This window comes from Acinonyx jubatus, chromosome A2 (genome assembly GCF_027475565.1).
Source record: "Acinonyx jubatus isolate Ajub_Pintada_27869175 chromosome A2, VMU_Ajub_asm_v1.0, whole genome shotgun sequence".
Lineage (NCBI taxonomy): Eukaryota > Metazoa > Chordata > Mammalia > Carnivora > Felidae > Acinonyx > Acinonyx jubatus.
This window is the reverse complement of record NC_069383.1, coordinates 164,576,571-164,630,338: the sequence shown is the minus strand read 5'-3', so window position 1 is coordinate 164,630,338 and position 53,768 is coordinate 164,576,571. Positions and strand designations below refer to the sequence as shown.

Below are 53,768 nucleotides of genomic sequence, written 5' to 3'. Positions count from 1 at the left end.
CTCTCTCCCTCCCTCCCTCCCTTCCTCTCTCCCTCCCTCCTCCCTCCTCTCCCTTCTCTCCCCCCCTCTCTCCCTCCCTCCCTTCCTCTCTCCCTCCCTCCCTCCTTCTCTCCTTCCCTCTCCCTCCCTCTTCCTCTTCCTCCCTCCCTCTTCCCTCCTCTCCCCCCTCTCTCCCTCCCTCCTCTCTCCCTCTCTCCCTCCCTCCCTCCTCTCTCCCTCTCCTCCTCCCTCCTTCCCTCCCTCCCTCCTTCCCTCTTTCCCTCCCTCTCTCCCTCCTTCTCTCCCTCCCTCCCTCCCTCTCTCTCCTCAGAGGCTTTTCTAAGCTGTCCAGCAATCTCCAAATCTCACCCTCATTCATGTTCAATCTTAAAGCCTAAAACAGCCCCATTAGAAGTGCTGTGCATTTCAGGTCGGAGGGAGACAGGGAGGGAAGAGGTGTGTCGGTTCTCACAGGAGCACCCGTTGTCCCTGAGAAATGAGCCACAGCACAGGGAACATTTATTTATTCTTGCAGACGTGTGTGGACATTGATCTGGCAGGCCATCTGGTTCAGACTGTTCCGGAACCAAAAAAAAAAAAAAAAAAGCCAGTTTGGTGCGTGGTCCCAGTGGGCCAGGGGGCCCGGAGCTGGGAGCGGGGATCTATCTGCCAGGATAGCCTGTACCCACACTTGCACTTACGAAGGTGATGGAAGGTGATGGAGTCTCAGGGGTGAGGAGTTGGGTGGGGAGGCAGACTGGCGGGCCCTCCACCTCCTGCAGCCCCGAGGGGTACACGGCAGACAAACTGAGATTCTGAGCTGCAGCCCCTGGAGGGAGGGAGCCCACGCTGGCGGCCCCCTCTTCGCTTCCACCCGCTGGCCCCACCGCCTTGACGGGAGGGGTCCACTTTGGAGCTCGGGCTTTGGGTCCTGTTCCAGCAGCCACGGGGCCCGGGGTGGCCTCCTGCAGCCTTCTCCCTGCTCCGAGCAGGGGTGTCCGACCTGCATAGCCCCCTTAGGTCCTCCCGGTTCCGGAGGATCCCGAGGGCACTTCAGGGAGGCGGAGTCTGGGCCTCGGCGACTCTTGGGGGAGGGGGTGCTTAGGTATCAGAGTCAGGGCTACGTCAATGTCAGCCTGCCACAGGGTCCCTCAGCTGACTGGGCCTGAGAGGACCGCCCTGGGAGGGAGGCACAGACCCTCCCTTCTGAGACCCAGGTTGCCCCAGCATGCCCGGGAGGTCCCGGGAGATCGGGACACACCCCTAGGACCCAGTCATTAGCAGCTTCTTCCATCCAGTCTACACTGAGCCACAGCTCACCTGTGGCCTTTTCAGGTCTTTTCCCCACTGTCCCTGCTCTGGGGGTGGGGGGATGTCCATGCTCTGGGGGCTTCCCTACTGTCCAGGTTCTCAGGGTGGGGGTTGGGGGTAGGAGCCCTGGGGGCTTCCGCACTGTCCATGCTCTTGGGGGTGGTTCTGAGATCTAGGGAGGGTCCGAGCCCTGGGGAAGAAGGGTCGGAGCCCTGGGGAATAGGGAAAGGAGCCCTGGGGGGGGGGGGTCTGAGCGGGGAGGGGGGCGGGGGGGGGTTGTTAGAGCCCTGGGGGGGGAGGGGTCCGAGCCTTGGGGGAGGGGTCCAAGCCCTGGGGGGAAGGTGTCCGAGCCCTGGGGGAGAGGGGTCTGAGCTCTGGGGGGTAGGGAACCGAGCCCTGGGGGGGGGTCCGAGCGGGGTGGGGGGGAGGGGGTGTCAGAGCCCTGGGGGGTGAGGGGTCTGAGCTCTCGCAGGGGTAGTTCAGAGCCCTGCGGAGGGGTCCGAGCGGGGGGGGGGGGGGGGGGGAGGAGGAGGGGGTGTCAGAGCCCTGGGGGTAAGGGGTCAGAGCCCTGGGTGGAGGGGTCCGAGCCTTGAGGGTGGTCCGAGCCTTGGGGGGGAAGGGTCCGAGCGGGGGTGGGGTGGAGGCGGTGTCAGAGCCCTGGGGGGTGAGGGGTCCGAGCCCTGGGGGGAGAGGGGTCTGAGCCCTGGGGGGGCTCCCAGCGGGGGGGGGGGTGTCCGAGCCCTGGGGGGGTAGGGGTCCGAGCCCTGGGAGGAGGGGACCGAGTCCTGAGATGGGGTCCCAGCCCTGGGGGGAAAGGGTCCGAGCCCTGGGGGGGAGGGGTCCGAGCGGGGGGGGGGCGGAGGGGGTGTCCGAGCCCTGGGAGAGAGGGGTCCAAGCCCTGGGGGAGAGGGGTCTGAGCCCTTGTGGGTAGGGAACCGAGCCCTGGGGAGGGGTCCGAGCCCTGGGGGGAAAGGGTCCGAGCGGGGGGGGGGGAGGGAGGGGAGGGGGTGTCAGAGCCCAGGGGGGGGAGGGGTCCGAGCGGGGGGGGGGGGTTGGGGGGAGGAGGTGTCAGAGCCCTGGGGGGTGAGGGGTCCGAGCCCTCGCGGGGGGGGGGGCGGTCAGAGCCGGGGTGGGGGGGGGCGGAGACGAGGCCCGCGCGGCCCCCTCCCCTCCGAGCCGAGATGACCCGCGTCCCCTGTCTGTCCCCGCCGCGCCGGCCCGCGAACACAGCGTGCAAACGCAAGGAGCAGGAGCAGCAGAAGGAGCGCGCGCTGCAGCCCAAGAAGCAGCGGCTGGTGTTCACCGACCTGCAGCGGCGCACGCTCATCGCCATCTTCAAGGAGAACAAGCGGCCGTCCAAGGAGATGCAGGTCACCATCTCGCAGCAGCTCGGCCTGGAGCTCAACACCGTCAGCAACTTCTTCATGAACGCGCGGCGCCGCTGCATGAACCGCTGGGCCGAGGAGCCGGGCGCCGCCTCCGCGGGCCCCGCCGGCGCCGCCGCCACCTTCTCCAAGGCCTGAGCCCCGGCGGGGGGGAGGGGCGGGGGGGCGCTGGAGGGGTGCCCCGCCCCGGGGAGGGGGGGACGCCGTGCACAAGAAGGGCCCCTCCGCCCTGCGCCCCGCCCCCTCCAGGCCCGAGGGAGCCCGCCGCGCCCCCCTCCCCCCCCCCCCCCCCCCCCCCCGCCCCAGCGCCCCGAGGGCCTCGGAGGAAAACCCGGGCTCGCGGCGGCGTCCCCCAAAGCGGGTCAAGAAGCACATACTAGAATAAACCGGGTATTGAACAGAAGGAATTCGAAGAATAAGCCCCCCCTCCTTCCCCGGCCCCCGCCCCCCACGCGGGGAGGCCCGGCGGAGCCCCCCGCCCCAGCCGTCCTCCCACCGACCCCGCCCCGGACCCCGCCCCTCCCCGAGTCGCCAAAAGCCCGTGGGGCTGGGTCCTCCCCGCCCCCCCCGCTGCCCCCCGCCACCCCCCACCCGCACCGAGACCAGCCCCCCTCCGCCGGCAGAACCGCCCCCCCAGCCGAGAACCCCGCTGCTCGCCCCACACCCCCCTCCCGGCGGCCGGGGTTCCTTGTGCCAAGAATCGCCTGCCTTAACGTCTGGGGAGGGGTCGCAGCAGCGGGGGCCGCCGGCGCCCATGGGCGGGCGCCCTCCCCCACCCCGTCCCAGCCCGGAGGGGCCGCCGAGCTCAAACATGCGGGTACATTCCAGACGCCTCCCCTCCCCGGCGCCCCCCCCCCTCCCCCCCCCCCCCCCCCCCCCCGCCAGTTCACTTTACCTTTCGGCACCTTGATGACACGCAGGGAGAGACAGACCCCGGGAAACAGGAAAAAAAAACCAAACAAACGGATTCCACGGAGGAGACACCCGCACGTGCGGAATCCCCGCCGGGCGGCGCCGGGCCTGCAGGGGAGGCAGGGGGCGAGCCCGCGCTCGCGACTCTCTCTCCAAGGAGCTGAAGCCGATGCTGAGGCAGGTGGGGTCCTGCCTGCTCCTGTTTTTGCCAAAAAGAAAAAAAAATGACAGACAAGGGGGAAGGAAGGGTCAGAAATGAAGATGAGCCCCCCCTCCCACCCCCAGCTCGTCTCTCTTCCCTTCCTGGTGACCTCCAAGGTGACCTCCAAGGCTGGCCGGCAGCTGGATCCCAAGAACCCCACTCCCCACGGTTCAAGACCTGGAGGCTAGAAGGAACCTCGCCCCCCAAACCCCGGCGCGCGTCCACTGCCTCCCAGGGAGGTAGTCACCCCCTCCCCCCTTGAGAATGCAAAAGACATTTCTAGTGAAATGCCCCCCCCCCACCCCAGGTAAAGGCTACCTCACTCAAACGTTCTTGTCTGTGATTGGATAAATCACGCCTGATACCAAAGATTCCCCCCAAGGACCTGTGCTGGACGCTGAAATGCCCCGCCTGGGACCAGGTGTGCCCTCAGGTGCGCCCCGCTCCCTAGCAATGAGAGAGAGACAGAGAGAGAGAGAGAGAGAGAGGGAGAGAGAGAAGGAGAGAGAGAGGGAGATGGAGAGAGAGAGAGGCAGTGAGACAAGGAGAGAGAGAGAGGGAGAGAGAGAGGGAAACAGGGAGAAGAGAAGAAGGAGGGAGAGAGGATACTGAGGTCGATGAGTGCCTTTTTCTGGAGCCAAAGATGTGTGTGAAATGTTCTCTTGTCCTTATCGACTCACTATTCTCCCGGCTTTTGAAGCAACTGATCCGAGTGATGCTTCTAGAACCTTTGGGTGTTGGGGCAGAATCCTGAGTCCTTGTCCCCGCTCAGCAACCGTCCCCCCAAACGCGCACACGCTCACGCGCACACACACGCACGCACGCACGCACACCGCTGTCCTTTCTGTGGTGGCGCTGGGCACTGGAGTCTGGGTGGACGTGACGCCTTCCTTCTGTGCCCACTATCACCTGGGCCCCACTGGACAGACCTCCTGCTGGCAGGGGACAGGGCTTCTCCCAGCCTCTGTGCTGGGCAAGTCATTTGCTCAAGCAAGGATCAGAGGCCAGAGGTCTCTGTTTTGTCCCCTGTTGGAAAGTTAGGAACCAGCTTGGGACCATTCTGATTGTGGAACTTTCTCACTACGGTGACCTGTGGTCAGATCGGGTCAAGTCCCACCAGCCCTGGGTCACAGAAGCAGCCCCAGATTCCAGGGTCCCTTTCAAACACACACACACACACACACACACACACACACACCAGCTCCGTAGTAGCCCCACCTTCCAGCGGGCCCTCACCCCACCCTCCCCCTGACGCCCAGCTGTTGTCACCAAAGACCATTCTCCACGCAGGGAATGACGTATCCAGCACAGCTCCTTCGAGCCTTTGACAATTTTCTCTGAAATACCTCAAAATATTTAATGTATAGTTTATGTGATAAAAAAAAAAATCCTTAGCTAGTTTTTGGAATATGTGACTTGAAGCTTTATACCGTTAAATTATAATTTTGCAGACGATGGTATGTCGTTTCTTTGAAGAGTTCCGTGGGAGACATATTGAATGTCAGGGCAGTGAGAGCCGGGCGGTCAGAGGCCAAGGGCAAGGCAGCGAGCGCGGGAGGCGGAGAGCGCGGACCGGCGTTTACAGATTTCTTATTCAAACGAGTCCTTTAGGAAAGGCAGGAAGAGAGAAGGTGCACCTTTCTTCTCTCTGGTGTGTTGTTTCTCGTTTTCTGGAGTCATGTCTTATAAGAGTATTTATTATTCTATGTGTCCTGTGTTCAAATGTACTTTAAGAAAAAAAAAAAGGAAGAAAAATGAAAAAAAAAAAACAGTGGAATTTGATTTGATGCATGACTACTGTGCTCGGGGTGGGGCGGGGGGTGGGGGGGCCGCTCAGGGCCCCAAGATTCCGTGTCGCATGGTTGTGTTTCGTGCCGAGTTCGGGTTCGGTCAGGGCTTCTTCGCGCTGCTCTGTGTTCGTTTTCCCCTTTCTAAGGATCTGTGTCCAGTGGCAGGAGGGGGACGAGGCCTCAGGGGGACGGGAAGGTGGAGGAGGCAGCGGACCCCCAGGCCCCCGTCTCCACCTCCCGCAGCCCGCATGCCACCTGCCCGTGCCAGCCGGGGGGGGGGGGGTGTCCTGGGCCTCCTGCTCCTGGTTCTTGGGCGCAGGAGGGTGTCGCTGCCCCCTCCCCCAGCCCGGCCGGTTTCACGCTAGCATGAATTCCCAAGTGTCTTGTTCACAGGAGAGAGACAATCAGCCAATTCGAGTCTTGTCACCCAGGGGGAGCGGGGCCGGGGTGTACCCCAACTTCTGATATCCGAAGGGCCCTCTCGAGACACCCGCTGCCCCCAGGCAGGCCCCCAGCCGGACTCCTCCCACACCCTCAGCCTCCTCAGCCCTCTTTCCTCTGGCCTGAAATGGGGGGGGGGGTGCACATCTGTGGAGCCCTCCCTCCCAGCCCACCCTAGAGAACAGAGAGGCCCCCCCAAAATCGTGAAAGCAGGCTCTGGGGCAGTACCCCTGCCTGTGACTCCACTTGGGCTGAGCTCACACGGGGCAGAGCCCGCCTCCCAAGACAGCCGGGGGGGAAGGGGGCTTGGGGTAGTGAAGGGAGGTTCACTCCAAGGACCCGAGGCCCCAGATCAGAGGGCAGGGGTGCGGCACACACAGTCCAGGGCTCCCCCTACCCAGCCCAGCGCCGGCTGGAACGTGGGCCATTTCCCAGAGTAAACCACCCCTGCCCCTCGGTCCCGGCTCCCCACTGTGGTCCTGGCAGACAACCCCCCCCCCAGAGGGCTGGTTTTGGGGGGGCCTTCTCTTCAGCCAGGGGTGAGGGAGGACCAAGAGGCCGCTTGGCCCTGAGTGTTTAATCAAGACTGGACACTGGGGCGGCTTTGGGGGGGGGCACCACCTACGTCATCCAAAGTTCCCCCCCCTCCCCGATGCTAGATGCTAGAGGGAACAGAAGCCCTGTCCCTCCCACCCTCAGGTGACAGGCTTAAAAGTTAAAAAAAAAAAAAAAATCATCGTCATTGTTAACCACTGCTGTGCTGGATTTGTTGTTTTGTTTTTCTCCAATAAATTATTTTGTACTCACTCACCTGGACGTGTGTGTTGGCGGCAGGGAGGGGAGGCGTGGGGCGCGGGGAGGGGAGGAAGTCTGTCTTTGGGCCGCCCCCCCCCCCAGCTGCCCCGTGGGGACGCGCCCCCGAAGCAGAGGGGAAGACACCTGCTTGGGGACGAGGCTGCCCGGGGACGGACGCTCGCGGGTCCACGGAGCACCCCCAACCCGGAGGGCGTGGAAGCACCCCCGGCCCCCCCCCCCCCCCCCCCCCCCGCCAGCCGCGCGCGGCGTTCCCCCACCCCCGCCCCGGGGCGGCGGCGGGGCTCCTCCTGCAAATCCTGCCTGGGCCACTAGAGGTCGGTGTTCGGGGCTTTAGCGGGAAAGCCGGTCGCGGGACCGCGGACGTGACAGGTGCAGGAAAGGAACGAGCCTGGCGCAGCCCTGGGGAAGGTGGACCCTGGTTTATTAGCAACACAAAGGGACGTGGAGCCTAGTCCCCCCGGGGAAGGCCGCGCAGGCCGGCGGGCGGGTGCGACGCGGGGCGGGTCACTGCTCCTCGGGGGTCGGGGGTCGGGGGCCTCGGGCGCCACTGCGCCCTCCCCGGGCACCGGCAGTCACCCCACGGGGGACACCTTGCCCCCCTCGTCCGCGGGCTGCTGGGGGGGCGGGGGAGCCCCCGACGGCCCCGGCGCGCTCCCCCTGGACCACCGTGAGTCCTCCCGCTCCCCCCGCAACGTCTCCTGGGACGCCCCGGACCGCCAGCCCCCGCGGGGAGCCGGGGATCTGAGGACGGCGGGCTGCTCGTCCCCCGTCCCTCGAGGACACCTTGCCCCGGTGCTGGTGCCCCGTCTTCCCCAGGAACGACATCTTCCTGGAGCACCGGGGGGACTCCTGGATGCTCGGGGACAGTTCTTCGTGGCACGGGATTATCTGGCCCATCAGCATGTCGCTGTCGACCCCCGGCGCCCTGCGCAGAATCGTGCCCTGCGTGATGAGCTCCGCGTAGCCCTCGCGGTGGGAGAAGGCGTAGCTGGAGTGCCGCCTGCGCGACTCCCGGCGGAGGTAGGGCGCAGCTTCCACCGCTGTGATGTCCTCGCTCGGGGCCTCCTCCACCTCCTGCCCGGCCCAGAGGAAAGGGGCGGTCAGCAGGCTCCCACGCCGTGCCCACTGCCCTCAGGTCCCTGCTGCCGGTGGGGGCAGTCAGAGCCCCTCCTTGGCCACCACCCATCGACCAGGCCTTCCCTCCCTGAGCAGAGCCGCTTAGAGTCCCCTCCCAGGCTGACTTTGGGCCAACCCATCAGATTCCTTCCCCGGCACCCCACTCTGGACCAGCCGCCACCAGGTGCCTCGGGTGCCCTCTGGTGGCAAAGCCAGGAGAGGTGAGCCGGGGACAGCCAGGTGTCCGCCTGTGTGGCAGAAGACGGCAGGTTTATGACCATGTTTGGTCGCTATTCCAGTCACTTCTGGGGCCCATCCCGGCTGCAGCCTGCCCTTCTGGGTTCTTAGGGTCACGTGAGCCCCTAAGCTCTCACGCACGCTTTTTTGCACGGTAGCAGAATGCACAGAACACGAGATGTACCCATTTAACCGTCTCCAAGCACACAGCTCAGAGGCGTCAGGCACAGTCACACTGTCGTGCACCCACCCTCCATCCATCTCCAGAACTTTCCATCTCCCCAGACTGAGGCCCTGTCCCCATGAAGCACGGACTCCCCGCCCCTGGCTCCCACCATCCACTCTCTGTCCCTGTGGACGGGACTCCTCTGGGGACCCCCTGCGAGTGGGGTCACGCGGGACGTGTCCTTCTGTGTCCGGCTCCTGTCACTGCGCACGGTGTCCTCCGGGTCCATCCACATGGCGGCAGGATGTCCTAACTTTCTCAGGCTGAACGAGATTCCAGCGTGTGGAGGGACACGTTGTGTTTACGCTTCATCCACACATGGACCCAGGGTTGTTTCTAAGTCCCTTCTCTTCCCTAAGCCATTTCCTGGTTTCTCTGTCATCTCCACCCCCAAGCCCCAGTCATCTGGGCAGAAGTCCGGTGATGCTGGAGTGCGCCTCGTCGTGCTCCTGGCCAGCCCCACCCTAGGAAGGGGTGGTTTTCCCTGGGGAGCCTGGGGCCTGTCATTTGGTCCCCCTGAGGGCCCTGGCCATGCACCTGGGTCTCCATTCCCACCACCCCCAGCCCCGCATGTCCGGGAGTGTCTGCTCCGGGCACAGGCTCTGCCTGGTGGGGTCCCGGGAATGTGCGATGGGGACCCCAGCCCTCACCTTGGGGCGTGGCTTCTCGAGGGCTTGGTAAATGACACGCAGGGCCAGTGTAGGCAGGGTGTTTAGTGACACATTCAGCAGGATCACCAGCAGGATGGAGGGGTGGGACAGCACATTGCGGTCAGCATCTGGGGACAAGACAGGGTCACAGCCCGGCCCGGGGTGGAGCCTCCCCAGAGCCTGCTTGGTGGCCCCTCCTCCTGTCACCCCACCTCTCCCTCCTCTCCCTCCACCCCCGGACACCTTTGTGCAGATTCCCAAAAGGCACCGATTCCCCCTGCACGGGACACCCCCCCCCCCACACACACACACAGTCGAGAAGACAGTGGCTCACAGAGGCACAAAGCGGACATTTTGACATGGACGCACCCGTCCCCCAGGGCCCGCCACCCCATCCCCTGCTGGGGGCTCACACAGGAACGGGAAGGTCTCAGGGGAGATTTGGAAGAGCCAGAAACTCTGGCAGCCCCAAGTGACGACCATGTAGAAGCAGAAGCTGAGGAGCATGGCCAGCACAGACAGGGCCGTCCAGTACTTGATGATGAGTATGGCCTGAACAGGGAGAGAAGATCAAGCCAGGGTGGTGGCAGGAGGCTCAGGGCAGGGCTCGTGGAGGCGGGTGGGGGCTGAGTCCCCAGGGCCCACGAACAGCAGGCCCTTGGCAGGGTCACCTGAGCAGTGACATCTCAGTGGCTCACGTCCAAGGCCCCACTGTGGGGGGGAGAGCAGGCCGGTGGCCCCGCCTACCTCCATGGTGATGGACAGCAGGCTCGACAGGGCCACGACCGCAGAGAAAGACTGATAGTCACTGAAGCTGGTGGGCCCGGCCGAGTCGTGGCTGACCCACAGGGTCACGAAGAAGTTGACCAGGGAGGTGGCCGTGCCATGGGCAAGGGCCTGGAGAAAGACCCAGTAGTTAAAGAGCTCGTCCTTCTGGCCTGCGATGTATAGCTGGGGCAGCTCCAGACTCCGCTCGGCACTCACGTCCTGGGGGTGGGGCACGGGGGGGAGGGGCAGGCTCTTGGGACCCGGTGGCGCGTGGGGGACCACCCCAGCCCCGCTCCAGGCCCCCAGGGGGAGGAACGTAGGGCAGAGACAGGGGCATCTACCGGAAAGGAGGAAGCGAGGCCTTGACTGGCTCACCTGCTCGAAGAGACCAATGTAGAGGACCGGGAGTGTGCTGAACAGCAGGTTGAAGAGTGCCAGGAACCAGCCTTCATACAGAGGCTGGCAGGGACGAGGGGGAGGGAGAACGTGGTCAGCCTTCAGGAGCCAAATGGCCAGAAACAGAAACGTGTCTTTACCCGAGGAGACCCACCCAAGCTGGCTGGACCCCCTGGGGAGGATGCCAGGTGAGCTGGGAAGTCAAGGCACGATGAAGGTTGGTGCTAAGGCCAGGGATGGGTCACAGGAGGCTTGATAAAGGCCGGAAGAGAACAAGGAAGAGAGGAAAACATAGTCTGATTGTTTCGAAACTTCGCCTTTGAGTCCTTGTTTTAGCTGGATGGCTGCGATGCGGAACAACGGGGGCGGGGGGGGGGAAACGGCTAGAGAATGTGTTTTCTGGCCGTTCCCGGTCTTGGGGGATCACTGCGTGGAAGAGCCCTCAGGGACAAGTAGCCCCCCTAATGACCAATCCAATCCAGTTGACAGAATAAGGGCTTCAGTTCCAAAACCCGCTTCATGTGCGTGCTGGAACTGAACGCATAAGTAACAACCAAACATTTTACAAGAATCAAGTTTTTCACTGGGGCAGAAAAGAATCACAAAGTGGGTCCGTGGAAAAGGCTCCATATTGCTGTGGAGTCCGTTTCCGGTGTTCACAAAGACGGAGGGATAGACACAGACAAGACAGAGAGACGGATGCGCCTCTCTACGAGGTCAATATGTGTCCACCTCCCCGCTCTTGTCAACTGAGAGAGTAATCCTGCAGCATCCCAGGACCGATGAGCACACCAAGCACTTAGATCTTGGCGTCTAACTACCAAGAACCGGGGCTCCTTATGGAACCCGCTGATCGCAGGGCCGGGGCAGGGAAAGTACAAAATGAGCGGGGCAGGTCTGGTAGCGCCAGAAAGAGGGGGTGTGGTCGGAAAAGACCAGGTGCACGTCAAAAGGACAAACTGGGGACGATGTCAGCGACAAAATATACAAGAAAGTAATATCCGCGAGTCTACACTGACAGGCGTCCGTACTGAAAAAATAAACAGAGGAGAAGGAACAAATGTGCAAAAACTGAACGCCGCCCCCACGAAGATCCAGAACAAAAGAGGAAGCCTGCGTTCGACACTGGACTGGAAGTCCTAGCCAGAGCGATTTCCTCAAGAAGAGGAAATAAATGTTACTCGAACAGAAAAGGGCAAAGTGAAGTGCCTGCGGGGCTCAGTCGGTTAAGCGTCCGACTTTGGCTCAGGTCACGATCCCACGGTTCACGGGTTCGAGCCCCGCGTCGGGCACTGGGCTGACAGCTCGGAGCCTGGAGCCTGCTTCGGGTTCTGTGTCTCCCCCTCTCTCTGCCCCTCCCCCACTGGGGTGTGCATGCGTGCGTGTGTGTGCGCGCGCGCGCGCTCTCTCTCGCTCTCTCTCAAAAATAAACATTAAAAAATTATAAAAGGAAGGAAGGAAGGAAGAAAGAAAGAAAAAGGAAGGAAGGAAGCAAAGCAAGAAGTAAGACTCTCTCTTTGCAGAGGACACAATCCTATATGCAGAAACTCCCCAAGGATCCACAAGGAAGCTCCTAGAATCAACCAACAGACCAGCAAAGTTTGTCTCCATACACCTGCTGGGGTGAGCAATCCCAAAAGCAAATTAAGAACATTCCAGCTTACAGAAACATCGAAGAAATACCTGTACACGAAACAGTGGAGCAGCCAAGCAGTATCTACTGATCTACGGCGCCCCCCGTAAAGCTCCCTCTCACACGCTGGGGTTTGGGGGACAGGGAGCTCCTTCCCTCTCTCGGGCCGTCTATTTTGAGACAGCTTCCTGGCACGCAGGGAAAACTCCCCTTCCAAAGCTCCAGAGTCTTGCGGTCAGGGACCCAGCCCCCCCCCCCCCCAGCCCCCAACCTGTCAGTGGCTCAAATCCTCCTCTTCTCCCCTCGACGGAAGGACTTTGGAGCACCTGCCCCCCCCCACCCCCACCCCCAGCTTCAAAGCTCCAATTCGCCAAGCATCCCCGGAGACCTTGGGCACAGAGCGGGGGCAGGACCCCTCCTCCCTCGCCCGGCGCGCGTGGCCGCGCACCTGGGCGGTGAAGCCGCTGTAGAAGGCGAACCAGACCTGCGCCATCATGCTGGCCAGCGTCTTGTAGACGAAGTAGCGAAGGAACTTGCACACCCGCACGTAGGACCAGCGGCCGTGCACCAGCAGCAGGCGCTTCAGGAAGCAGAACTGGGCCAGCGCGTAGTCGCTGTTCTGAACCGCCTGCATGCCCTCCGGGCCCGCCAGCCCCACGCCGATGTCCGCGGCTGCGGGGACGCGCGCGCGCGCAGCCGGTCAGCCCGGGCTCTCCCCCCCCTCCCCCCGACCACCACCCCCACCCCGCCGCCGCCCCCCTGCCGCCCCGCCACGCACTCTTGATCATGTTGACGTCGTTGGCGCCGTCCCCGATGGCCAGGGTCACCACGCGCTGGTATTTCTTGACCAGCGCCACGATCAGAGCCTTCTGCTTGGGCGTCACGCGGCAGCAGATGACCGCTTGGCAACGGGCGGCCAGCTCCACGAAGGCCCGCTCGCGCCGCACCTCGGGGCCGTCGCGGGCGCCGGAGTCCTTGACCCGCGGCCCCAGCCCCGTGCCCCTCAGCTGGGTCCCGAGGGTCCGCCACATCAGGGACACCCTCTGGGCGCGCGGGAAGTTCGTCGTCCGCTCGCCGGGCTCCTGCCAGGCCTCCTCCACGTCCACGTCCACGTCCTCGTCCCGCACCAGCGCCCGCGGCTCCTTGCGCAGGGACAGCAGCAGCTGGTCCTGGCCGGCAGGGGCGGGGCGGGGCGGGGGCGCGTCACCCTGCACCCCTCCGCTCCGGGCAAGGCCCCGCGGCCCCAAGCCAGGCTGGACTTGACCGCGACCCGCCCCTCCCCTGCTCCGGCCCCTTCCGCCTCGCCCCGTCCAGCAGCTCCCGCGGCCGGTGCGCCTCCCGGCCCCCTGCCCTACACCAGGGGCGCTGCCGTGGCCCCGAGCGGACACTGACCAGGAACTCCCCGTTGATGACCATGGCCACCTTGGTCTGCTGCGGGAAGCGGCTCTGCAGGGGGCCCCGGCCGGCCAGCAGGCCGTCGTTGCTCCCCCAGTAGGCCTCCAGGATCCGACTGCGGGGCGGGGGGGGGGGGGGGGGGCGGGAGGGTGGTCAGCCGCCGCAAGGCACGGCCTCCCGCTCCCCCGGCCCCCCCCCCCCACGCCCCTGCCTCGTTGTGCCGGGGTCCCCCGCTCCTGGAGTCCCGCCGGGCAGCGGCTTCCGGCACTCCGCAGACCCCCCGGGGCCGCTCGTATGCTGTGGGTGCGGCCCCCTCCCCATCCCCGGCTCGCCCGCCCGCCCGCACCCCGACTTCTTACGTGATCTCCTTCTCCTCCAGAATGAGCATGTTCTCCGACAGCAGCTGGCAGGCAAAACCGATGTTCACGGCCGTCTCTGCAAACCAGCCCAGCTCAGCGCCCCTTGGGGGCCACGCCCACCCTGCTGCGTGGACCTTGGTCCCCACAACCACATCAGCATGCCCCTCCCCTTGGCCACGGGGATTGGTTCAGAAGAGGGCCCGTGACTCAGGCCGGCCAATGGCAGCCAGCCCTGGGTTTTTTGGCTGCCTCTCTGAGCAAAGGGGGCTCGGCTTTGGTGGTGGCCGGGGCTGGGCTCCTGGACGAAAGGAGGGTGGGGCGTGGGGCCAAGAGGTCATTGGGCATAGCATGCCTAGACCCCACGGGCCCTTCTTGGAACCCACACAAATGACTTAATTTCTTTTAAAATCAGAAGAAAACATAATGATAATGACTGTGATCCAGCTCGGATATTTGTCTTGATCCCAACGCAGCTGCAAGACGTCATTTTAAGTACTTTGTGTGCATGTGCCTGGTGCCCACGTAAGTCCCAATGCGGCCGCGGGGGCCACAAAGAACCCACAGGGCAGTGGAGGAGATTCGGGGCTCCAGGACCAAGGGACCGGCGGGCACACGCCACTTTGCCCCCGAGTCACTGGGCAACCTCCAGCGCCTGCTCCCAGCCCTCTGAGCCCGGCTCCGCCCACCTGTCACACAGGGGCAACCCGGCCACTCAGGAAGCCTCCGCACAGGGCCAGCCCGCCGACGGAGGTGTCGGGGGGACCCCAGCATTAATCGTGCCCGTTCCTCCCTTCCCGGCTTGACGCGGAGGGCAACGCCGAGCCGGGACAAATGGGACAGGAGGGCGGTGGCCTGTCCGGGCAGGTGAGGGGCGCTCTCCCACCCATCCCCCTTCTCTCGGCGCCCCGGGGACCCACCTTGCTTATCCCCTGTGAGTACCCACACTTTGATGTTCCCCTGCTTGAGACACCGGATGGTGTCGCAGACGCCGTCCTGGAGTCTGTCCTCGATGGCTGTGGCTCCCAGCAGCTGGGGGCGGGGCCGGGGGGGGGGGGTCAGCGCCCTGGCAGAGGCGGGGCGCCCGGCCGACCCCTCCTCGATCCGCCCACCTGCAGTCCTTTCTCCATCTCCTCGTACACCTGGTGCAGGGCGTGGGCCCGGTTCTGCAGCCGCAGGCTGGCTTCCCGGTGCCGCTGGCGCCACTCCTCATACGTGTCCTCGTCCACCCTCTTGTAGGCCAGGCACAGGGTCCGCAGGGTCTCCTCGGCAAAGGACTGGGGGCCGGGTGGGGGGCCCCTGGCACCACCCCGTCGCCACTCTGCCTCCCTGACACTCTTCCGGCCCTGCTCCGTGCTTGGGGTCCCCGAACCTTGCCCCCCACCCCCAGGGGGGCTGCTCTGGCTCTGCCCCCCACCCCCACCCCGTACCCAGCTCTGTCCTGCCTCCACACCTCTGCACCTGCCCTTCCTCTTGTCGGGAACCCCCCCCCCCTTTGCTTTGGCTTTGCATGGCCATTTCTAACTGTTCCTCAAGACTCTCAGCACAGCCCGGCCAGACCCTTCCCCGGGACCCCGACAGCCCCTGGCCCTTCCCCTGATCCCTGGGCTTTGGAATGTCCGTACCGCACACAACCTGGACAACTGCACGTGGCCAGCCTGGGTGCCTGCCACTTCTCTGCACACTCTCCTCCTCTGCCCGCCTCTCCCTGCCCCTCACCCCCTGCCTTGCCCCAACAGCCTCCCTCCCCCCCCAGCAGGGACTCACAGCCAAGGCCTCCTCCGTGGTCCACTCTGTCATGCCTTTCTTGCTCAAGCGCTCAAAGATGACCACGTCGGCGCCTTTGGTGTAGAGGTAGATGGCGCCCTCGGGGTTTCGGACTGCAGAGGGAGAGGCCAGGCTGCCCACACACACTCTCCCCTGCCCGCCCACCCCCTGCGCGGGGCGCGAGCACTCACCCAGCACCGACATGCGCTTCCTCATGCTGTTGAAGTCCATCATGGCGAGGACCTGATACACCCGTTCGTCCCCCAGCTCCATCACCGTGATGCTGTCCCGCGTGCGCGCCACGAACACGTAGCCAAAATTCCGGGCCGCCGTGACCAGCGCCTCCTCGTCCGGGGATGCCGCCTGGTACACCGGCTGGTCTGCTGGGGGAGGGAACCGCGGCTGGGGCGGGCGTGTCCCCCGAGAGCTTTCCTCCATCGGGACCGCCACCCATCTCCAGAGCGCAAAGGAGGAAACCAGACGTTCACAGGACGGTGGTCTCTCGGGCCGGTACGAGCTCTAAGCCCGGCAGAGGGAGGTAGGTGTGTGGACCCCGGTCCGAAGGGCCCCCCGCTTCCCACAGCAACAGATCTCGAGCCTCGGGCCTGGACACCCCTAGGCCCAGAAGAGGTGGGGCTTGGGACAGGGCCTAAGCACCCTCCAAGCCCAAGGAAGGGAGCCCTGGGGAGTGGGCTGGAGCTTCTCGGGAGCCCCAGGGCCGGAGCACCGCCCCAGGCGGGGAAAAGGAGGTGGGCGCACTCACGGTCTTTCTCCTGGACCATCACAGTGTGACAGATGGCCAGCAGACGCCAGAACTCCCGCACCGCCTCATCCGTGCGGCCCCGAACGGCTCGCAGGAGCTCCACGTTCCGGTAAGGGAACTTCCCGTCGGCAAATTTGTTCCAGAGGTAGGGGCTCCCCTGAGGGGTTGGGAGGGGACAGGCCGGCTCTGGGTGGGTCACTGCCCACCCCCACCCCTATCCTGTGCTGCAGGGCGGCCGGGGCTCACCTTACATGGGGCCGCCTCCTCCTCGTCGGGGCCTGGGGAAAGACCCAGCTTCAGGCCCCAGCTGCCGCGCCCACGGGCATCCCGCAGCACCCACCCCCCACTGGCAGGCTTCCTGGGGCCACTGAGACGGCCAGACAAGCGGGCCCGGGCCTCTGGACCCGACACCCCAACAACCAAGGACCCCCCTGGCCACAGCTTTGCCTTCTGCACGAAGGAGAGAAAAGAGTGGCATGGCTTCCAGAGGTCCCGGCAGCCCGGCCGGGGTGGAGCCCAGCCTCATGCAGGCGTTTTGTTTGATCTCTTCACGGTGTCTTTTTACAACTTGGACCTGCCTGCCTACTTTGAAAGATTGGGGTGATGTCACACACACACACACACGCACACACACACACACACACATCCCGGGTCCACAGCCCTTCTAGAGACATCAGAAGATCTGGCCTGGGGCCGATGCTGCTTGCCACAGGCCCCGCTGCTCCCTATCGCCCCTGAGACCCCGGCTGAGGGTGGGGTGGGCTTTACCAGAGGGCATGGGCCCATTTCCGTCTTCCCGTTAATACCCCGGTGGGTGCTCTACACGTCCTGGCCAAAACCACGTCCCCCACTTTATGACGGCCAAGAGGACCCTGCTCCACCACTTTTTGCGTGGTCTGCGAGCCAAGAATGGTTTCCACATTTCTGGGGCGCCTGGGTGGCTCAGTTGGTCAAGCACCTGCCCTCAGTTCAGGTCATGATCCCGTGGTTTGCGAGTTCAAATCCCACATCGGGCCCTGTGCTGCCAGCGCGAGGCCCACTTCAGATCTTCTGTCCCCCTCGCCCTGCCCCTCCCCTGCTTTCACTCTCCTAAAACTAAATACATATTTTTTAAAAGGAGAGAGAGACGGGCGCCTGAGTGGCTCATTCGGTTGAGTGTCTGACTTCGGCTCAGGACATGATCTCGCAGTTCGTGGGTTCGAGCCCCGCGTCAGGCTCTGTGTTGACGGCTCAGAGCCTGGAGCCTGCTTTGGATTCTGTGTCTCCCTCTCTCTCTCATCCTCCCCTGCTCACACTCTGTCTCTCTGTCTCTCTCTCTCTCTCTCAAAATTAAATAAACATTTTAAAAAAAGAGAGAGAGAGAATGTTTCTCACATTTCTAAATCTCTGGGAAAACATCGAAAGACGATCATCTCGTACCATGTGAAAATGTTAATGAAATTCCAGATTCAGGACTGGCCCGGTCGGGTAAGTGTCTGACTCTCCATTCTGGCTCAGGTCGTGATCTCACAGGTCGTGAGTTTGGGCCCATGTTGGGCTCTGTGCTGACAGTGCTGAGCCTGCTTGGGATTCTCTCTCTCTCTCTCTCTCTCTCTCTCTCTCTCTCTCTCCCTCCCTGCAGCCCCACCCCACTTGTTCTCCCTCCCCTGCTTCGCAAAAATACATAAACTTAAAAAAATAAAATAAAGAAATTGCACATTCAGCGTCCCCAAGGAGAGGTCTGTCTGTGAAAACCGAAAGAATCCTATTCCGTGACATGTGTAGACGCTGACACCCCACGTCCCGCGTCCACACGCAGGCTGCTGTCGCGGGGCAACGGCCGGCCCGAGTCTCGACCGGGGCCGGGTGAGCCGAGAGGCCCACAGTATCGCTCTGTGGGCAACGTGGGACGATGCCGCGTGGCCACAGTTCCGTGGCCCAGAAGCACAGGGCGTGGGGCCGGCGTCCCTGGGACCCGCGGGGTGGGACCCACCGTAGACGATGCCGCCGATGCAGCATTTCTTGAAGGTCATGACGTTCTGCGTGAGCGTGCCCGTCTTGTCCGAGAAAACGTACCCCACCTGGCCCAGCTGGTCGTTGAGGCTGGTGCTGCGGGCCTTGGCGGGCACGTCCTGTGGCGCGTAGTACATGTGTACGTCCCAGTTGATGAACATGCTGTTGCCCAGGTAGATGAACTCGACCCTGTGACACACTCCGGGTCACAGCTCCACCCCCGCTCCTGAGGGGAGGGCAGGAAGGGGGGGGGGGGAGATGGGGCAGGAAGGGGCGGGGCGGGGTGGGGGGAGACAGCCAGGGCCTCACATGATGAACATGGCCATGGGCACCATGACGCTGAGCAGGATGAAGAAGCCCCAGAAGGTGAGGAAGGTCTCGGCGGCCACGCTCTGCACGTGCCTGGGGGACACGTAGTGGTGCTTGGCCTTGAACTCCTTCACCTTGAACCAGAAGCCCAAGCTCAACGCCACGGAGATCAGCACCAGGGACAGAAAGATCTGGAAGGCAAGTGGTGGGCATGCGGGTGACCCTGGGTGACACAGGGGCGCCCCGGGGACTCACCGACAGGGGCACTCAGTGGGGACGGGTGGGCGGGAGGGGTCCCCGGGGCAGGGGCGCTGCGGGGGGGGGGGGGTGCGTACCCGGGGAGGGGAACTTGCAGGCTCTTTGTCGGCCTCGTGAGCTGCTGTTGTTTCAATTATTATTACAATAACTTCAGAAAAGAGAACTAATCGGGCAAGACCCGCAAGCCGCCTAAGTTGAGCGCAGGCCATCTTATTATCTCCTGCGGGCCTGGAGGGCGTCAGAGTTGGGGCCATGAGGACGTCACTACTTGGCCCTCATCCTAACAAGAGATCCTCCGGCCCACAGACCCGTCTGAGGATCAGGACGCACGTGCTTTTGCACAGGAGGGAAACGGAAACCCGGAAGAGGACGGCGGGGGCCTCGGGCGCCTCACCAGGGCCACCAGCCTGTTCAGCAGAAGGTCTATCCTGCTTCTCTTCGGATGGATCTTGCCACAGTTCCTCATGATCTTGGTGTCGAAACCTGTGGGGTTTGCGTCTGCTTGTCGCCCGCCCGTCCTCCTGGCCTGCACCCGCCCCCCCACCCCCACCCCCCGCGCCGGGCCGCCCCGGGCCGCACCGGCGTAGATGACCAGCCCGTAGCAGGTGTCCGTGTTCCGGACCTTGCAGCCGCGCAGGAGCACGTTGCTGATGTCCAGGGGGTGCTTCCTGCCGTTCCACTCCAGGCACCCCACAAAGTGGTGCAACCTGCTGTTGGGTTCCTCACACACCACCTTGCCTGGGGGCCACGTGGGGGGGAGGTCAGGTAGCCACAGGCTCGTTGTGGGGGGGGGGGCTCAGCCTGCCCTTTCTGAGTTGGGGCGGGGGGGACGCCGCTGTCCCCCTCCGGCCGCAGCCACCCGCACGGGGCCTGCCCTGCCCCACTCTGGCCCCGCTCACCCCTGCACCACCCCCAGGCAGCCTCCTCCTGCTCCAGAGCCGGCCCCTTCCAGCCGCGGGGGTCTTGGGTGCGCGGCCCCCGGCCCCCCGGACTCAACCTCCTCAGAGAAGCCCTCCCTCCCTGAGCCCCCTTCCCCATGGTTACAACCCTGGGACGACATCATCAACCTGAGCTCTGTGGGGGTAGGTGCCAGCCTGGTCTTGGTGACGCTGAGGCCCCGGGGCCCAGCCTCGCGCCTGGCCCACAGCAGGTGCTCGATAAATGTGTAAGGAGGGAAAGAAGGAAGGGACACCGACATCCAACTCCCTGAAGCCACAGGGGACAAATGCAGGCACTGTCGTTTTCCAGAAGGTGGTGGGAGAGGTCCTTCCCACCACCGGTCCCGCTCGCGTTCGAGGAAATCAAGGCAGGATGAAAGGCTGGACCAGCGCAGGGTTAAAATGGCCATGGGGTGTGGGCCGGGACCCTGGCAGGGAGCAAGCCCACACCTCCTGCCACCTCTCTGACCCCAGTCTCCTCCTCTGAAAAATGGGGCCATGCCTTGCAGCACCGCTCAGTCAGGTCAGGGCCTAGAGGGAGCGGTGGGGACACGTGCAGCCACCCTCCCCACGAGTGAGGCTTTTCCCCAGATATCAGACAGGCAGCCGGTGCGTGGAAGTCAGGAGCGAAGGGGCTGTGGCTCAGGACAGAGACTCGGCTCCCGAACCAATCAGAGCAGCCTGCCTTTGCAACGAGACAGGAAAAAATAAAGTATCCCCTTGCTGGGTCACCGTGCAGGCGAATCGCGAGCCCATGTACGCAGGCCGCCTTTTCAATTAAACCACCAAAACTGTTTGACTCGAAGCGGTCGTGTTTTATAAATAAAATGTAAAGCCTGATAAGATGCTGCCCTGCGTATCGTAACAATAGAATGTCCCAAAAGTCACGTTGATTGAGGGGCCATGAAAACATGAATCCCGACCCCCAACGCCCCCTAGACACCCCATTGCCACGCCCCCAAACCCAGCGAGGTGGGGAAGTTTTGCACCCGCTGCCCAGAGGGGCAGGCCCACATGGGGCAGGGTGTCTGCTGTTCCTTGCTTGCTGCCTCTCACCTTGGAAGGATGCCATCTTCCTTATACTGGTCAGCTCGTGGTGGGTGACCGGCGGGGCCTGCCTGAACTTCAGGTTGGTCTCCCTGGTGATGAGACAGGGAGCAGGTGAAGGTACGGATGGACGGTACCAGGGCAAGGCACCCGCAGCCCTTCCCAGAGTCCCTCAGACACTCTCGCTAAGCACCGACGGTGTGCCGGCTGCCAACCAGAACGCCGAGGCCCAGAGAGGGAGAGGGCCCCACCCAAGGACGCACAGCGTTTTTGCCACAGGGCTGAGGCCACGCCCTAGGCCTTCTCACGCTCAGGCTGGCGCACACGAGGGCCTCCAGAAATGTCGGCACAAAGGTAGGTCCCTTGCTCTGGCCCAACCTTTTGGCCCAGCTGGCTCGCAGGCACCCCGCCACCGTTCCCGGGGCGAATGACCTAACTCTTCGGCCGCTGGGGAAGTTCTTGCATCCAGAGCCCCAGACCCCTAGTGATGGCCCACGGCTCACCCATCGATGTCCGCAGTTTCCACGTAGCACAAACTGCTGGGCTCGGTGCTGGCCAGCAGGAGTAAGTCGGCCTGGGGTTGGGAGGGGTGGGGGCAACAGCATTGCTCAGGGGGGACACAGGAGGAAGGCAAGGAGGAGGCAGCCCGCCCCCACTGCGGTCGGCCGCCAGCTCACCGGGACGATGTTGTCTTTGTGCAGACAGACCACGTCTCCCACATACAGGTCCTCCCACTTTCTCCACAGGAAGCTGCAGGGGCGGGGGTGGCAGTGAGGGGGGTCCCTCCCAGGCCCAGCCTTGGCCACCCCAGCCGGGAGAGCGGGGCTTCCAGTCTGCAGGTCCTGGCCGCCCGCCCCCGGTCCTCCTGGAGGTCCGGCCTTCCTGGCCCCCCCAGCCCCAGGTCCCAGGCCCTTTCAGATCTTCCCCGCCCCCGTCTTCAGCTGAACCCCCATCACAGGGCCCGTCCCGGCCTTGGTAGACAGCAGGCGCTTAAGTAGTGCCGGCTGGGCCGCCGTCAGGCTCAGCCAGGATGTCCAGGAACACAGAAGGTTCCGGGCCCTCTGAGAGGCACTCCTCCCTGGCCTGTCCCCGGTCCCGACAAGCCGTGCTGGGGGCCTCTTGCCCCCGGGATGGACCCCACACATACACGGGGCCACGAGGCCTCACCTCTTCCCCACCAGGATCTGGCAAGGCCTGTTGTTGATGATTCTGTCGCTTCTGTGTCGCCCCTGGGCTGACAGGGGAGCGGGTCAGAGGGACGGCCCCGCCCCCAGCTGGGCCCCCACGCCACCCCAGGGGGGAAGGGCTGCTGGGCAGGAAGGCAGATTCCGCCTGGCCACACCACGCCCCTGGCGGTCTCTCATGCGACCTACCACAGCCCAGTACCCCCCACACCCAGGGCTCTGAGGACCCAGCCGGCCCCCTCCACTCGCCAGGCACCCCGGCCACTTACGATGTCGTCCACCAGATCTCGGGTGGCCCGGATGACGAGGAGGCAGATGAGCGGGACAAAAAGAGTGAACCAGGGCAGCGTGGAGATCTCGGGGAGGCCCTGACGTGGAGGGCGGGTCATGCCGGCTGCCCCCCAGGCACCACCCTGCCCGCCTCCCGCTCCCCTCCCACCCGGCACACCCAGCCTTGCAGCCTGGCATCCCGTGTCCACCTGCTGACCACCCCAGCCCAGGGCCAGGCCCCTCTCCCCCCAGACCTTGGGACAACCACCCTCCTGTCCCTCTGGCCCCGGTCCCCATCACTGGTCCCTACCCCATGGTTTGATGTCACCCCTGCCTGCCCGAGGCCCCTGAAAACACGCGTCAGGGCCACTGCTGGGTCCCCAGTGCCCAGCACACAGTAGGTGCTCAATAAACGTTTACTGGATCTTTACTCGGAACAGAATGAGACGCTGGGTCAGGGTTCCCTGTAAACTGCCCACCCACCGAGAGAGGAAGGTGACCAGGCTGGATGCTGGCCCCCCTCGTGCCCCACCCAGACGACCCAGACAGTGGGAAGGGCCCCCGCAGGTCCTGAGAACGCGCTTTGACCCCTGATTGCTCCTTGCCCTCTGGGTTTAGCTCGGAGGGCTGGGGCCAAAGGCGGTATGTCTGAAGCTGTCCATCCTGACGGGGGCGGGGGGGGGGGGGGGGCGTGCCCTCCTTGACCTGAAGGAGCCACGCACGCACCTCCCATAATTCTTCATGTCTCGGGGACTCCTCTGTGCCAGGCCGTGGGCTGTGCAGTGGGGACCCAGCAATGAGCGTGGGGGGGACAGACTTTGACCCACAAACCACACAGACAACTGCACAGTGAAACTGCCCTGGGTCTACAGAGCCGTGGGGCAAAGGGTAGTCAGGGAGGGCTCCCTGGAGGAGGCAATGCGGGCAGGCGGCTGACCCCTCCACACCTGGAGAATGATGATAAAAAGGAAGTAGAGGTTGGACACGCGGTGGAACTGCTCATACAGGTTCAGGGGCAAGAAGGAGAAGACGTCGTACTTGGCCGTGTGGATGACATTGCTCTGGAACGACAGCCAGCGTGGGATTGCTGCCCGGCCGGGAGGCCCCACGCCCCCCTGCCCCGCCTTCTGGCCACTACCAGCATTGACCGAGCCCCTCCTGGGTGCAAAGACTCGGGGAGCAGAGCCGTGAGCTCAGCGTTTCCCAAAGCGAGGCGCACGCAAGAGGTTTTAGGTGGGGCCCCGTGAACATATTGCACTTTGGAGGTTTCGTATTAATATAACTTAAACTGGGCGGGGGGGGGCGCCAGCACCCAGCTGGGGGTGTTACGGTCCTGGGGACTGAAGTTCAGGGTGGGTGCTGCGGGGGAGGGGGGCAGAGATCGGGGCGCCCACCTTATACTTCCTCCTCTGCCAGCACAGGAAAGACTTCTCCTTGAACTGGCTGTTGTAGTCCCTGCTGTTGGCTTCCAGCTCCCAGGTGAACGCTGAAGCCAGAGAGAGCGGGCCATCACGCAGGGCAGCAAACACAGGCTAACAACACCCCAGAGGAGGGCCCGAGGGGCCCCGGGGGGACCCAGCCCTGGGGACACTCAGCTCATGGACAGGGAGCTGGTAAACAAACAGGACGGCCCGCGGCCCCCCACGCACAGTAAACTCAGGGGGAGCGCCCCTCGTCCCGCCGCCCTGGGCCAGTCCCTAGGCCAAGAAGAGAACAGGCTCTGGGAGACCCCTTCACGCCCACTCCTTCCTCAGAGCGCTAAACTGGGGCCCAGCACCGGGCTCCAAGGTGTCCAAGGCTACAGGCCCCGAATCCTGAGTCTAGCATTCGGCCATCGGCTTTGGGACCGTCAGCCGGCAAGCACCCACACTGGGCCTCCTCGGTCCCCCCCTCCGCCACTGCACTTCGTGATGGCCCTCGGCCCCCTCGCCAGGCCCCAGGACACGCACCGGAGGTCTTCTCCTGCTCGAGGTCCTCTCGGGAGGCGAGGCTGCCCATGCTGGTGGGGCTGCGGGGAAAGGGCCCCAGGTCGCACCAGCAGCCCGGACGGTGCCCGCTTCTCTGCCCCGTCCCAGGGCTCTGACGTTCCAGCCGCCGGACGTGTCCTTCTCTGGCCGTCCTCAGGCCTGGCGGGGCCCCGGCTGCCCCCCAAACCTGCGACAGCCTCACACCCAGCAGCTCCCAAGCTAGCAACCCAAGGTCGCCTCGTCTTCCCCCGTTACGGCCCATCGCTGGGGTGAGGGGTTCTACCTCGGGCCGCTGCTCCCCGCCAGCCCCCGTCAGCTCTCCTGGGAGGCCCATACCCACGTCCTCCCGGGTCTTCCTGCCGCCCCTCCTGCCCCAATCCCCGCCCAGCACACCCAGCCCACTGAGGTGCTCCGCCAGTGTTTGCTGAGTGACTAAATGGGGCCCCAGGGCTATATGTTAGATCTCACGTACACGAGGGCCAAGCTACCCAGAGAGGTCTGAGCATGGTCTCGGGGCGGCTAACCCTGACGGGGGAGATGCAGGCGACCCCAGACCTCCCACGGAGCCTGGAACCTTCCCACCATCTAGTTCACGCTTGGCCCTTGCCCTTAGACGCCAGGAATCGGAGTCTGCCCAGGGGACCCACAGCAGCCACCAGCACTCAGCAGCCCCCCGCCTCCGGGCACTGGGCTGGCTGTCCCCCTGGAGGGGCTTTCCCCGCATGCGCGCTCAGTGCGTCCTCACCGTTCTGGTCTCAGCTCGTACTTCTCAGACCGGCCGTGCTTCTTCAGGCGCCTCCTCTGGGCTCCCCCTCTACCTGGGGCGTCCCCCATCCCAGTCCTGCTCCCCCTCCCTCCTCTGCTTCTCTCCCTGTCTGGGCTGCCTGCTGAACTCAGAACCTCTCAGGGCAAAGACGGCTGGCATCTGAGCCGACCGTGTCCCCAGGCCCCGAGTGGGAGGACCTGGCTCACAACCAGTTCTGCTGCTCCCGGGAGCCTGAGCGGGGCCAGTGCCCATTCACCGGATGGGGAAAAGTGAGGCTCAGGGCGAGCGAGGCTTAGCCAGTGGGACCCAGAGCCCGGGAGACCCAGCGGAGGGCAGACGGGGTCGGAGGAAAGCTGAGGTGGACAGAATCCACCCCACGTTTATGGGGGGTGGGGGGGACAGGAAGACGCCCCCCACCAGGGCTGGCTTCCCCTTCCTTCCCACCCTCAGCTCACCGGAAGCCTCGAGCATCCCGCATTGGCGGCGGCCCAGACGCCGGGGCCTCCACAGGACCCCGGGCGCTCCGGCACCCCCACTGGGCTCCGCTCCGCGAGAACCTCCAGGGACGCCCCGCCGCGGCCGCCGCGACCTCACGCCCTCAGGCGGGGCGGAGTCCAGAGAGGGTGCGAGGGCACCCGAGGACGCACAGCAGCGGGAGCGCCGCCGCTCACCCGCGCGGGCCGGGGCGGGTGGTCCTCGGGCGGCCAGGGCGGCGGACGTGCCGGAGCTGTTAGCCGGGTGCCAACCGGCCTGAAACGGGCGGCGCGGGCGCGGGCGCGGGACGGGGCTGGGGCGGCGCGGGGGCGGGCCCAGGGGCGGGGCCTTGTCACGCTGGGCGGTCCCGGTGGGCGGGGCTTTTGCCGTGCTGGGCGGGCCCGGGTGGGCTTAGGGGCGGGGCTTTGTCGTGCTGGGCGGGCCCGAGGCGGGCCGGGGGGCGGGGTCCTGAGAAACAGGGCGGGCCCGCGGGATCGGGGGCAGGGCTGGTGGGGTCTTGCAGAGAGCAGGAGGTGAGGCGGGGTTTCACCGGGCGAACCTAGACAGAAGTCAAGGTGGGGCGAGGCAGGGCGGAGACTTACGGAGAGGACCGGGGTGGTGGGGACCCGGCAGAGATGGAGGCTTGGCGGGGGGGGAGTGGGGGGGCCTCTGGAGTGGTGGCAGGCGGCGGTGCGGGGGTGGGGAGCGGCAGGCCCAGATCCAGGGTTGGGTCTTTGCAAGGAGCTGAGGGTTGTCAAGATAGGGACAGGCTGGGACTGGGGAGGATCAGTGGGCGGGACCTTGCACCGCAGGGCGGGATAGGGGGCCTCGATTCGGGCCTGGGTACTAATCGGCCCGTAATTTAGGGGCGGAACCTTGTAAAGCAGACCCTCCGTAGAGTGGATTGGTCCTGGCCGAGGTTGGACGGGACCAGAGTGGGGCTAGGGACACAGGAAGGACGCACAGGTAATCACAGGTCTGAGCTGCGTCCTGGGTTTTCACTCCCTCATCCGGCACCCATTAATGAGCACCTTCTAAGCTCAGGTGCAGTGTTAGGTGCTGGGCTGGGGGAGGTAAAAGAGACCGTTAGAGGAAGCCCACGAAGTTCTGGCCCGGTGTGAGCCCACCCAGCGGGCGACCAGGGCTCTGAGGGCCTTCCTGAAGGTGACAGGGGTGGGGGACAGCCACGAGGCTGGGGGAGCTGGGCGGGGGGGGGGGGGGGGGCTTGAGCCAGGGTTGGGGGGGCTGCTGAAGCTAGGGTCCCCAGCAGTGGGGACTCAGGGAGAGGGGCAAACTTGGGCGGACACAAGAGATGATTGAACGCTTTCATATTTTCACTCTTAGAAATCCTCTGGGAAATATGGAAATTAGGAAGGTAGTTGGTTCTGGGCACTTTCACACTGTCACCACCTTCCCCCCTCTGCCCTGCGCTGGACTCCATGCCCAGCCTCCCCTCTCCACCTGGCACTGGGGCCCTTCATAGCATCACCTATGAGCAAATGTTGGTGATGAGGGAGTGATGGGGTGGTGAGGACAGCACACAGGCTGTGACACCCCCCCCCCCCCCGCCCGTCAGAGCAGCAACCTCCCCACTCCCTCTTCCTAGGAAGCCTGGTCTGCACACCCTCCTTGGCCTTTGAGGGTGGGCGGGGGGATGGGCACTGGTAAACCTCTTATTCATTCACTCAACAAACACCCAGCCCGTACCCAGTGGTTAATGAGAAGGACCCAGGGGACCCCATTCCCTCCTTGCAGCCCCAAGAGCCTCATTGGCCAGCTGAAAGCTTGCACCCCTCCTCTGGGTCTCCCTGGGGGGCTCGTTATGCTCTGGGGAAAGGGAACGACACCACACAGAAACAGAAATGGCCCTGCACCATTCATTTAGAAAGTTACTTGTTTTACACAAGAGGTGGGAGAAAGTCAAATGGTCAGAACAGCCTCAGGGGGACACAACAGTGGCCGGGGCCCCGACTCAGTCACCACTCCCCAGTGAGGGCCCCTCAGGATCTGGAGGGCACCCAGTCCTCGGCAGCGCTGGCCCAGGGCGCTTCGGGGGTAGAGGCTGCCGTGTCCTCAGCCTGGGACCCTGCCCTCTTGGCCTTTAGCAGAAGCCAAAGTGGGAGTGGCAGGGACCCTCCTCCAAAAGCCCTCCTGCCTCCACACATAGGGCGCCCCCCACCTGCCCCTCCACGGGCTCATCTCTGGCTGCACTTTGTGTCTTAAATGGACTAACCGTGGAGACCTCAACACCCCCAAGAGGCACAAGTGACGGGCCGAGTCCATCACTGAGCCCCGTGCACACAAGCACCTCCCGGGAGCAGCGGGCCGGCACTTGGGGAGGGGGCAGGTGGCCACCCTCCCCTGTCCGCGTTAGCTCCTCAGACACAACACAGTGGCTCTCCAGGGCTCCTCGCTCCCCACCCCACGGATAAGCAAGACAGCCAGCCAAGCCAGCTCCACTCACAGGACTGGGTCACCACCTCCACCATCGCAGAGCCCCAAGGGGGCCAGAAGTGTGACGGGCCCGGGGACCGCAGGAGATGGTTTTCGGGAAGATGAACAAGGTTCCATTTCCGCTTCCCCAATTAGGGGCAGACCCGACCCTGGGGGCAGCTGAGTGTGGAGCCTCACCAGGCACCAAGAACACCACCAGACCCACGAGATCTAAAATCCATACAAACATTTATTCTGTTCCTGCCTCGGGTCAGGGGACCAGGGGTCAGGGCCCTAGGGGGGCTGCAGGCCTTTACAGACAGCCCCTGGAGGGGGAGGGCGGGGCTCCAGCAGGAAGACAGGGTCCAGAGGCTGGTGGGCCCTGGAGGGGTCCCGAAGGCGAGGCCCTGGGGGGTGGCAGGGGTGGGGGGCTGGCTTCGTTCCCAGAGGTCACGGAGTCCAGGTGGGTCTGGGGAGGCCAGTTTCCACCCGCTCGGCCCGGGCCAGACTGGACTCTCCGTCCTGGTGGCTGCCAAGGTGCCGGCTTCCGGCCCCCCGACTTCTCCCCCCCACCCCCCGCTCCCCCGCCCCCAACGGGGAAGGCAGCACCAGGGTCTTCCTTTTCCGGTGGGGAAAGACAAGTGTGCGAATCGCCAGGTTTAAATTACAAATAATAAAAATAACAATACAAAATAAAAAAAGACAACCCCTGTCTCAAACACACCCGTGAAAAGCCTGCCCGGCAGGAGAAGGGGCAGGGGCGGGAGGCCTGGCTGCCAGGGACTCCGCAGGGCCCTCTGGGTGCCGGGTGGGGTCTGTCCCGGTCCCGTCTGGGAATGAGCAGCAGTCTCCGGAGGACAGAGTTGGGGGGGTGGGGGGGAGAGGCGGGGGCGGCGCAAGGGGGCCAGGTCGGGAGGTGGGGGGGGGGGGGGCGGTCAGGGCTCCAGGTGGTCTCGGCTTGGGGCTCTTGTGCCGCCGGCTCGTCCCGCGCTCTCTGTTTCCATGTCTCGGCGACGTGGACAGGGTTAGCTCTCGAGATTTATTGCACTGTTTTGGAAGAGGCCTGGGGTAGAGGCCGGGCCGGGGCTGCGGGAGAGGCGGGCAGGCGGCGGTCACCGCTTGGTCTTGGCGTCTTCTCGGATCTTCCAGATCACCAGGTGCATGCAGGCGCTGGCGTCCTCGCTGGAGCTGTGCCCGTCCACTGCGGGGCGGATGGACGCGTCAGAGTGGGTGTGCCCCCGGGCCCGGCCGCCGCCGCCCCCCCCCCCCCCCCGCCCCCCGCCGGCCGCTCACCGTTGTCCTGGATGATCCGTCTGAGGTAGTCAGCCATGAGGTTCCGCAGGGAGCGCTTGTAGGGGAGGCCCAGGCGGTGCGGGAAGAGCACGGATGTGTCCACCACGGTGCTGTGAATGACCTGCAGGCGGGCGGGCAGGCGGGCAGAGACCACAGGTCCAGGGCCCCGGGAGGGCCAGGGTAGGAAGGTGCCTGGGGCTCAGACCCGCCCCCACAGCTCCCATTCCCAGGACCCCCGGGAGCGGGCAGTACCTTCAAGGCCAGCAGGTCGCTCTCCAGGCTGTGTCCGATGAGGACGGTGTCAGCGCTGAACATGCTCAGCAGGACGGCCTGGACATCCCGGAGCGAGATGCTCGTGTCCACAAGGTCAGCCTCAGTGACCCCTGAAAACCTGGCGTGGGCGGAGCGGGGAGCCTGAAGGTAGCCAGGGAGGGAGGCGGGTGCCCGCTCCTGGGGGGGGCTGGGGGGGGGGGGGCACGGCCACACCTGGTGTTGTAGTCGACGATCTCATTGTCCGGCTTGACAAAGGTGTCGTAGACCACCTGCATGTCTGTGTCCACCACGGTGACGCGCGTCAGCTCCAGGCCATATGTGGTGTAGGACTGCGGGGCCGAGAGGGCTCCCGTGACCGTGCGCCCCGCCCCGCACCCAGCACTCTCAGGACGAGGCCGCCCCGGTCCCCGAGGCCTCTGGCCGGCGTTCCACTACCCAGCAAGGGCCGTGTCATACGGCCCGCAGCGTGGGCTGAGGGGGGAGGTCAGAGCGTCTACTTGGCTGGAGGTGGGGGGTGGCGGGGGGGGGGGGGGGAGCCCTCTCTCAGAAGCTGCCGGCAAGGCCTCGAGGAGGCGCAACGGATGCAGCCCGACACACGGCGGGGGCGGGGGGGGGGGGCGTTGGCAGGACCCCCCTTCTGCTCCCGGCTCCTCCCTCTACCTGCTCTCTATCCTAAGACCCCCCACCCCCACCCCCACCTCAAAGCTGTGGGCGCAGCAGCGGGACGACCACCGAACAGAACACCCACGGCAGCCAGCTCACCATTTCACAGTCAAGGGCATAAACGCCCGGGTGAGCATCTTCCGAAAGCTCTTTGTCAAAAGTTTTCACAAAGCCTTCCAGGTTCTCCTTCCGGCCGTCCTGCACGTGTTGCTGAGGGCAGAGAGGGGAGGGGAGGGGAGGGGAGGGTGGGTGAGGGCGGCAGGCTCGAGGGGCCAGGCTGGGGCCGGGCTTTCTCCAGGGGATGTCCCCCTCTTTCCAAGGCCCCCGCCAGAGTCGGGGACAGACCGATCGAAGGACAGAAACGGGGGATCAGGGGGCTGGCCCTGGTTGCACCTCATTTCCCGGCAGGCTGGGGGCCCTTCCCGGGATGAGGGAGCATCGGCGGGCCCAGGAGACCTACCTTGGCGACCTGACAGCCGGCAGAGCCGATGGCAGCCGAGCAGCACGTGTACTGAGTCTCCCAGCCGCCAGCCACTGGAAGGGAGGTGGCAGCGGTCAGGGCCGGGCCTCCCCCGTGCCCCAGGCACAGCCCCGACACCCACTGTGCTGGGGGGGTGGGGGGGGGGGGCTCACCTCGGTTCCGGCGGAGCCGCCCCCAGTGGTAGTAACACTCCTCTTCGCGCACGCAGCGGCCGGATGAGGACACGAGGTACTCGGTGCCACAGCGGCAGCAGATTCTACAGGCGGCTACGGGGGGAGGGGAAGCATCAGGCCCTGCCACTCCCTGTCCCCAGGCGGCCCCCCTCGAGCACAGGCGGGGCTCAAGGCCACTCACAGTCCTTGGGCTTCCTGTCCTCGGCCGTGAAGATGACAGCGCCCCCCGGCCGCTCGGGGTGAGGGAAGGGGTAGCCGTTCTCCTTGAGCTGGTCCTCGGTGAGCAGGTACTCCTTGAGGCGGCCATACAGGGCGGCCCCTGGGGACAGCGGGCATAGGTGGCCAGCCCACAGGGAGGCCGGGACAGCCGTGGCGGGGAGCGGGGGGGGGGGGGGGGGGCAGGAACTCGGCCACGGCAGCCACTGCTGGGCCCCCAGGTGGCCCGGGGGCGGGGAGGGGGGGGTGGGAGGGGCAGGCAGGTCACCTTTCAGATCCTCCACCCGGGGGCTGCCCGGGCGGCTGAGTGAGAAGCTGGTCTTGGCGGCCAACTTGCCCCCCAGCACCATCTCGTGGGACACAACCCTCCGGCCACTGGCTTCTGGAAGGGGGAGGGGTAAAAACTACACTCGGTCTCCTTCGTCCCTCCCAAGTGCACCCTCCCCCTCCATACTGCCCTGTCCCCTGGCCTGCTCCTCGCTGGTCAGGAGAGGCCTGACCTCCTGTGACCTCAACTCTTCTGGGACGGGCTGCAGGTGGCCTGGAAGTCCCGGGCCTCCTGGGGCCCCTGGAACCTGCCCAGGGGGAGCTGTAGGGGGTGGAGGGGCCGGGGCCGGAGCCAAGGCAAGAGCAGGAGAGCCGGGAGGCCTGCAGGCGGACACGGCAGCATGCCCGCGAGAGGCAGTCCTGAAACGTCCCCCCGTCCCCACCCCGAGCTTAACGCACAGAGCGGGCCCCACCGAGCTCCGCCTCTGAGGAGGCCGGCCCATTAGCTGGTGGCCTTCGGCTCGAGAGACCCGGCTCTCTAAGGAGCGTGGTCAACAGCGAGAAGAGGCTGCTCTGAGGGCACGGCACCAAGCCGTCTCCGACAGAGGCCCGACAAGCGGGAGCCTGCACCTGCCACCAACGTTCCCTGCAGGCTTTCGTCCCCGTCTGCCCCCCACCCGGCCCCGGGAGCGGCAGAGAGCTGGCGGCTGGGGTCCCCGCCCCACCGCTCCCACAGCCCGGGTGGGGAGCAGCCCCAGCACGTCGGGGGAGCCCGTGGCCCTCTGCTAGAGGCGCAGACCTGAATCTCACAGACGTGACACCCTGGCCGCCCTGCCCCGATTTACTGTTGAGACCAGGTGTGGAGCTGGGGACCAGGCCCCGGAGCTTCTTGAGGGTATTCACAGCTACGTTCAGATAGATGTTCTTGCTGGGGCTGCGGTCGTAGGCCACCTTCTCCTCGTTCAGCGCCTGAGGACACACACCACAGCCCTGTGGCCCTGTGCTCGGCGGGGGCGGGGCAGGGGGGGGTGGGGGAGGTCCCGGCCCCTCGGCCTAGGACCTGGCCACCCCTACACACACCCCAGCCCGGTGTCCCCCCAGCCGGCCCACGGCCACCTCCCAGGGTCACGCACCTTCTCTACGGCTTCCTGGTTTGAAGAGCAGAATTTGAGACACTCCTCAATAAACAGGTTGAGATACCGCTGGCGGATGACGGTGGGGACTTTGCCCCCAAACTCTTTTGGGATAACGGGCTTCTTTAAACTCTAGAGAAGACAGACCCATCACAGACGGCCTATACCGTGCCTGGTCCCCTGATGTGTATCGCAGAACCCACGGGACACCGACACGCAGGATGGACCCTGCCGGAAACTCTGGGCTTCGGGGCCTGCAAGAGCTCATCCCTGGCTCACTGAGGCCAGCACAGCCATGGCAGCGTTGGCCAAAGGGGAAACTGAGGGCAGGCGTGGCGGGGGGCGGGGGGGGTACATGGCCGCATGCCCGCTGCTCAGTGTCTATGAACTGAAGCCGCCCTGGGCGAGGGGAGTCTGTTAGCAAAGGCAGCAGAGGGAGCCGGAAGGGGAGGAGCGCCCATGCGGCACAGGGGCGTCGGCAAGCCAGGCACCCAGGTTCCCGCGGCAGGGGACCCGGGGGGGCGGGCGCTCACCTGTAAAGACGGGCTGTGGGCAACACGCTTGGGGGTGACGGTGGCGGTGGTCTTGGACGCCATGCCGGACAGCGTGCGCGCCTTCAGGGGCTGGCCGCCCGGTTCGGGGCCATTGGGAGGCTGGCCGCTACTGGCGGCGAGGGTCCTCTTGGCACCTGTGGGGGCTGGCGGGGCACAGGGGACGTGAGAGCAGGAAGAGAGCACACCCATGACCGAGCTGCACAGCACCCAGCAGCCGCGGTCGTTCAGCGTCAGCAGGACGTGCATCTCGGAGCACAGGGGGACGGGCCGGGCTGTGGGGCACGGGTTACGGAATGACATCAGGCTCTATGTGCGTTCGGGCAAGTCCATCGAGAAGCGGGGAACGCAAATGGGGCTTCAGAGGCCGGTTCAGGCAACGTCTCCGCCGGGGCAGCCCGGCGAGTGGCAGGGCGCGTGGGAAGCCTCTGCCACATGCTCCGGCCCCCGACTCCGAGGCATCGACCTATGAGGGAGGAAAGGCCCTCGCTCCTGGGCTGCGGACCAGAGGGTACAGGATGGCCCCGGCCCAGTCACTGTGACCAGCGGGGCCGGCCCTCCGCTGCCTGTGTGTTCTGCCTCTCCCTTTGATGAGGTCACAAAACAAACAGTCTCCCGCCTCCCCGGGGAGGAGGGCACCCGCCTGCCGGGCTGTTTCCGAGGGCTCCAGGGAGGCGGCGGGGGCCGGAGGCTGGGCTGCGGGCGTGCGCACGCGCCTGCACGGGGCTTCTGTGCCGACAAAAGAACGGGAGCGGGTGAGTTGAGCACGGGGCCCAGGTCCCCGGCCTCTTGGAGGCACCATGGCACCACAAGCCGGCCGCGGCCCATCCCACGCCAGGGCCGGCCTCTGCAGAGTGGGCGGAAAACGCGCGCTCTTCCGGAATGGAAAGACAGCTCTTAGGTTCGTTTACACACGGACTGTTTGTGCAGCACCCGGGGTGTGCATGGGGAGGAAAGCCAGCACGAGGCATCGGAGGGAACTCCTCAACTTCGGGTGACCCCCTGCAGCTCGGGAAGCATGCCACTGGGTCTAAGGGTGCTGGGCCATCTGCGAGTCAGTGCCACCCCGAGTGTGTCTGGTGAGGACTGTGGCAAGGCCTGTCCCGAGCCACGGAGGATGACCCAGGGGACCCGGTCACGTGCAGGAGGGGTTCCGCGTCCCAGGATCCACACAGTTCGGGGTCCTCTCCTGTCCCTGCAGCTAAACCGCTGCTGAAGATCCACGGTGCCAACTTCTTGCCCTCAAGTTCTAACTCGGGAGCTCTGGGGAGGGGAAGGAGCAGAATCCAGACAGTTTATCCTAAAGCAGGGAGAGGCAGGGGAGGGCTGTGGAGGACTACCTCGTGGGGCCCACCCCTCAGGCCCTGGTGACTCCAGGGAGTATCTGAACGAGCAGCAAGGACGCCCCCCGTGCCCCCCGAAGCTGGTCAGATGGCAGGGGGCCTCTACAACCCAAGAGAAGCTGAATGTGCATCTGAATGGGGCCTCCAGGTGGCCGAGTAGCCAGGGGCCCCCTCACACTTCCCCAGCTCCAGATGCCACCGAGTGTCCTGCCGGTCAGACCACGCAGGTCTGACCTGACTCTCGCACAAGGCCAAGCGGGGGAAGCACCCACAAGACAGAAGGAAACACAGCCACAGGGGCCTCCAGACCAGCTGGCTCAATTCGATCAAGCTGAGCGCCTCCGGGGCCACAGCCTCGCTAACCCCAGCCCCACAGATCACCGAGGCCAGCCCCCCCGTTCCCGGTATCACGGTATAGAGCCTGGTGCCCCCACTCAGGAGCCCGGGGGAGGCAAGGACAAAAAGATCAGGCAGGCAGGGACAGAGTGGAGGTCACAGGGAGATCCCTGGGTCAGGGCCTCAGAGGGAGGCAGGAAGCTGGCACAACAGACTCTCTGGGTCTGTTAGACGGGTGGGAAGAAGGCACCCCGCAGACCCCCCAGAGCCAGCCCCCGGCTACCAACACCAAGGCCGGGAAAGGCCCGGAGCCGCTGGGCACTGCATCAGGCCTGAGTTAGCCTCCTGCTAACAGTGGAGGGAAACTTTAATCCCCATTCCACAGACCAGCACACTGAGGCCCCAGCTGGGCCCCGTTGGAGTTCACCATCGCTGGCAGAAGCAGAGCCTGGCCTTGGGCTCCTGTCACACCCCCGAGCCCCTGTGCCCCGGGACTCACCTGCAGCCAGGCGGGGGTTGGGGACGTGGGCGATCCTCCTCTTCTCGCCGGGGGCTGAGATGTGGACGGAGGACGACGGCTTCTCGGCCGGCTGCTGGGTGGCCTGCAGCCAGGCGGCGGAGTCCCTCTGGGCCTGCTGGGCCCGCCGGTAGCACACCTCCTGGGCGGTGGGAGGCCGGGCAGGGGGCGCTGGGCCTCTCCTCCCGGGCTCTGCCTGGGTGATGACAAATTCCCGGGGGGGTCTGTATGCTGGGAGCACCCAGAGCAGGCCACACGGGGCAAAAGGCTGACGGTAGGGCCACGGACAGGAAGGCAGGGGCTCCGGGGCCAGGGCCAGGCACGCGGCCCCGGCGCCCTCCTCTGAGTGCTCAGATACCCTGGCAGGAACCAGCCAGCTCCACGCGTTAGCCCTCAAACTCATGTTGCCTCGCTGTCCCAGGGCACCTCGGCTGCCCTGCTCTCTTGGCTCCTGGCCTCGGAATGCCTAGGCCCTGCCCTTGGCCCTGATATAGGCGCGGCGTGGGTGGGACTCATTAGGCCCCTGATTGGATTGGCACGCTAATCCAATCCCACTTGACTCCGTTTTCTCTGGCCTTCAGCTTAGCCAGGGGAAGGGTCTGGTGATAGAATCCACCAGAGCTCCCAGGTGCTTGGCAGAGAGCCCGGTCCTCTGCCCCAGCCTTCCCTATGCCACCGACAGCTGTTTCCCTCTTTGGGGTGGGATCCAGCTCTGCAAGGTCGGGCCACTGGTCCAAGATCACACAGCACAGCTCACAGCCAGCAGTCCCCCGGTGCCCCTCCGTGCCCCGTGCCACCCAGCACCGAACCGAAGACTGGAGGTGGGCCCCAAGCACGTCTCTGCCACCACGTGGGGAGTGGCAGGCACGTGCCTGCCAGACGAGGCCGTCAGCAGAGGCCGGGGGCCTTCTCTCTCCCACCAGCCTCCCCTCAGGGCCCAGCAGTGGACTTTACCTCCTTGCCTTGCTTGGAGAGATGAGAAATCCTCCGCTTCTGCCCCGGGAACAGAGTGGTGAGGCCCGAATGCCCCTGGGCTTCGACCTTCTCTTCCTTGGGAGGCTGAAACACACATTCAACCCTCGATGAGGTTCCTCCCTCAGACCTCACCCCCACACCAGAGCGGCGACTCCTCTACCCTCCCCGCCGCGAATATGTAACTCAGAAAGGACACGGAGAGTGAGGTGGGAAAGCGGGAACACAGTCAAGGGAGGGCCTACCGGGTCTGGAAACACGATGTGGGGCTCTCACCCCCAACCGGGAGGCGTGCTCTGCCCACTCACACCCCCAACCGGGAGGCGTGCTCTGCCCACTCACAGATGGGGAAACCCCAGTGTCGGCCAGTCCTGCACGCGACTCCTGCAGACGCACCCAGCCCGAGTGTGACCCAGGCCCCGGCCAAGGTGGTCTCGGGCCCAAACCACTGCCTCCTGCTCCCCTCCCTCGCCAGCTCACACGAGGCAACTCAGAAATGTGGGAACAGAGGGAAAAGATCTGAACAGCAACACCTCAAAGGTCTGTGAACAGAGCAGAGCACTGAAGGACCAAGCAGGCGGCCCGATCTTGTGACGCGCACAGAAGCTGCAGGTTTCCGAGCAGGGACTAGCCCCTCTGGCTTTGTTCAAAGCAAGCACCCTCTGGTGGCGGGACGTGGGCACACTGGAGTTTGGGGGGTGGGGGAGGAGAGTGAGAGGAGAGGGAGGGGGGAGGCAAGGAAAAGAGGTGGGAAAGGAGAGGAGGAGGAGAAAAGGGAGGGAAGTGGGGAGGGGAGGAAGACAGGAGTAGCCTGGGGAAAGTGGAGAGAGGGAGGCAGGTGGAGGGGGGATGAGAGGGGCACAGGGGGAGGGAGGGAGGCAGAGGGAAGGGAAGTGGAGAAAGGGGGGAAAGGAGAGAGAGGGAAGTGGGAGGCAGGGGAAGAGAGATCATGGGAAGGAGGGGGGCGGGAGATGAAGGGCGAGGGAGAGGGGAGCTGCCCCCCCCCCCCAACTCTGCCCAGTCTCTGTGGTTTCGGGGCCTCGGTGGCCACGGGCCCTGCCTGGGGGACCTGGCGCTCTGTTTCTGGACAAGGTGCAGGGGCAGCAGGGCACCAGCAGGGGCTCCTGGACGGGGAGGGAGGGGAGCACCCCCCCAGCAGGGCCCACCTGCCGGGCCCGCCGGCCTCTGTCCTCTGTCTTGACACTGGTGGATTCGTTGAAGATGCGCAGACACTCCTCCAGGGGGTCGGAGTCAAAGTCAACCTCCTTCTCCAAAGCTGAGTAGTCCACATCCCCGCCGGCCCTGGAGGAGGAGGAGGAGGAGGAGGAGGAGGAGGAGGGGGAGGAGGAGGGGGGGGAGGGGGAGGCGGGGGCGGGGGCAGGACAGGGGGGCTGCGGGGCCTTGAGGCGCTTGCGCGGCCCCTGAGCGGGGGAGCAGCCCAGGCTACGGTCCGAGTCCGAGTCCGAGTCCGAGCTGGAGCTGAGGCAGGGCAGGGCGGGGGGTGCCGCGGGCCCCGGGCCCAGGCCCTCATCCTCACTCTCGTCCCCAAAGAGGTCTGCGTGGCTCAGCGCCCGCTTCTGCAGCTTGGGGGCGTCCCGGGAGGCACCCTCGTCCAGCGAGCGGGCCTTCCGCTCGGCCAGCTTCCCCGGCGGCGTCTTCCCGCCCGTCCTGCTTGGCAGCTGGTGGGCACCCCCGCGGTCGGGCCGGCTGTTCCCTGAGCTGGCCACTGGGGTGGCCGAAGATGGCTTTTTCTTGGTCCCTTCGGGCTGCTTGGCCCTGTGCCGGGGGCTGCCGGCCCGCGCGCCCCGCCGGTCTGCACAGGGTTTCCCAGCAGGCCGCCCCTGCTCTTCGTCTTTACCCCGGTCCTTCCTCCGGACACCGTCCTTGCGGCCAGGGGCGGGCAGGGCCCCGCCTCTCTTCTTCTTGGGTCTCCCCTCCTTGGGGCCGCTGGGGTCCTGCGAGACCCTGGCCGGGGAGCCAGGCTTGGCCCCGGGCTCCCCACCGGGACCCTTGGGGGGCTGCCCGAGGTCCTCGACGTCATACTGCACGGCCATCTCCTTGGTCTCGCGCAGGCTGCCCTCCTCGGCCTCCTGGCCCTCCCTGGAGGCTGGCTTCCCGGGGGCCTTGCCCTCGGGGCCCGCCTGGGCTCGCGGGGGGCTCGTGGTGACCGGCCCATCACCCGGAGCGGCGGCGTCATCATCCGAGTCTGAGAACCTGGCGTCGCAGCCGGCAAAGGGGTCGCAGGGCTTCTTGAGGGCGGGCGTGTAGGGCTCGCTACCCCGGGAGCCCCGGGGCCGCTTGGGGGCCCTGTCATCTTTGGAGCTGGCCCTGCTGAGCAGCCGGGCAGAGAAGTTGGACAGAGGGTCATACTCCAGGTCCGTGGACGGCTTGGAGTCATCCACCACGTACTTGCCGCTGGGGACAGGGCGGCTGTACCGCTGGGGCTGGCTCACAGCCTTGGGCACGTACTCCAAGGCGCCGCCAGCCCCTCCGCCGTGGCCCTGAGCGCGATCCACAGCCAGCGAGTACTTGCCGGCCGCCTCGGCGGCGGTGGCCAGGGGAGTGGGCTGGTAGCCGGCATCGGGACTTAACAGGCCCGGGCGGCCGCCAGGGTTGTAATCGAAGGACAGCGGGAAGGCGTCCTCGTCCAGGCCCGCGGCGGGACTAGCGGCGGGGCCTCGGGGCGCCACGGCAGGGGCCTCGGCCGAGCGGTGCTCGCGGGCCGTCTCCAGGAGCTCCTGGTACCGCCGCTGCTCCAGCTCTACCTCCGAGCGCACCGCCTCGATGGCCTGGTTGACCAGCTCCAGCTCCAGGATGTCCGAGCGGGGCTCCCCGCCGCTGCCCAGGGCGCCATTCTCCCTCTGCACGGGGGGCTTGGGCAGCTCGGGGTTGTACGGGTCATATCCAAGCCCTGAAACGGGAAGCGGGAGAAAACGGCAGTGAGCAGGCCCCCCGAAGAAGCCGCAGCCACACGGGCCAACGTCAGGCCACAGCCTCAGCCCGGGCCTCGCCCCGGAGGCCGCCGGGGAAGAGCAGAGAAGCAGAACCAACGGGGGGCGGGGCCTCTGGCAAAGCCCTAGGGAGGCCGGCCCGGCCAGGAGGCAGAACTGGGCCCCCGGAGGCACGGCCACTCGTCCACAGACCTCCCGGCATGGGGTGGGGCAGTGGCGACCTCACAGACTGGACAACTAGCTCCAGGAGCTGGCGTGAGAACGGGAGTCCCACGGACCTGGCCCACACCGAAGCCACGGCACGCTGCCTCCTACGGACGGGAGCGGGGAGGGTGTGCGCGGGAGGCTGGCCGGCCAGGCAGGGAGCAGCCACGGCCCTCGCCCACCTCCCCTGGGTCAGGGCCACCCCAGAGGTGTCACCCCTAGGGCTCTGTCCCGCAAACTTGCTCCCCGCAGTTACGTCCACGGGGCCGTGCACGCGCCAGGAGAGCACGGAGCCACCGAGGGACCCACCGTCAGGGAGCACGGAGTCACGAAGGACACCCACACACGATTGTGAGGGGACAGGAAAGGCAGAATGCTGTCCGTGCTGCGGCCCCACGGAGCAAAGCGGCAAAAAGCATTTACAGTCACCTCGCATTCTGAGAACGCCAAGTAGGGTGGAGAGCAAGCCAGCATCCACCTCAACCCACGAGCCTGGGATCCAGAGTCGGACCCCGGCCAGTTGAGCCACCCAAGCGCCCCCCTCACGTCCTTTTAACGTTTCTATCAGTCTGAACAGTCATGCCCCACCCCCCACCCCCCCCACCCCCCCGGGGCGGCTGTGAGACAGATAATCCTGCTTCTGTTCCAGGTGCCAGGGCATGGTCTACGAGGCCTACGAGGCCAGCATGACCAGTGCCACCAACGTCGGTACGAAACCCACCAGAGACTCTCCCTCATGGACAGAGGTGTGGAAATTCTCCATAAAATATGACCAAATGAAGCCCCCCGTTCCAAGAGAGGGACAATACACCAGATTCAAGTTCGCCGTGTTGACGTATTCCGGAATTCAGAGGCTTTGTTAGAAATCCCATCTAAAGCGTAGAACAGGTTTAAAAACACCTAGCGTAACGTACAAACTTTTCAAACCGCTAAGCAGTATGCCTGAAAATAACGTAACGGTGTAGGTCAACTATACTCACAAACTTAAAAGGCCTTACCGGACATAATTCTCCACCGTCACCGAAGAATATGCCCGTAGATCCGATGCCCTGTGGTTGGCCGTGTGGCAGTGACTCGCCCCCGGAACCTCCAGAAAGGACCAGCCCTGCCCACACCTGGACGTAGCCCGGTGAGACCCATTTCGCATCCCTGACCTCTTCGGGTAAGGAAATCTCGTGTTGTTTTCAGGCCCCGGGTGGTGGTGCCGGCCACCGTGGCCCCAGGAAACTCGAGAAAGGAAAGGAAACCAAACCCTGGGGCTGCCTGCCTGCCTGCCTTCAGGGGACAGGGAGATTTGCAGGGGACAGCGCTGGGGCTGGGGCCGCCTGGGGCCCAAGGGAGGGAAGAGACTGCGGCCTGTGGCTTGCCTTTTGCCTTGGAGCCCATATCTTAAGTCGTACTCAGCAGAAAGGGAGCGGACAGAAATGCTTCAGACGCAGACAGGGAGGCAAAACCAGAGGGGCGGGGGGAAGCAGCCACTCCATGCCCCCACCTCACGGCTGAACGCTAGAGGGTACGGGGGAGGGAGACTGGGGGCAGGGCACACAGCCGCCCCTGGTAAGAGGTGGAGGGACCACCCAGAGGGGGGCCTCCCTCCCAGCCCACCTTGACCCCCCAACCAGTCCAAAGGCACCAATGGGAGACCCGCCCCAGCCTAACGACCCCTGAGTGAACAGAGGGAAGACAGGGCCCTGCCCTCTCCTCCCCGCAGAAGTCCTGGCTGCCAGCAAAGCGGAAGCGCCCAGACCAGCCACAAGCTGGGGGGCACTTACTGGGCACGTCCACCAGGGGCTTGGAGGGGCTGGACTGGCGGGTCTCAAAGGGGCCTCCGGCCCGGCCCACCTCACTCCCCACGCTGCCCTCCTTTGGCTAAGAGTCCTCCCCCTGGTGGGGGAGATGGGAGTTAGGGTCCACCTAGCGGCAATGCCCCTCCCCCAGGGGCCGGTCAGGGAGGCACTGATGGGGGGGGGGGGTCTTTCCCTACCCCTCCCTAGGCAAAAGGGCTACAAACAATGCAGGGCAGCCAGGAGCCCCTTAGCCAGGTTCCAAGTAATGAAGCCACTATACATTTTGAAAGGAAGGGTTTCCCCCCAAGGGAGGGAGAGAGGAGGCCCCACAAAGAGCCTGAGGCCACCTTAGCTCTGGGGGACCGGAGGCAGAGAGGCCAGGAGGGAGGCCGTCTCGTTTTCCACCTTGGAGCCCATACTGGCGTTGTAAGGGCAGTCACACCGGCTCGCTCCACCCTCTCTAGCCTCCAAGCACCCTGGCCTCTCAACCGGGAAGGGGCGAGTGCACTTGGGGTCCCAGCAGCTCAGACTCTGAAGGGGGTGCAGCCCCCGGCTGAGCCCAGTCCAAGCACCCAGCCCCTCGGTATGAGCCCTGCCAACACAGGGCGCTTTCAGCCCCAGCTGGAGGCTGCCTCCAAGACCACAAAGCAAAAAGCAACACCCTCAGTGGGCCTAAGAAGGTCAAGGCCAAGAGCCTGCCTCTGTGGGGCTTCTGGTTCCCCACTGGTCCTGTAAGCTTTCATCAACAGCCTGAGGGTCTCTAGACAGGTCTAGAAGCTTTGAGTGCAGCTGCCAGGAGCTCTGTTACAACCTCGTGGCACAGGGAGCCCAGAGTTCAGTCCCTGCAGGCAGGCGCCCACTGAGCCCCAGCCAAGGCTACTTGAGGCTTCGGGGAGGGGAGAGCAAAAGCTACCGGTTCCCCAGGCACGTGGCCCCTGCCCCGCCCTGCTTCGGAGGGCCGGGTCCCTGGCGGAGCCTGTGGGAACTGGAGGAGCTCCCCAAGAAAATGTTTTGCAAGCCGCGGGGTGCCCTGGGAGCACTGCCCACCCGCCTGCAGGAACACAGCCGAAGGCTCTGGGCAGGTGGCACCTTGTGAGGCCGGCCCTCAGGGCACCGTGGAAGGCGTCTTCCAATGATCAGGGCGTTGATCCAGATGGGAGCCAAGAGCGCTCCCGTGGGGGTTTGCCCCTGGAAAAGCAAGATCAACTGGGCTGATTTTTGGAAAAGGAAAGTCGCCAAATGCCTCTTCCCACCCCTGCCACCAGCCCACACAGGCCAAGTCTTCCCCTGGCGGTGCCTGAGCCTCGGTTCTGTGCCCTCGGAGGCCACGCGTCCACCAGACCTGCCCTGCTGAAGGACAGAGCCGCCCTCCTCTGGCTCTCCCGGCCGTGGAGGCCCGACACCCTCTCTGACCACCAGCCTCTAGGACAGGCTTCCAGCGTGGTGGACCCCAGGCCTGCTTCCCCATCCCCACAAGGGAAGGCCAGACCCCCTCTTTCCAGGGCTGTGGGTCACTGAGTGCAAGAGCCCACGTGGGGCTGGGTCAAGGCTCGCTATGGAGACCACAAGGGGCTGAGAGAACAGCAGGACAGGGCAGCTGGCCCCAGTCACCCCAACCCTTCCCCCTGCCGGGAGACACCCAATTCTGGCCGCACCCACGCCTCTGCGCCTCACTCCGCTCCGGACAACGCCGCGCAGCCTCCCCTCCACAACACACGCGGACTCGACGAGCCGGCCAAGCACGGAGGCCACACTGGGGGAGGTCCGTGAGCCCCACCGGGAACTTCAGGCATGGACAGAGCCCTCCTTCCACAGATAAGGAGCCGGAGTCTTGGCCAGCCTAGCTGCCAGCCCCGCCCAGCTGGAGAGGTCTGACCCCAAAGCCTGGGTCCTCTCCCCGCTCCGGAAAGGACAGCCGGCGCTGCCTTCTGAAGGGCTGGCCGTCGCCGCTCCCCTCCTTCTACTCGGCCCAAGGTCCAAAGCCGATAAGCACACAGCGCACAGCGGTCCCACCCTGGCTTTGAGCTCTGATAAGACATCAGCGGGGCTCTCCTCCAACCCCGGTGGCGGTGGCGGTGGCGGTGACAGCCAGCTGACCCCACACGGGGGCGGCGGGGACACAAGAGGAGACGGTCCCTACAGCACCAGAGATAAGCAGGATACACTGGCTGCCTGTGTGGAGCCTAAGTGGAGACACTAAACCCACCCATGTTCTGAGGGCTCCATAGGGGGCGAGGCCTCGCAGAAAGGGGGGACATCCCCAGAAGACCACGGTGGCAGAAAGGACACTGGCTGATGGCCAGCCCGGGCTGGCTCGGCTGGAAGGCAGGGTAGACGGCCAACTGGGGCACAGCGGTTCTGAGCGCTCACCACCCCTATGGGGGGCAGGGCAGTCCCCAGGTCCTCAGAGGGGCTGGCTGTCACTACTCCCCTCCAGGCTCAGAGTCTCTGTTCCCGGGGCCCCCCACACCCCACTCCTGGACATCCAAGTGCCCCACTGGACAGAGCAGGAGCCTGAAGCCCACGGAAAAAGTACCTGGCCACTCACTCATTCCGAAGCAGACGGCAGAGGCCTGTGGCTGCCTGTGGCACCCCGGACACGCAGGAAGAGAACCGTGACAGCCAACAGAAGCAGGTGTTTGAGAGTGCACGTGAGGGACACCTGGGCTGTGCCTGGGGAGCGGGGCCTGGGGTCCACCTCCACCTTGGGCTGATGACACTGGACGGTCCGACCCCTGCACGGCCTCCCCTCACTGCCCTCTGCCCCCTGGAGCCTCCCCTCAGCTCTAAAGCCCCCAGCCCAGAAGCAAGCTCGAGGCCAGGGCCCCAGGCACACCTGGGAATACCGGTCGCTCGGCACTCCGCGCTCTCCCCAGGGCCTGATCCTGGGAGGACCAGGACAGCAGTACCCACGTGGAGTCGCGGAGCCTAAATACGACGGGGCTCCACCATGCGGCAAGAACACAGGAAAGCATACAGCACAGGCCGAAAACACAAAGAGAACCCAGAAATCCCTGAAGAGCACAAAAACGCAACAGAACAGCACCCTCGAAGGACTAGGCCGCACTGGCAACAACGGGCCTCCCAGGGGTGCAGCTGACCGTGGCCCGTTCTCTGCGGCGCCCCCTCTGCTCCTGCGGCCAGGCCACCATGGGCATGGAACACTGTGGCCCCCTTCTGCCCTCACAGCCAGTCCACGGCAGGTGCAGATCGCTTTCAGGGTCCGAACACACGATTTCAGTGGTTCTCTCGCTCTGGCCCTGGTGCATTTCCAACACGCTGGCCAGTGAATGTTCCTGGGGTCACCTTCCTCCACAACACAGGCTCCTGGGAGGTCCTGGGAGGCCTAGAACGTGGAACAGTGTCCTCTGGACGCTCCAGGTGAAGCTGGCAGGGAAGAAGGCCACGCCCGTCACGGCCATTCCTGGAACGTGGGTTCAAGACACGGGGGGAGCCGGCTGTGCCCCCTAAGAGCCCACACACCAACATCACCCATCAGCATCAGTGGCTTCTATTACTTGATCCCCCAGGAAGGTGCTGGGCGGGGGTGGGGGGGGAGGGGGGGAGTGATGAGGACAGATTTCCCAGGTAGGCCAGCCCCTCCCCCACCCGCATATTTGGACAGCTTCCTGCCCAGAGCCCGATGGACTGTCTCAGCGGCTCCTCCGAGACTGTCCCTGCAGAAGCGGTGGGACTCAGCTGCTTGGGCAGGCCTGTGCTCATGGGTGCGTGGGGATGGGGGCCCCAGAGCTTTTGGGCCCTGTCTCCTGAAACAGCACCCACATTCCTGCTCTTTGAGGGCCCTCTGGGCCACTCCGCTGGAGAAGAGCACACAGGTCTCCCAGGACAAACAACAGTGTTGTGTGACCGTCAACTAGGACACATAGGAACAAGCTTCACCCGGATGTGCCTGCAGTGAAAGCGGTCCCGGTGCTACCCGGACATGCCCTCCCTGTTACCTCCTGGGCCTTGCCTCCCCCTGTCCCCTGCACCCACCCCCACCTCCCAGTCTGTGGGGTGGACTCCCAGACCACAGCAGTGCTCAGGGGTCCGTGCTGGAGGAGTCAGAATCAGTGTCGCAACACTGACCCCTGCTGGAGCCGCGGGGGATGGCAGCAATGCTGGCGAGCAGCCTCCCCTCCCCCGCCCCAGTTCCCCCCAAACCACAGGACAGAAGATTCCAGGCCTTTCACTGCACTGTCTCCCAGTCCCAACCAGGGATTACCATCTCCCCACCCCCATGCCCACCCCTGTTTCCAGCCGCCAGGCAAACTTCTACTCACCCTTCAAAACCCAGCTCGGCAACCACTTGCTTGGGGACACCCACCCGATGTCCCTGCAACCCCCAGTTCCCCAGACCCCAGCCCCTATCTGTGCTGGACACCAATCCTTTGCTGCCACGGTGCCCCATCCTGGTCCCCAGGTATGTACTGAATTCAGATCCATCCGGAAGAGCCCTTGCAGGGTCCTGGGGCTAGCTTCTGATTTTACAGAAGACACCCAAGACCCAGGTATACCTGCGTGTGTACGCACGTGTCCAGGCCAAGCCCCACCCCCAGAGCTGGGCCCCCCATCAGCCTCCCACCCTGTTCTCCAGCAAACTACAGCAACAAGCAGGTTCCCCCAGGTGCTCCACGTGGCCGTTTCCAGAAACCTGCAGCGCCTGGGGGGCCGCCAGACCAGAGGCCCTCACACGGCAAGCACACGTGCCCGCTTCCTCAAAAGGCACAAGCCAACGGCAGAAACTCTGGAGGACGCAGCTATCGCGAAGGAGGAGAGCGGTGGCCAGGAGACGTCTCCCTGATTCCCCGGCAGTCCGCCCGGGGGGCTCCAGGCTCCGGTGAGCCCCATGCCTCCTACCCGCTGTCCATTTCCTTCTTAGCGCCCGGCTGTTTGTCGTGCACCACATCACACCGACCAGTCTGCCCACTGCCCACGCACACGGAGCAGAAAGAATCCCCGTGCGCATACCCCTCGACAGCCCCAAGGATTGTTCTGCAAAGGGGATACGGGCTGCAGAGGGGAGAACGTTCCCGCAGCTCTGTCCACCGAGGGCCCGTGTCATTACTCGCTTCACGGAAGGGATAACTGAGGCCCAGGCGGTACCGCTGACCTGCTGGAGGCCCCCTGCCAGACGGGCTCTCTGCACAACAGAAAGCGGAGCCAGGAATGCCCTCATTCGGGGCCACGCACCCCCACCTTGGCCGCACCTCCTCCCCGAAGCCCCTGGAGAGCCCCCCGCAGCCAGCCCCACGCGGGGGCTGGGTGCTCAGCACCACAGGGAGGGGCGCCCCCACCCGCTCCACGAACGGGTGGAGCTCCTCCAAACCGACAACCACAGACCTCCCCAGACACCACTCCGAGTCCCCTGGGGGCAGGGTCACAGGGCCATAAGCAGCTTTATGTGCAGACACAGCGATAGGTGTGTGGCTCCAGACCGGCTCGGGGCGCGAAGGCAGGTTTTTTAAGGCTCCTCGGGCATCCAGAGGACTGCCAGGTGTGGAAAGCTGGGGACTCGGTCCCAGGACGGCCCCTCTCCTCACCGGGGCTGCGGAGCCTCGGAAAACACGATCCGACGTCACCAGTGCAGCAGGGTCACAGCTACATGAAAGGACAGGAGGCCTCCTCCAGCTCAGGCCAGGGGGAACACCGCAAGCCAGGAGGCACGGATTTGCAGCAATTTCCACGTGTTCCTTCGGATTTTGGGGGATCGTCCAATGTTTTTAAAACAAACGTTACCCAAATCCTGCAAAGAAGTGCTTTGAACAGAGATAACGTGCAGGCTTCACCGGCTGGGACTCTGCCCCTGAAACCACAGGCAGGGCGCACCCAGGGGCACAGAAAACCCCCACATCTCTCCTCTAATGCCATCCTCACAGAAAACCAGCAACGGCACAGCAGAAGCACCACCAAGGATACCAACGGCTTCTCCCGTGGGAGGCCTGTGCGGCTGGGCGCCTGGGGGCTGCGGCATCTGGGGAGCGGCAGGGGCTGAAGTTGAAAACAAAGTGAAGTGGCTGCAGCGAGAATCAGCCTATGACCAAGGGATACGGGGTGACACCGGGGAACGTCTGTTGTCACTGCAGCTGGGGTAGGGGCGTCACGACCGGGGGCGCCCAGCACACCCCCCACGGCAGGCCTGGCCCCGAGGACAGGGGACTACTATTCCTCCAACCAGCCTGAGAGCTCCCACCCAGACCCCGCAGGACGCCCAGCTCAAGCCCACGTGCCCACCAGCGAGCAAACGGTGCAGGGTCCTTGCTCGGCCGGGCCAGGCCTCCAGACACCAGGCTCTGCTGGGGTTCTCCCGCGGCCTCAGGGCACAGAAACGCTCACAGCGCTGACGGGCCGGACGCAGGAAAGCACACTTCCGTGGTGGGGGAGTCGCCCCCTGAAACCCACCGGCACCCCGCCCACAGAGGAAGCAGCAGAGGGGCAGCGTGGCCACGCCTCGGGGGCTGCCTGTTCGTTGAGGCCGTGCCCTTCCTGTCCCGAGTCCGCTCGCGGAGGAAACAGAACCCACCCTCTGCGGGGAGGCCCTATTTCTCTGGCTCCAGCCCCCTCCTCTGCAGGACTCTGTGGGCTCAGAGCTGCCCTACAGAAGCGGTGCTCGCTCTCGGGGCTCCAGACCACGCAGGGCCTTCAAGGGCCGAAATGTGAAGCCCAGGGGCAGGGCTGCCCCGAGAGTCGCCACCCCTGCCACGGCCGTGACCGCTCCTGCCTTCCAGCCTGTCCTCAGGTTTCGTGTTCAGATGTCACAATTCTGTGTCTCCCAAGACTCGCTGTGACCTGCCGGCCCCAGGGCAGAGCGCAGAGCGCTGAGCCTGACACACGGTGCCCAGGTGTGTGCGAGACACGCAGGTGCTGGGCAGCAGAAACTGGAGGAAGGTGGTGTGTGGGGCGAGGGCCTGACTGCCCAAACTCAATCCCATAACCCCACTTACCGGCCACGTGCACACAGGAGAGTGGCTTCCCATCTCTGGGCCTCAGTTTCCTCATCTGTAAAATGGGGACAATCATCCCTACCATTCAGAGTCATAGAGAGCCTGCCCAAGTGCGTGCTGCCGAAACTGGGCAATATCACACCGAAGTTCGGAGGTGGGGATCCTGAATCCCACACTGGGAGGCACGGGGCTGGAGCTGAAGGTCTGGAAGGAACAGGATCCCTGCCCCGGCCCCTCACGGGCCTCAGACTCTGCCAAAAGTCTCAGGCGCCCAGCGGCCCAAGACTGGAGGTGCTGGGCCTCACGGGGACCCCAACGTCCCACCTGCAGGCTGCGTCCACCAAGCACCTTAGCAACGCTGTTGCTTAAAAATGAGTCCAAGCAAAGCTGGCCCAGCCCACCCTGGCAAGAGCGCCTCCCTGTGCACATCTGGACCGCTGCGGCCTCTTCCGAGCCATAGGAAACTGAGCTTGTCAAAATCTGGAGCAGGGGGAAGCTGAAAGGGAGGGAAAGGACTAGGCACACACTCTCCCCTGGCGTCCTCAGAGGGCAGCGACCCCAGAAGCATGCCACGGAGAAGGAAACAGAGGGTCAGAGAGGCTGAACGGCAAGGAAGAGGCTGAGCTGGGATTTGGCCCTGCCCCTCGGCAGGAGAGGCGGTGCTACCAGAAAGCAGGCCTTCCCTCCCCTCCCTCCCCTCTCGCCCCTCCCTCCCTTCCCTGCAAAAAGAAAATGCAGACCCACCACAGAAAGGGGTAGACAGCTGCATTTTTCCCCTATAGCAAGTGGGGCACACAGGACTTCCTCACCAAACAGGCTCCTAGAAATGATCCTTTAGGAAACTAACTGGCCATTCTTGACATAGAAAGAAATCTGAAAAGTGACTTACCACGGGAGGGACACGAGGACAGAAATCAACACCCCAGAACGGAAGGCTGGAAGGCAACATGCAGACTTGGGGCCAAGTCAGAACGTCAGGGGCATAAGGGAGTGGGCCGGCCCTCTCTGGACTCACCCAGAGGAACCCAAAACCCAGGGGGCTCTTTGCAAAGCAACGCGTACGACACCAAGAGGCAAACAAATGGAGTCAAGAAACCACGCCTCCACACGTGAGCTGGGCACTGACTCCCAGATGCCTCCAACGTGCTGTCCGCCACCTTCCTGGCCCCCACGAGAGACGGGAGTGATAATGACCCGATGCTGAGGTACCAGGGGGCACCTCTGTTTTGTCTTCTCAACTGCAGGTTCCTGACGGCCGCGCCCGTGGCTCGCAGCTCTGAATGCCCCGTGCCCAGAACAGGTGGGGAGCCAGACAACGAACGCTCGCATCTGGCTGTCTGCAAACCGTCAGCTGCAGGTGCGGGGGGGGGCTAAACAAATTCGTGCGAGAAATTTTAAAAACCCTACTATTCTTTCCTTGGCAAAATGGGAAAACAGGCCTATTATTTAATCCCAGCCGGCGCACTCCTCTTTCGAAGACAGTTCTGAAATAAAAAACATTTTTCCTGGGGAAAGACAGAGAGGGAATTTGAAATTGAGGCTGAATGAGGAAGTCTGGGTCTGATGGAAAGGGAGAGCCAGTCCTGAAGGACAGAGATCACCAGCGGGAGCCTGAGTTTCCCTCAGAAGGAATGACACCACTTAATCCTCCCTCCAAGCCTTTCCCTGTGATGTCCTCCTTCCCCCCAACCCCTCCCCCGTTCTTAAAGTCTCCGCTGAAATCCCACACCTCCTACAAGAAGCGCTCCCAGCTTTCACCAAACTCTGCCATGACAATGACAATCACCGCGAGGATACGACGTGCAGCCCGCTAACATTCTCTGCCCAACCAAAAGAAGGTAATTTCCTGGGAGCCTATCCGCCCTCCCGTCCCAGTCCCTCGGGTTTGGCTTACTCCCTGTCCAGCTGCGTCTGACACAGGGCTCGACACACAGTAGGTGCTCCTAAGACCCTCCCGACCCCACTACTGGAGGCGCGGAGGGGGAACGCAACGCAGCAGCAGACAAGAGCTGCCACAGCACCTGGGGTTGGGGGCGCGGCGGGGATGGTCACCCCAGCGAGAAACTCGGGTGCGAGTAAAGGCAGGGGGAGTCCTGGGCCTGCGGACCAGTGTCAGCCGCGCTCGTTTCCCGAGCCCCGTGCTCAGCGTTCGGCCTGCGCAAGCTCACTGCACCCTCGCGACAGCTGTAGGACGGCATGCCCCCTCACGGTTACACCGTACGCTCACGGAAACGGAGGCTCGCACAGATCCCGCGACTTGCACCGGGCCCCGGGGTGGGTGGTCCCGGTCCCGGCTGGCGAGACGACGCCCACCAGCGTCCGGAGAGGGGTCTGGGCCGAGAACGGAGGAGCCGGGAAAGTCCCAGCCGTGGAGTCTAGCCCCGGGTCGGGGAGCCAAGCCCAGGTCGGGCATTACCTGCCGCGGAGGGCGCCGCTCCACCGCCGACCAGCGCGCCGGGGCCCCGGGCCCCGCGGTGCCGGAAGTGGCAGTAGGGCCGCCGGCAGGGCCCCCCGGGCGCCCCAGCCCAGTAGGGGCAGTCGATGGCCCGGAAGAAACCGGTGGAGCGTAGCATGGTCCGTCCCGAAGCGGGACCCCGGCCCGGAGCCGCCCGGGCCCCCGGGCCGCTCACTGGCGCCGCGGTCGCCGCCGCCCGCGCCTCACGGACCCCGCTGCCGCCATCTTGCTCCGAGGCCCCCGCAGGCCCCCGGGACGCCGCCGCAAGGGACCCCGGGAGCGGCTGCCCGCAGCGCGCCTGATCAGAAACTCCAGCCCTCGAGGAACCGAGGCGCTTCGCGGACCCGTGGGCAGGGACAGATGGCCGCGGGGGGAGGGACGGAGGGTGCGGGCGGCCCCGCCTGCGGCCTCCAGGGGCTTCGCCGGCGCCGCCGCCCGGCCCTGAGCTATGGCAGCAAAGCCATCTTGAGCCCGAGGCCCCGACGGCGCCTGGGCTGTCTACTGCGCGCCTGATCAAAAAACAACAACAACAACAACGAAGTCCGTCAGGACCAGCTGTCATGCATTTGCTATTAATTTGCGTTTTAGGAACACGTTGCCCTGAAGTGCCCCCTGCCGGACGAGGCGAGCCCTACAGGCGCGTCTTGTGCCTGGGAACCTGTTCCGTTTATCCCTAAAGCTTACCTCCGCCCTGGTGTGCAGCTGACTTGAGTCAATGAGTGCTTCCTTTCTCCCCGCTGGACTCTTGTCCCGGACCCACAAGAATCCCGTTCTCACTCATTCATGTGTTCACATAAAAATGCGTGCCTAGTGTATACCAAGATCTACCCTAGATGCTACCTTGACCTGGACAAATGAGGGATATGGTGGGGAGGGGAGGGTCCCTGGAGCCTGGAGGGTTAGGCCAACATCTTAATGAAAAATTGTAAGAATGAGGCGTCTGGCTGGCTCAGTCGGTGGAGTGAGTGACTCTTGATCTCAGGGTCCTGAGTTCCAGTTCATATATATATATGAACATACACAGTATGTATATATATATATATATATATATATATATATATACACACACACACACACACACATATATATACATATATATGTGTATATATATATATATATACGTGTATATATATATACACACACACACGCATAAGCATATAAACTTATGTATAGTATATATATAAACATATTTATAATCCATACAATGTATGTTGGTGGGATTATAAAATGGTGCGGCCAAAATAGTATGGTCATTCCTCAAAAAGTTTAAAAGGGAGCTACCCTATGATACAGCAATCTCACTTCGGGTTGTATACCCAAAAGAATGGAAAGAAGGGTCCTGAAGAGGTATTTGTACACCCCTGTTCACAGCAGCATAATTCACAACAGCCAAGAGATGGGAACAGCCCTTATCTATCAACAGGTGAGTGGGTACACAAAATGTGGTTTGTCCATGTAATGAAATGTTGTTATTCAGCCTGAAGAAGAGAGGACGTCCTGCCACCTGCCACCATGTGGACGGACCCGGAGGACACTGTGCGCAGTGACAGAAGCCAGACACAGAAGGGCAACATCCTGTGTGACCCAACTCACAGGGGGTCCCTGGAGGAGCCCCGTCCACAGAGACAGAGTAGATGGTGGGAGCCCAGGACAGGCCAGGGGACAGGGAGTCGGTGCTTCATGGGGACTGAGTCTCAGTTTGGGGAGATGGAAAGTTCTGGAGATGGATGGTGGGGGTGGCTGCACAGCAGTGTGCGTTTGCTTAATGCCAGTGAACTGTACTCTCACAAGTGGTTAAAAGGGAACGTTTTGTTATGTATTTTTACCGCAATTACAAATTAATTGACTAAGAAGGACAGTAATGGAGGGCAGGTGGGGTGGAGAGAGTCAGAGATGACTCTCCAGAGGACACGATCTGATTTTTGTCCAAAGTCTGTCTGGTGGCTGGTCAGTGGGACCTGAGGGCGGAGAGCCCTTGCCTCTTTGGCCATATCACCGAGAGCCCCTGGTTTCAAACGCAGTAAGCGTTGACAGTGGAGGGTGCACGGAATATTGCGGGGGGGATTCTGAGCACAGACACTCTTTCTTGAGCAAGTGTCCGGGCAAGAGGCAACCTGCGGCTGTGAATGTGTGAGGGTGCTTGTTGTCCTAACCAGGAGGGCAATGGGGAGCCACAAAGGGTTGGGAGCCACGGAGGAGGATGAAGTGGGGTTTCTCCAATTGACAACCACATTTCTCCCCGAGGGTCTCCCGCCACGGCAGCCTCACAACATTTTCTATCCCCGACAGCGAACACATTTTTTTCACATCTGCCTCCTCCCACCCCTCATCGGACTAAGGGAACCTCAGGGCCAGGGCCCGTGACCACAGGACCCGGCTGGACACAGGACCTAAACACACATCTGTAACACGGATCGATGAATGTTCAAGGAAGGAATGTGTCCTCAGTTCTAGGCAGGTGCGGAAAACCACATGTGATGTGTGCTAACTGGGATAAGACTTTAGTGAGTGAAAACAAGAAATGCGGGCAGGAGTGGATGGGACAACAGGGCATCCTGGACAAATTCTTCCCCGCTTCATTCCCCTTTTTTATTTAGGGGAAGTTCACATTAACAAAACTAATCATTTTATTTTATTTTTTAAGACTTTATTGTTAAGTAACCTCTACCCCCCACATGGGGCTTGAACTTATGACTCTGAGGTCAAGAATCACATGCTCTACCAACTGAGCCACCGAGGTGCCCCCCAAATTAATCATTTTAGAAGTGAAAATTCAGCACCTGGGTGGCTCAGTCGGTTAGGCATCCGACTTCAGCTCAGGTCATGATCTCACGGTTTGTGAGTCTGAGCCCCGCATCAGGCTCTCTGCTGACAGCATGGAGCCTGCTTGGGATTCTGATTTTCTCTCCCTCTCTCTCTGCCCCTCCCCCACTTGCAATCTCTCTCTCTCTCTCTCTCTCTCTCTCTCGCAAACTAAATAAACTTTAATAAATAAATTAATAGGGCGCCTGGGTGGCTCAGTTGGTTAAGCGTTCAACTCTTGATTTCGATTCAGGTCATGATCTCATGGTTCGTGGGTTTGAGCCCCTTGTGGGGCTCTGTGCTGACAGCACAGAGCCTGCTTGGGATTCTCGGTCTCTCCCTCTCTCTCTGCCCCTCCTGCATTGGCACTTTCTCTCTCTCTTAAAAATAAACATTACAAAATTACAAAAAAAATAATTACTTGATTTTAAAAAGTGAGAACTCAGGGGCATTTGGTACATTCACTGTTCTGTGCAACCATCACCTCTGTGTAATTCCAGAATATTCTGAAACCAAAAAGAAACCCCATCTCCATCAGCCATCACCTCCCCCAGCACGCCCTCCCCCTCCCCGGTCCCCCCTGAGCCCCCCTCCTGGCCGTGGACGAGCCCGTTCTGGACGTTTCA

General features: G+C 63.9%; 3 protein-coding genes across 7 annotated transcripts in view; 1 reads left to right on the top strand and 2 right to left on the bottom strand.

Annotated features, from left to right (window-relative positions):
- ONECUT3 (one cut homeobox 3) overlaps nt 1-2,835 on the top strand; it is a 21,033-nt gene extending 18,198 nt beyond the window's left edge. Inside the window, exon 2 of the mRNA XM_053217775.1 lies at nt 2,521-2,835. Within this exon, the coding sequence (XP_053073750.1) occupies nt 2,521-2,813 (293 nt within the window). The 3' untranslated portion in view covers nt 2,814-2,835. The remainder of the gene's footprint in view (nt 1-2,520) is intronic.
- Nucleotides 2,836-7,325: 4,490 nt separating this feature from the next.
- On the bottom strand, nt 7,326-25,528 carry ATP8B3 (ATPase phospholipid transporting 8B3). The gene is made up of 28 exons (XM_053220313.1): nt 25,330-25,528; nt 24,091-24,149; nt 23,536-23,627; nt 23,089-23,202; nt 22,141-22,239; nt 21,855-21,916; nt 21,365-21,437; nt 21,191-21,261; nt 20,697-20,779; nt 19,282-19,440; nt 19,097-19,185; nt 18,445-18,635; nt 18,116-18,324; nt 16,390-16,541; nt 16,144-16,357; nt 15,572-15,763; nt 15,381-15,493; nt 14,726-14,890; nt 14,534-14,645; nt 13,617-13,692; nt 13,255-13,372; nt 12,641-13,031; nt 12,311-12,534; nt 10,209-10,292; nt 9,813-10,052; nt 9,479-9,617; nt 9,066-9,193; nt 7,326-7,910 (listed from the first exon to the last, which is right to left on the bottom strand). Exons 1-28 carry the CDS (start codon nt 25,350-25,352, stop codon nt 7,341-7,343), a joined length of 4,242 nt encoding a protein of 1,413 aa, XP_053076288.1. The 5' UTR covers nt 25,353-25,528; the 3' UTR covers nt 7,326-7,340.
- Nucleotides 25,529-28,013: 2,485 nt separating this feature from the next.
- On the bottom strand, nt 28,014-50,593 carry REXO1 (RNA exonuclease 1 homolog). Of its 5 annotated transcripts, XM_053220193.1 has the most exons (17): nt 50,302-50,431; nt 47,886-47,940; nt 37,166-38,910; nt 35,982-36,086; nt 35,010-35,223; nt 32,814-32,977; nt 32,281-32,412; nt 31,993-32,116; nt 31,149-31,262; nt 30,846-30,983; nt 30,644-30,757; nt 30,471-30,544; nt 30,110-30,220; nt 29,561-29,676; nt 29,327-29,465; nt 29,075-29,195; nt 28,014-28,982 (listed from the first exon to the last, which is right to left on the bottom strand). In XM_053220193.1, the coding sequence occupies exons 2-17, from the start codon at nt 47,938-47,940 to the stop codon at nt 28,894-28,896; spliced, it is 3,555 nt and encodes a 1,184-aa protein (XP_053076168.1). In that variant the 5' UTR covers nt 50,302-50,431; the 3' UTR covers nt 28,014-28,893. The 5 variants fall into 5 exon arrangements, with proteins under 5 accessions (XP_053076168.1, XP_026905199.1, XP_053076167.1 ...); XM_027049398.2 differs by lacking the exon at nt 47,886-47,940 and having other exon boundaries at nt 50,302-50,593; XM_053220192.1 differs by lacking the exon at nt 50,302-50,431 and having other exon boundaries at nt 47,886-48,573.
- Nucleotides 50,594-53,768: the final 3,175 nt, after the last annotated feature.

Coding starts and splice junctions, on each gene's coding strand:
- REXO1 (XM_027049398.2), bottom strand. CDS start 50,458: ATGCTACGCTCCACCGGTTTCTTCCGGGCCATCGACTGCCCCTACTGG. Junction 36,087..37,165: donor GAGGCCGGCGGGCCCGGCAG/GTGGGCCCTGCT, acceptor TGTGTGTTTCAG/CCTCCCAAGGAAGAGAAGGT. Junction 30,984..31,148: donor CCGGGTGGAGGATCTGAAAG/GTGACCTGCCTG, acceptor CGCTGTCCCCAG/GGGCCGCCCTGTATGGCCGC.
- ATP8B3 (XM_053220313.1), bottom strand. CDS start 25,352: ATGCGGGATGCTCGAGGCTTCCG. Junction 20,780..21,190: donor GAAACTGCGGACATCGATGG/GTGAGCCGTGGG, acceptor TCTCATCACCAG/GGAGACCAACCTGAAGTTCA. Junction 19,441..20,696: donor GAAGATGGCATCCTTCCAAG/GTGAGAGGCAGC, acceptor CGTGGCCCCCAG/GCAAGGTGGTGTGTGAGGAA.